The sequence below is a fragment of the Rissa tridactyla genome, chromosome 3, assembly GCF_028500815.1.
Source record: "Rissa tridactyla isolate bRisTri1 chromosome 3, bRisTri1.patW.cur.20221130, whole genome shotgun sequence".
Lineage (NCBI taxonomy): Eukaryota > Metazoa > Chordata > Aves > Charadriiformes > Laridae > Rissa > Rissa tridactyla.
In genome coordinates, this window is record NC_071468.1 from 62,447,836 (window position 1) to 62,514,926 (window position 67,091).

Genomic DNA, 67,091 nt, shown 5'->3' on the forward strand with positions numbered 1-67,091 from the left:
CGTATTGGAAATCTCATCAAAACTGTGGTGGACATGGGCATGGAGGGGAGAGAAATGAAGTCAGAAAAGCAGTTCTTGTCCCTGGACCTACATTTATCCTTTTTGAAGACTTCATTTCCTCCAAAATACTCTCTACGGGGTTACCCCAGACAGGAATAAGAAATGCTAATGTTACGGATCTGGGCTACACACACCGACCTTAACCTGATCTATTTCTGTATCATCGCTCATAGGGATAGTAGTGTGAACAAGGACTAAGTAACATTGACAGGAGCTGTTTAAATGATAAGACAAAGTATTTTTTAAATAGTCAGGCAAGTATATTTGTCAGATAACACTGCATGTGCAATAAAACTAAGATGAGGAATCAAAGGAATTTGGAACCCAAGGCAGCAGCATTTTCTCAGGGTTTCATGTATTCTAAGTGCATCATTTTGTCAGTACAGAGGAGGTGTTTTACATAGTTTCTGAAAATATATTTACACATTTCAATATGGTGCCACTATTGTGCTCGCACACAAGATAAAGTTGAGTCTCAGTAAATGCAACAATAATGAGATACATCAAATGACTGAACAGATGAGCCACTGGTATGGTAGGTTCTCTGTTACTCTCTTTGCCTCATTTTAGAAAGAAATTTGCAACACCAGGTTTTTAATAGAGATGGATCAGGTATCGCAGTCCCTTTCCATCTGCTGTGCCCTTCCCCCTCTTAAAAAATTACAGAGGGGCAGTTTCATCACAAGCCTGAAACAGATTTTGAAAGACACATATTTACCATATTAAAAATAAGCAAAAGATTTTCCAGATTATCAGGCTTCATAAAATGCTGACCACTTTTCTCACCTTTTTCTTTCACCAGGCCATTTTGTTTTCTCCATCTATTGACGTGTTCATTTGGCAAGACTTTACCTATTTTCTCAGCAATAAAGTAAAATAAAAGAAACTTTCTGAATTGTCAAGCTCCTAAAACCGTGGCTGAAGTTATTAGTGTGAGTATACACAGCGTTTCTTAAGCTCAAAAGCTAAATATTTAGCAGATGCTTGTCCCAAGAAGATGCTGAAGGTGCACCTACTTATGTGCAGTTTTGACCAAAAGCCTTCCAACAATTGCACGGTGAGTTTCCTACTGCAGCCAGCTTCGCTAATGCTAATGCACTGCGCAGGAGAGGGTGAAGTTTCTGAAAGTCTATAAAACATCTTATCCGCTGCTGTTCAAACAGAAGTTACACAGAGAATTTCAGGTCTCACTCTCTCTCTCTGCTGGAATAAGTATTTAAAGGCTTGTTACTCAAAATCTTTTCTGCTTTCTTCCAGCTACGTTATTTGGTCTAATAATTGATATTATCTCTGTCTACAAACCTTATACAGTTATATGTCCTCCATCGACTTCATATGAAGTAAAGCATGTATTTGAAAGCAGGAATATATCCTTGGGAATTTCCAACCACAGGAAATGACACCATGCCTCTGCACACATCCGCTTTATACAGAAGATAAATAGTTACATTTTAGGTCACTTATAGGATTACGAGGGTTACTAGTTATATTTTGGGTTGCTTCTGGGTTGCTTCTCAGCAGGCTACACTAAGGCGAGCGCGTGATCCGACATGGAGATGAAGGGCAAGGTTTGAACACAGGTATGGAGATGAATATAAAGCCTTCCTAAGTAGTAGGCAGAAAAAAAAATTATTTGTGACCATCACAGAGAAAGTTTTAGGGGATGGGTCTGAGAGCCAGCCCTAACCCACAAGCTATAAACAGGTGCCTGTCTCTGGAGTGATGGGGACAGCTTGGTTTTGCTTGTCATGTCTGATGGGGCACAATGTACACCGGAGAAGTGAAGAATTTGAGAAAACATGAGGTGTTAACTTTCTTCACAGATGAGTATTTACAACATAAACCTGAATTTGCTCTGCGGGCTGTAAGTGAACAAAGCTGCCGTCGGGCGGAGCCGATGAAGCCTGCAGTCCTGTGTGCCGGCTGCTCTGCTCTTGAGGATGGACATGGTGTCCGTGTCCTTGCTCCTGGAAGACAAGTAGGAAGCGGTCCCATTCCCATCCCAGTCAGCCACCACACTGAAAACCACTGTAGCCAAAAGATGGACCTGAAGCTTGTGCTCAGTCCTGCTTCTGAAAAACACCTTGTCTCTTTTTAAATCCCCTGTAATCCAGTATCTCAACCTCGTCTGGTGGGATTTCCTTTCTGTGGCCAGGCCCTGCGCTTTCTCGTGTCCTCACTTCAGTTTAATCAGGGCAAAGATAGGCCGTTGAAAGCGTTGGAGGTGGTAGCGTGTTTGCTTTGGGACGTGCGGTCAGCCGGTGCGGTGGTTTATTGCAGCCGTGCCCTCGGATGGTAGGGGAAGGCGACAGCTGGTCTGTCACCAGTCACCTTGAGTGTGACTTTGCCCTATAAGGACACAAGCAACCTCTGACGGGCGTCTCGACCTGTCCCCAGCTTTGCAGACAGGGACCTGCTGCAGGGCAGCCTGCTGTCCCGTCGCGTGGCTTCTTTTCCTATTTCTTAGCTCTCCCCTTTTGAGAGAGGGTCCTCTTGCCCGACTTTTTAATCAAGTGCTTTACGCGAAAGACAGCAGTGCACAGATAATCCCACAGATTTTTGAAAGTGGCTGTTTAAATTGTTGATACGTACTTGGAGGTGCCTGGTTTCAATTCCCTGTTTATATATTGAAACAGAGCAAGAGTAATTTAAAATGACAGATAAACCCAGGCTACCGGAGTGGCTGCAGAAAGGCTGCAGTACCCAGAGTTTGTCCACTAGGTGTAGCTGAAGCCTCGCGTTTCTTATTGATTAAAGTATTTAAAAGAGCAGCCTTTTAATTTGATTTATCGTGTACATTTTAACCGAATGAAATGCAGTCAGAGTGAATAGCGATGGATGCTTATGGAGTAGAGCCTTTACCTAATGCAAGAATCCCATCTCGGCAATTCCACAATGCCATCAAAAAAACAGGTTAATACGCACAGGGTTCCTTCTAGTCCAGACCTTCTAGTCCAGGAGTCTTTTTGACATCATTTATTTTACATGTAAATATCACAAGCAATAAAGTCTTCTCCATAGAAAGCTATTAGAGGACTTGGGTTTGGTTGTGTGTTTTTCCCCCAGGCTCTACTACCCCAAGGGCTGTGTTTAAAAGAGGCTGGTCCCCCAGAAACCAGTGAAGCAGAGCACTTCTAAATTCCAAAGCTGAACTCTCAGTTAGTATTTTGGCCTAAGGAAGAAAGAGACAATACTTTGCTTCCTTGCCTGGCCTTCACATTTCTCTAGCTCTTTCTGTACATAACAGTTTTGCCCTGAATGGTATCCTCATTGCTTTGATTGGAGATAAGGCAAAACAAGAAAAGACCTAGTGTGTAAGCCAAATTATTCATTTTGTTGTTGTTGTTGTTGTTGTTGTTGTTGTTGTTGTTGTTGTTGTATTTTATGGTCAGCTTTCAAAAGGCAGTGATCTTGATTTATGAATTGTGAAGATTAACAGGAATTAAGATTATTATCCACCTGTGATTTTCCCAGGTAAGCTTCGTCACCAGAATCTAGATCAATGGTGCTCTGGGTCTAGTTCTGACCAAGATATCTGCTTGGCCAATGGCGTCCAAGTCAAAAATCAAGGCTTGACTGATGACTTACCCAGTGTAGCTATACCCTTGGCATCCCTTTTGGAGTGCAGGCAGTACTTTATGCCAAAACTGCATTGCATATTCTAAGTCTAATGTTGTTATTTCAGTTTCCCCTAAGTCGCCCCACCAGAGTCCGTGGGCCTAGAAGTGCTCTGAACACATTATTCATTTTAGGAGGACTATACATTGCTTGGCCAGGGTACACCATAGGGGTGTAAATCAGTCTCAGGTCTTATAAGTCCTTCTTGGGCCTCTGGAGTGGTGTTGCTGGCATCCCTGCCTGAACAGGTTAAAGCATTGCATGAGCGCAGCAGTGTAGGTGCAGATATAACCCATCCTCTGTAACTCCAACACCTCATGTTACGATGATTTTAAATTGGACTAAGTCAGGATTCACAATCACTGCAATGACCAGGAGTCTATCTGAGGCCCTTATTAACTTAATTCAAATATAACAACGTATTTGAGTGTATTCTTAAGGTGGTGTTTAGGCCAGGAATGGATTAGGGTATTTTCTGATCCATATTTTCCTCTGATATTAGCTTATTGTTACTGTTATAATCATTCTAATAATGATTTAGTGGGACTTTCTGATGGCTATTTTTCGTCAGCATAAGTTGAAATAACCTGAAAAGGTCTTCTTTCTTAGCTTTGGTGGATTTTTTTGCATCACTCTGGTAGCAAGTGGCCTTTAACTACTGAAAAGGAAAGCAAGGTAGGTGGAAAGCTGAGTTAGACGTTTTCTGCTGAATCTGATTGACTAACATTTTCCTAATTTTTTTTCTCCCCCACAAAAATGAAGAGCTCCAAACTGCTTTTGGTCAGTGGCTTTTACCAGCCTCTTTCATTGTGAGGAAATTGCATGTTACTTTTTAAGGAAACATAAGTTCACGCATGCTGAGTTCTTCACTTTCATGTATGTCGCATCTTAGGAGTATAGGCACTTTTCTCTTTCTGGTTGTTCTCCTAAAACAATGAAGGAATAGATAGATATAGTATTTAACGTCCCAACCAATTCAGGCTGCCGGTAAATCCATTGTTATGGGGGGTAGTGGGGGGGAGGTGGTTCATACTTGCCTTTAGAAAGGCAAGTTGCCAGTTTGTGCCGGCTTGTGCCAGCAGTTACGGAGTTCGTGATTCCTCAGTATTTGTTGCCTGAGATGGGTGATCATTCCAAAATGCTGCATTTCTCTCTTCTTCCACTTTTTTGATGATGGTTACCTGGAAGACTGATGACCTGTGGGTATCCTTGACACCTGACTGTCTAAGATGGAACAGCATGACAGAATAGGACTTTGAAATCGATAAAGTGTCCAAAGGACCCAGCTAGTCAAATGGTAGTTGGTGACATAAAAGGAAAGCAAAGACAGAGCAAGCCAGGTTTAACAGAGCTGTATCTTCTCCTCGTTGCTTGTTGGCTGGCACATAGGAGGTTTCAGGGGGACTTACTGCCCAGTGTGCCCTGCAGCAACTTTTTCCTTTTTGTGAAGAAGAAAAGGACTAAAGACAGATTTTATTTTTCCCATTCTTTGGTTGTCAAAACAGTCCAGAATCTTACAAATAGTGACTGTCCTTCCTGCCTGCCCTGCTGGATGATCTCCTAGTGCGGAAAGATTACGGCACAGCAGCTTAACACTGAAGAGCCTGGAGGTGCGACCAGAGAGCAGGAGCCTGCTGTGCCAGGAGCGCACAGGCGTGCAACAGAAAGGGGGCCCTGGGGGGCTTACGCACTGGCTCTCTTATAAGACAGGGAAGGCAGGTGGGAGACCAAACGATGAGAAAAAAAGAAAACAAACTGAGAAAAGGTAGTATTTATTAGTCATTAGAATGGCAATATGACAGCCCGGTTATTTTGTTTACATTGTCCTGTGTGGGTTGTCATGGTCACAACTCCTGAAATAGCTGTGAGAGCTCTCAGATGTCTTATGAATTTAATGAAAATCAGAATCTCAATTTTCTGTGGTCATGTGAGGTAAGGTTCCTTTGTGTAGGGAAGATTACTTTACGTTGGCTAACATTTAGGCCCTTCAGTCCTATAATTTACCTAACTTAGCCTTCCTTTTTTGCAAAGCAGTGAATAAAGACCATCTTTATTCAAGTTGTCTAGACGGATCCTGTGAATTTCACAATGGATGCAAACCCTTTGCAGAAAGTGGAAGTGCGTAAAATACATAAAAGACACTGAACATTTTTGCGAGGTGGAGCTCCCCTTCACTCTGAGCATGCAATTCCAGTCCTCATGTATAGAGCAAGAGTGCCACAAATAAAGTAGAAAAGAATCTGAGCGCATCTTGTTCCCATCTGTGTGACCTCGGGCAAGTCATTATTTATTGTGTATTAACATGTAACACTTTATGTCTCAGTTTACCCTTTCAAATAATGAGTACAATGTGCTTTTTGCAGTTCATCGCTGCTTGATGTTGAACTTGCCTAATAGATTATATTAGGTCCTTGCATGCAAGCTGCTACACAACTGGAAATCACTGCCACAGAAGCTTCTTCCTACATCTTGAATTCTAAAAGTTTGATTTAAATATTTTAACCCCAGATAACCATGTTTTGTAGTAAAATACATTTTGGGCTCATAAAACATAACTAATAGCTAGAGGAAAAAAAATAATAATAAGGTAAACAGTAACTAGTGAGGTGTCTTCCAGTGCCGTAGGAGCACAGACAATGTTACAGATTGGCTGATGATGATTTCAAAGTATCTGAGTGAACTAGAATTGTTCTCTCTGGTTCCAAGGGAGTGTAAATGGTTGATTTTTCCCTATTTCAGCAATTCCCTGTACTCCAGCTGGTTTGGGGGTCTCCAAATTACATAACTGCTCTGCAGCTATTGAGAAGCACTGAGATCTAACCCATCCTCTCTTTTAGAGTAGTGTTAGAGGAAAAAAACTTTTCAAATTCACAGTAGTAGTAGTAGATTTTTGGAGACACACCTGAAGATATCTAAAACTAAATACTAAATATATATTCATATGTATACTGCTATTAAAGTCCCATTAGAGACTAATTTGGCTCCACAATAAATATGACTTATATAGGCTTTTTATGTATACAAAATGAAGATTTACTATATTCTAAAAAATATATTGACATTGGTGCCACCACTTGTATTTGGCTTTCAGCTCAGTAAAATATGAAAGTCCCTCTCACCTGATCTTTTCTTTATTCATTCTTTCATCTCTTGGGGTTTATTTTCTTCCTTACTCATTTGGTGCCCCAAATGTGTTATGTTTAATAAGATGATTCTACCTAGACATCTAGAAAATCCTTATCCACCCACACAATTAATACTATTTCACAGTTCTGATTTGTTAATGCCAATATACCTTTTGGATCCTTTTGCCTTTTCCATGTAGTGATTCTCTTTCCACATGTCTTAAAATAGGTCATTGGTGTTTACATCAGCAGCAGCTTCAGACATCACACAGTAGTGCTGCCAGCTCTGCACATCACCACGTGGTTCCTTCTGAACTAACAGTTCATCAGCCACCCTGTCATTATCCGATAAAATAAGATTCTCATTAGGATTTATTTCACGATCACTGTCTCTGTTGTCCCCCCCCCCCCACTTGTTTCTTGTTTTCTACAGGTCTTTATCTGTCTTTATCTTTCACCACAAATGTTCCCCCTCCTTTCCAAGCGTTTTTTAAGCGTTATCTCAATCTGTGTCGTTGCTATTGTGTCAGTCTCTATTCTTCCCTCCCGTAGTCTTAGACAGGTCAGTCATAACCTCAGCGTTGCTCAGCCCCCCGCCCCCCTCAGCTTACTTATGATTGTCAGCAGAATTTGGACGTTGTCCTTTCCAGAGAAAGATGTTTGGCTCCAATTACGAGATGCTTTACCGCCCATGTACAGCCCGTACAGCTGAGAGAGCTGGCCTTCAATTTCTAATTTGCTTTATTCTCTGTGCTGCTCACCAGCAGGTGCTGCTTGGGAAATCAATGGCAGTTCCACATGCGCAGCTGCTGCAGGACTGAGCCTTTAATAAGTCTTTTCCATTTCTAATTTTTACAAGCCAGTTCTAGATGCAATCTGAACAAAAAAAAAAAAAAAAGTGTTGCACACTGATAATGGAACTGATGCAAGTAAACATCCCTGCCAAATGGAAGGGGCTAGAAAAGGGAGGGAAAGGCAAAAAGCAAGTCGGTTTACACTATCTCACTGGCATAGATAATTTCTCCTCTACAACCCATCCTTGACCAATGTACCGTTGGCATTTAAAAGAATTCCAAATTACACTTGATATGTGATTTACAGCATGATCACATCTGAACTGGGCCCAGAGGTTTCTCCTGGCAGGTTCACAAAATGTCCAGGGTTGACGGTTGACTTGGCCCAACTCTGTTCCCACAGACTGTTGACAGAAGATCATTTCTGCCTAGAGGAGCATCATTTTAAAATTAAATTATGTTAGAAATAGGCTGCTTCAGGAGTCAGTACCTTTTTGAAGCTTTATGCTAGATTTTATGTTATCTTATAAAGGTGTAAATCAGCAGTAACTTCACTGCAGTACCAGAATAACTGGAAACAGATAATACTGCTCTTCTCCTTCCCAATAAATTACCTGTATATATTGGAGAAGAGTTGTTTCCAGACTGCAGAGGTGCATTCAGGTGTGACTGCATGCCTCACCTGAGGGATTCCTTTACCTTTATGTGTGATTTTTCAAGTGAAGCTATTCTCCACTTTACCAAATTCTTCAAATAGAACATAGCATAATGTATTTATGGAGAGTCTATCTCTTGGGCAAGCTGAAGTGGTGGAAATTGCCTGGAGAAAATTGAAACCCTGATAATTGATTTTGCTTGCTCTTAAGGTTTCAAAAGACTTGAATCTTTCCAAGAATAAATCAAAAACTGTTCAGTAGCAAACCGTGGGGAATTCCTCCAGATTCTTAGAGTGGTTTCCTTGCTAAAATTCAGAAATTATAGTCTTACTGATGTAGATTAAAAATTAAATTATTTGCTTAAAATAGTTAAGCCTGTTGCCTATTGGGATTTTCTGTGTCAGCTAATTTGTCTGTGTTATTAACTGCCATTGGTAGCCAGGATCTTTAAGCTGTAGAAGAAAAAAAACTGACAAACCTTAGGTATATGACAAACCCTTCAGGCCATAAAATCTTATTAGAAGGCAAATCATAACCTCCCAACCCTTTTGAGATTGATTTGGAGCTAGGAAATCTGTAGAAAATTGATGCAGTGTGGAACACCTGCTTTGTGTATGCAAATAAATGCAAATATGGTGGGGATTTTTCCTTTTATTTTTTTTTTTTCATTGACACAGAACTAAGCAAGAGAGAAATGATTCCCAAGAGGTCACCATGCAAAATGTCTCATTGGTCCAGGTGTTTATGACATTTCTATAGAAGTAAATTAAACCCAGTGGAGATCTATCTTGAGAGGCTTCGCATTGGGACCTCATAGGACTCTCCCAGCACTGGTTCAGTTGTAGCTGCCCACAGCGGGCAGCCCACAGCGCTGCTGGACTCAGCAAGCTTCTGACTTCTAAACTGCTGCTCACACATGTCTGTGCTTCTGTGTTTCAAGAGCTTTATGAGGGCTCCTTCTAAATTGTACTTTTACATTTTACATTACAGGCATTTTTAAATTCTTCATACACGTTATACTTCCGTTATGTATCTTACATGCCTGCTTGTTACTATATATTATTGTGTTATAAGTATATTAAATAATTATGTAGTCACATATGTGTATTATGGTACGTATTTAATCAGAATGGATTGATTTTATTTCCAATATAATTAACTGAAATAGTGGTATTACAGGAACTGTTTCTGCCCTGGTTCAATATAATTGGAAAGACTTGTATCTTCCCAAAAATAAACCAAAACCTGTTCAGTAGGAGAGCCCTGAAGAACTCCTCCAGGTTCTTAGTGGGGTTTCTGTGCCAAAATCCAAAAATAATGCTCTCACTGATACAGACCTTGCACTGAAGTGGCAGACCACGGCAGTCAGCTGCAGTCTACATCCCTGTGTATGATGGGACTAGGAATGGTTGTCTCCAGATTTTCTTGTGCTGCTGGCAAGAAGGATTTCATGGGGCAAAGCAGCTGCAATTTGCAGAGGGGCGCAGACAGCTCTTTTCTGGCCAGTGCAGACTTCTGCCAAGAGACTGGCCTCCAGGCCAAATCAGTCTGTATCAGTCTAATATCAGGGGATTTTAGAGCTTCTGCAGAAATTAAGCTCTTCATTTAGGAAGAATTAAGGCTTGCCATTGCTTGTGGTGAAAAAGAAACCCTCAAAACTTTAAAAAGTGGTTTTAACCAACATAGTATTGCCTTCGGTCAGAGCCTGCATTTTTCAAAGCAGAGTGTAGAGAGAGTGTAGGGTTCTGGCTATGCAATCCAGATCACAATGGAACACAGCTGAAAAATAACTTCAGCCTTGTTACAGCAAATTCTCAAGGAGTGGTCTACCACTTCTATCAGGAAGGTACGTTTCTCCTCTTTCTCTTGGATTAGAGAAAGCGTGTCTTTCTTTTCCCCTAAACAGGGACATGAAACACCCAAAGCATTGCTAAAGCAGAAACCTCAGAAGCAGTGCAGGTTTCACAGAGGGAGTTTTTAGCCAGCTCTCTCCTCAGCTCGCCAGATGCAACCATCCCAGCATGCGGAGTCCAAATGCCAATCGGTCAGTCGTCCTCAGCATGTAAATTGCCTGCATGGCAGTTTCAACACTGTCCTCTAAAATTATCAGTCTGTTTCCCTTTCCATTCTTAAGGTGGTTGTTCCGATTCACTGGCCAAAATCCAGCAGATCCCTTTTAATCCTCTGGAGCTACACACACGTACTCCCCACATACTCAGGAACACTGATTTTATCCCCTCCTTTGTGTTCCCTGACTGTTCCAGAGACTGTTTTCTTTACTTGCGTATTCAGGAACAATTCAGAACATGCAATTTTGGATTTCTTGTAGTTAGTTTTTATAACGATGACCCCAACTAATTTCCTGTTACCGGTACGTTGTCATGTCTCAAGGACATGACCAGGTTCCCACCACCTAGTTGAATCTTTGCATGTCATTTGAGCTGCGATAAGGGTCTGTGTGCCTGCTGTCAGTCTGCTGCAAAAATGAGCTAACACATAATAGCTTTAACCCCAGTGAAAGAGGGCGAAGCTGAACACGTCTTGCCTTGCGTTTGCCAAGGAGTGAGGATATGCCGGTGTAATTTTCTGCAACTCAGATGTTGCTTAGCTCCTTGGTAGCCCAGTTGTGCATTTTGATCTCAGAAACCCTGGAGCTGATTTTATTCCAAAAAGAAAAATGAACAGGGGACTGGAACAGGAGAATTCTCCAGTCAAAACAGGAGGAGCGCAAGGAGCCCACGCAAGCACTCTTATCTTCACCGGTATTCAGCTGGCTCACTCTGCCCTGTCACAAACAACCCCAGAGCTTTATCTTCTCTCAAAACACATCCGGCTGGTTTCCAACACCCTCCAAAAGATTCACAGAAGCAGCCCACCACCTTGCAAGCTCCCTTTCATTATCTTTAAGTCTGTGACTTTCTTAGGAGCACTACTGAGCCACCACCAGTGTCTGACGAAGATTCAGTGAACTGATTTTTCCTTAAGCCATGATGCCCATGCATTCCGAGATAGTATTAGCTGCCTTTTTGAAGTAGACAAATAAGATTAATGAGAAACCACTCCAAGTATGTTCTCTCCACCCCACAGACACTATCTTCACAAATATAGCAGGACCTTTGGTCCTCTCCAGTGAAAGCCTGGGATGCTGCTAAAATATGGACTATTTCTGAGCCAGTACTTCTTGATGCTGAGCTGCCCAGTACTGTGTTCTCTTATATCCCTTGTAAATCAGGTGCAAAACATTTCTGAATCCTCTAGTGTCATGCAACAACGGGTCCATTTGAGGGTTTGCTCCAAAACATTGTACCATACATACTTTTCCCTCCTAATGTTGTTCTGAGCCTTATTATTTTTCACTGGAGCCGAAGTCCCACTTCTTGTAGCACTGTCTGCCACCTCCAGGACCAGCCTATCACTTCTCAGTTGTTTGCATATTTGTGCATTAAACTGACCTACATCTCTCTCTAGGGAGTGGGCAGCAGATGGTCCTGAGGCCATCTGGCATCTCAAGATGCTGCCTGAGTGGCTTGTGGGCCACCGAAGTGGGAGATGTTGGTCTCTGGATAAACAGCATGCAGCTGAGCTCCCTGGGGAGTGCTCTGCTTGTTTGTATAAACAACTTTGGGCCAATGTGAGCCGTCACGGTAACCTGCAGAAAGTAGGTTAGACAGGTTACCAATGAGAACATTTGTTTGAGAGCTACTGGGATCAGGGGGACAGCTACACCAGCCATCTCCATTAGCCTTGCTGCCCCCATGGGACAAGCTGGTCAATTCACTGGAGGGGCACCACAGTGGCTGGGGCTGGAGCACTTGTCCTATGACGAGAGGAGGGCAAAGTGGGATGTTCAGCCTGGAGAAGAGACAGCTTTGGGGCTCCCTAACTGCAGCCCCAGAGTACCTAATAGGAGATTATCAAGAAGACAAAGACAGGCTCTTCATAGGGATGTAAGGTGAGAGGACAAGAGGTAATGGGCACAAGCTGAAACGAGGGAAGTTCAGCCTGGGTATGAAGAGAAACTTTTTCACCACGAAGACAGTCAGGCTGGCTAAACAGCATGGATAAACAGCATGGAGGCCATGCAGTCTCCATCCTCAGAGGGTTTTAAGACTAACATAAAGCCCTGAGAGACCTGGTCTAAGCTCACAGCTGAGCTTGCTTTGAGCAAGAAGTTGAACTAAAGACCTCCTGTGGTCCCTTCCAGCCAGTGAGTCTATGATTAAGCATCAGTCTGGTTTTTAACAAATCCTGTCCAAATCCCAGGTTGCAAAGGGCAGTCACAGCTGCGAGCTCGCATTATGGAAAGCCATCCCGGTCTTTCTGGTGCAGACAGAAAAATTAGACCGAGTTTGACCAATCCATAGTCAATATAGACAAATTTCATGCAGGACGTGTCAACTCATTAAAACTTACTTTTCAAGGATAACAGCTGTGTATGAATCCTTCCTTCATTTTCTCTCTCTGAGGGCCTAAATCTCTAATCTCACGCTATGTCTGTCGGAGCAGGGAATAGCCAACATAGCTGGCTCACGCTGCCAGCCAGCAGGCAGCCTCCCTGCTCGCCTATCACAGCCGGTCCCCTGCAAACCGCGCATTCAGTCTCCGCAGTGTTTGCTCCTGCTGTGTCATTCTGTCCTTCCCCGCCTCGCTTGGTCTTCCCATGCCTCTTCCCTCCGTGGCAGGACTACAGTACCAGTGTCCTGCTGCTGGTGTGCCCTTGCCTGAGCTTTCTGCCTGACTTTTTTTCTCCACTCAGCTCTTCTCTTTGCTCCGGTAAGTCTGATGAACAGCTTCCTTGCTGTCACTGCTTGGTGGCATGGTGCAAGGGCTTTTGTCTAAGTACTTCCCTTTGGGACTGTCAGCCCACGTTTTCTAGGAATAGCCTTAAAAGCCTGGGCACCGTGTGATGTGTGAGGGAAACAGGCAAGTATCTAAGGCTGTTGGTGAAAGTAAGACATGCTTCTCTAAAGAGTGATAACAAAAATTTAAGATGACTTTGGTTGAGCTTGCCTTTAAGTGAGACTAGGGGCCATGGCTGGTTTGCTACAACAGTAAGTGATCAAGATCAGGTGCCGCATGAGACTTCAGAAAGTCTCTGAGTCTGGTTCTTTCCATGCTTGTATGGAAACTTGCCACGAAGCCTCCAAACTTTTGTTTGGTTTTGTACTAGAAAACTATGCATAAATCATAAAGCTGTTCAAATATAGCGTGTAGCTGATAAAGCTGGTTTTATCACCGCTTTCTGAAGCAATACGTAGGACAGTGTCTAGGCTATAACAAGGCACTTGTAGTTTTCTGGAGGGTAATTGGAGCCACAGTAGGGCGGGCCATTCCAGAATTTAATATGTGCTGCCTTGAGGTGTTACTGTAGTTCAATCTGGTGTCATGGCGAGGTAAAAATTCAGGTTTTATCAGCACATGCTGGCTGGTGTAAAACGCTTTGTTTTAGAGAATTGTGTGTGTGTGTATATGAATGTTGAGCATAAAGTGCTAAATGCCATTACCCATTTTAGAAGTGCTTAAAATAACTCCTGGCTGCAGAGCAGGTGCCATGTGTCCTTCTGCTGGATACATGGGGACGCAAGAGCTAAATATAGACCAGTTTGTAAACCATCCAGAAGTTCAAGCTGCAAGAAGGGAAGGAGGAAGCATTTCCCGTGAGAAGGAAGGGGAAGCGAGCGCTCTAGTTTAAAAAAGATAAACAAAACTCTGCGACGGCGTGCAAGACAGTCTGACGGAGAAGCGGAGAAGAGGATGTTTGTTCTGTGCTTTGTTGGTGCCGGGTCGGCTCCTGCGGTGCGAGAGGTGGGCTGACGCGGTGCCCGGCGCAGGGGACAGTTTTCCCAGCAGCAGAAGGGATGGCATCTGCAGCTCTACTAAACCAGGCGCTGGGTGTTGCCGACCGACCGTTTGCTTTGGAGGTACCGGCTGATTTCAAAGCACAGCACAGGCAAATTGTGCCGTAAATGTGAAATGTTAGGGGATGTTGTCAGAGACAAACAAACTCAGCACGTTACCAGGCTGAGCTGAGCAGCACACCTTTTTTTTTGTTGCCTCTGAGTGCAGCTGTGGCTATGCCGTGTGCTCAGCCCAGTTCTGTGCCTTTGGGGCCAACTGCAGAGTGCTGCTGCCCCAAGCACCCCTCTCCTTGTGGGACGGCAGGCGGGCCATGAGTCCTCCTACAGAAAAGCATCAGCCTGGGACGACCGGTGACTGTCACCTCCCACCTGAGACTGGAGGTCATTCGTGCCCCGAGGAACTCCATTGCTCTCCTGGGTTATCCCAAGCTTTTGCCAGAGGAAGGAGGATAAAGCCACTCCTAGAGTGGGGAGACAGTAGCTCCCTCTGGCTCTTGGGGGTGTGTCCCCGTTTGAGCGACACAGGACTAATTTCTCTTCTAATGCTGGGGAAAACTCCACTTTTGGAAGACTTTAGTGTCCAAATTCATGAAAATATTTACTTTATAGCCAGCTAGGCAATGTGGGATTCAAGGTCTCAGTGTTTTCAAGCCCTGCCAGGTGCAGGGATGGGGAGGAGCGAGGCCTGGGCATGTGACCCGAGCTGGCCAACAGGATTATTTCATACCATGAACATCACATTCGATATATATTAGAAAGTTTGCTGTGTAGTTTCTCTCTCCCTTGATGGCAGCGGTCCAGAGGAACTTCTTGCTCCGGTGCCAGGCCCCTGCTGCCTTCCCTTTCTCCCGAAGCCGTAGTACTCGCAGTGTCTGACATTTACTGTCCACAGCTGGGAGCGCACAGCTCCCTACTGATAGAACTGGCTGAGTATAATTCTTGTATACCTTATATTAGTTTTGGGATTAATACCAGTTCTTTAGTATTATTGTTAATTATTTAGTCTTATGCTATTAAATCTATTTATATTTTAGCCCTCGTGTTTCCTTGCTTTCCCCGATTCCCCTTTCCAGGTAGGGAAGGGTCATCGGGTGATAGAATAATTGTCTAAACAACAATAAATTGTTACTGGTTTTCTCAAACCATAACAGGGTGTTTCCCATTGGAGGAGAGCAGGACCAGAGTGACTATCCGTAGGCATCAACCACAGGTGTCTGGGATCAAGCTTCCATACATATCACCAGGGCCACAAAAGATACCGATCTCAGGGCTGTGGAACCAGTCCAGGATTTGACAGCACAGGAGGAAAAGAGTAAACAAGATGCAATGCTCAGGCTCAGCCAGAAAACCAGTCAGTCCTCCTCCTTGCCATGAAACAGGATAAGGCCATGTTGGAAATTCAGGTGCCTGGGGGCAACAGCAATGGTAGTAGGAGTCACAAAACTCAAGGGGTGGGTAGTCTAAAATTGGGCAAGTTTAAAATTCCTTGAGGAACCAAGGAATTTCTCTTCTGGGCTCAATCACCTAATTTTTAAGGATTACTGTGTCAAAAATAGCATATAATGTAAACACTTTGTGTCTTGCTGAGATGATTGGCAATGAAAGTCTTTTATGACCTGATAAGGAAGAATTCCTGATGTCCATCGAGGTTAAACAGGCTGGAGCATGAGGAGGACCGGGGCCAACTGCAGTAAAACCTCCCAGCATCAAAGGCTGTGAGTGGGCTGCTCTCAGCAGATGCAAGCTGCCCTGTCTGCCTAAATATAAACTCTGTGACGCTGGGAAAGCTGTTACACAAAACAAGGCGCAGAAGTCTTGTGTTTGTGCTGAAAGTAGTTATCAGACCTCTGGTTTAGCCTGTAGGACAACGGAATAAAACATTAAAATATTTACTTGTCTGTGTAAATACGATCCCCAGTATGATCCATTAAGGTGGGCATCCTTGGGTTAAAGGTTCAGTGCTGGGTATTTCTGTGGTTCCACCTCCAGGTGGCCTGAACCTCAACAGATGTGAATTGCCATGGTTTCAGAGACTGATAATTACTAATCCCTTTCTAGCCAGGAACGTATGTTAGGGAAGATTTCCTGTGAGGCCAGCTTTTAGACATCTCGTGTCCTTGATTCTAAACATCCAGTTTCTCTTTCATTCACCTGTGTGTTTCCCTTATTACTGAGAAATGCTGTGCATAAATCGATTGCCGCTGTTGATTTAAAGCCTACTGTGTTTGCAGGCATGCTCAGTAATTTACGTAGGTGGAAACCTTTAGCCGGATGGTGCTGCTCCATGAGTGACGCAGCTGGGAGTTGGGAGGCAGCCAAGGGAGAGAGTCAGGGTGCAGCGAGGATCACATCGACTTGTGCCTTGTGACAAAGAGAGGGAGATGGGTAAAAGAGAAATTCATATTTGGAAATGGAGCATTTAGCAATCCTGTTCTCCTTCTGTGATGAGCGTATTACAAAAATAGATAGTTTAAATTGGGGATGTACTTTGTGAGACTTTTGTTCTGTCTAGACAAGAGCTGGTGATCCTAGGTTTTCTAGCTGATTGATCGCCAACTGCCAATTAGATCAAATTAATGAATACCACTGTAAACAGTAGTCTGAACATGTCAGAAAAAAACACATATTTTGTGGAGCTTCTAGCTTAGCATTTACAATAATCTTGCTGACCTTGAATTAATTGGCAGTCAATTAACTCCGTTAAAACAAGATCACAAACTGTAGTCTAACATTCCTGCTATCTGGAATTATTTACCTAAATTGCGCGTGTAGGGTCTAATCTTTCAATATAAATTAAACTCAATATGAAATCAAATCAGACAGACATAATTTTACAATCACTTTACATCGTTATAATGACCATGCCATAAACAGGAAGGAAAAAATGGGATCATCTGTCTGACAGGGTCTGTGGGACCAGGTCCAGCCACCTTCCCAAGCCGTTCCTGCTGGCAGGTTGTACCTGCGGGAGGACTGCAGGGGCATGGCTTTGTAGCTAACAGTTTTCAAGCACAGAGCTTTCAGTTATAGGCCCATAATTAATTGCTTGAGAAATGATAAACCACAATATTTGGCTATCTTATCTGTAAGCCCAGTCAAATAGCTAGACAATCAAATCTTGAAAAATGTCGCCCTAGCGATGGCCATCACTGCACTTCCAAACATCACTTTGACAGGGGAGAGTTTAATAATGAACACCACGTCATGTATTACAGTAAATTACATCTCTCTTATCATATACGGCCTTTGGCCAAGTTAGTTTATGATTTCGAAAGCTGTAGAAATTTAGACACCATAGAAGATATACGTTACAGCTAACTGAAAGGGAACAAAATGCTGCTCACTTAGCTCCATGTTTTCAAAGCAAGTTGTTTTTTAAAAAATAAGGAAGCAACCACCTCAGACACCGGGAAAGAACCAAGAAAGCAATCTTCTTCCTCTCATCATTCCCCACCAGCACCATTGTAAATCAGATCATTAAAGGGGGGAACAAAAATCAGCTTGAAAAAGGACTCATGCCTATAAAGAGTACAGAGTCTGTAGTCAAGCAGAAGCGAGGGCCAGTCGCAGGGTGAGACCCAGCTGGGCAGCCCATACCTCTGCGCTACCTCGTGAGGGCAACGCAGCAGCGGCAGCAGCTCTGCTGGCACTCTGAGAAGGAAGGAGCCTTCTCTACGCTGAGCTTTCCATCCGTGTGCAGTCCATGATGCTGTTTGTGCTGGCCCACACCTTTTAGGAGCTGGGAGCAGATGCCCAGGATGCTCTCACTGACACCCTCATCGCCAGGTCCTGGGTAAGCCGGAGCAGCCTCCGGAGGAACACAGACACATTAGGGGGCTCTGGATTCACCTGGCTGAGTGCAGCTGCTCAAAGACATAGGAAAACAAAAGCTTCCCTTTGCACATTGGGAGCAAATTAGATGAAATTTTCCTCAGAAAACACCATGGACTACCAACTCATGTTACACCCGGTCAGTTTTACCCACTGTGATTTATTCTGCATTTTGTATTTTGTCAAACAAGCTGTCAGCAGCATGCAGCAAGTACAAGAGAAGAGTGTTTTATAGCTGTTTATTTTATTCTTTGCCATTATGGTGACAGTACCAAGCCAGGCCTCTTGTAGATGAAGCACCGCAACTGGGCCCTCCAAAAGCACAGCGCAATTTTCGGTGTACTGGTTTCATTTAAAATATTCATTTCTTGTGACTAGTGACTTAAGATGTGCCAACAGGGGAGAAATAGAAAATGAAACCGATGCAGCTTTGAAGTGAAGCTGCCCATATCGGTAGCCAGTATTGCAGGTAAACAGATCAAGAAAAGTAAACATGTAGCAAACAGAATCATAGAATCACAGAACAGTTTGGGCTGGAAGGGACCTCAAAGATCATCTAGTCCAACCCCCTGCCATGGGCAGGGACACCTCCCACTAGACCAGGCTGCTCAAAGCCCCATCCAGCCTGGCCTTGAACACTTCCAGGGATGGGGCATCCACAGCTTCCCTGGGCAACCTGTCCTACTGTCTCACCACCCTCACAGTAAAGAATTTCTTCCTAATATCTAATCTAAATCTACCCTCTTCCAGTTTGAAGCCATTACCCCTCATCCTATCACTACATGCCCTTGTGAAAAGTCCCTCTCCAGCTTACAAATAGTACGTTCAGGGAGGGAAGCAGTATAAATGACTCAGGTGTCATTTTGCCTGTTATTGCTGGCAACACGAACAAGAGGTTTTAAGTATTAGGTTTGTGCAGGCTTTTCCTCTTGGAAAGTATATAATTTGCTTTTCTCCCTGCAGGTAAATCACCTTGGTTGTTCGTTTAAGTGTGACATATTTATCAAGCCAGAGCCAACGGATGAGCTGCCGTCCCAAATTGCATACAAAATTACCCACGTGCTGGCTGAGCTTTGGGAACAGTTAGAAGACTAATTTTGTGTGCTTTTAAATTAACCCTCCATTTGTTTGCTGTCAGATACTGCACCAAACATGGAGAATGACCAGTCTCCCACCTCGCCCGGGCAGGACATCCAGGGGCAGAGCGGGGACAATCCTGCCCTTGCCTCGCAGCCCCCCGCTCCAGCCCCTGCGGAGCAGTCGAGCCCCCCGCCCGAAGTAGCCGTGTGCGACATCTCTGAGGAGCTGAGCCGGCAGCTGGAGGACATTATTAAAACCTATGGGTCTGCCACCAGCCTGATGGAGAAGGAAAGCGCTGCTACAGGAACCGACAGGCCGGAGAAGGGAGAGCCAGGCAGCGTGGAGGATGCGGAGTATGAAGATGCAAATGAGGAGGGTGAGAAAGAGAAGCTGGCTCCTGGGGATGCTTCCAGAGCAAAGGAGCCCAGCAGCAGCAAGGAACAAAAGCTGGAGAAGAAAATCCTGAAAGGACTAGGCAAGTACTTATGTACTTATGCAGCCCTTCTGCAAACAGAAGTAAAGCCTCCCTGGTCCTTGCCCTCTCCTCCCATGTTTAGCCTCTGCCGTGGATGATAGGGACATCTAGTTATCACTAAAAGTTACAGTGGCTGTTAAAACTTTTACCTATCCGACAATTATTTTCAGCAATTACCTGACAGATACAAGTAGGCTCTATCAGGTATTAGTCCTTTTAAAAAGACAAAAGCTTAGGTTTATATCACACAATTCTGATGTACTGTTGGGCCACCCAAAGCCAAAGCTGTGAGTCTGACGACACACTGCAGAAAGCTGCTGCTTAACCGAAGGAAAACCTGGCCTCTCGTTTGTGCCTCAGTAAATATTTTCTTTCCCTGCTTCCTCAGATATGACTTCTCAGCAGTCATAACGGTGCTACTATGTGGAGTGGGAATCTGCAGAACAAATTCACTGTCATGCCCAGGTTATTTTTCATCTAGTAGACCTCCAGACTCATCACGGACTATATGAAATAAGGCAATACGCTTATTCTATCTAAGCCCAGTGCTTAGAGAGCACCTTGGCCACACAGCAGGGCTCTGTTAGATGAGCTAGAATGAAGTCTCAGCGAGTTTTTGTAAAGTATGTCCTTTCTGCTGGGCAGCCACTAGAGAGCAATGCAGTTACGTCCCAATCTAGCAACACGTAATTTATTTCCCTTCCTACATTTAACTCCCGCCAATTTTCAAGCCTCCGCTTTGCATGAGAACCCCAACCCAGCCGCAGACTAAGCCTATAGAAAAATCACTGCAGGACATGCTCACAGACAATGGACTGAGCATAGGACAGAACAGGGATTTTTTTTTTTCCCAAATTCCTTGAATGTCCAGGAGAAAGAAAGTTCCTCGGTTTCCATTGCCTTGGCTTTGGTGCGGTTATTGGTACCTCTCCAAGATCAGTGAAAACACTACCAAAGCACAGTTCTTCAGTTGCAGTTGCAACAATTTTCACTCCAGGATTTTATTTTGTCTCTCTTCAACACATTTATACTGGTGCTGTAGAGAGAATTCACTTAATATGAAATAGTGGGTTTTCTCTGCAGGCATTACTCCTGGATTGCACTAGACTTGAAGCAGAAAAAGTCCGGCCTAAAGCAGAAAGCAAATTTGCTCTCACAGCCTTGGGAAAGAGGAACATTTGGAAAAGAACAGCCAAGTCCCTGGCACCACAGCCATCCTTATCTCCGGGGTTGCCAGGGACATTTTGTATTCGATGAACAAGTGTTGTTCAAGCTCCAGCTCATACTCAGGGCTGAAATAAATGCCAAGAGGTATCAGAAGAGAAGCAATACATAAACGGCTACACAGTGAATTAGCTATGCATGCCCAGATAGTTACTAGACTGTGAATGCATTGTCTCTGGGATCCATACTCCCTTCACCAAGTCAGGGAACTGATTTACACCACAATCTTGTAGCCCAGACTTGGCTGGCAGTACCCACTGCTCTCTGATTGTTTGCCTCCACATCATAGTCTCCATACCTAACTTAATCTTCCCTTTGTCTTGTACGGGTTGAGCAGCACAGGAGCTGAGTACACCAGCTTTGATAATTTTTCGCCTGCAAAGAGCTCTGGCTTCCAAGCCTTTGAGGTCCAGGCCCTTTCTCTCCTATTTCAGTCAAATGTACTATATATGTGATCCAGTCATGCTGTAAAAACATTAAATAAAAATTAGATTATGCAGGACAAAAGTGTTTCACAGACAATGCTTTTGCTAGAAGACAGCACATTGCTGAGGTCTGAAATGGAAGAAAATTCAAGCACGTTTTCTCTTATGGGGAGAAGAAAAACCTGGAAATTCATAGAAAAATTATTCTTGTCCATCCAAAAAGCCTCATTTCTTCCTGGGTTTTAAGGATCCATGCATCAAACAACCAATTTTATAACACCAGCTACAAACTACTGAGATTGTAGGTTGTTTGGTTGGACTCGATGATCTTAAAGGTCCTTTCCAACCATGAAGATTCTATGATTCTAAGATTCTATAACTACCTCCACCATCAAATCTCTGCTTCTGTCTTTTGAAGGGAAGGAAGCCACCTTGCTGATGCAAAGCTTGAACAAGCTGAATACTCCAGAGGAGAAGATGGACCTGTTATTTAAGAAGTATGCTGAGCTGGTTAGTAGAACATTGGTTCTCTTCTGCACAAACTGTCTGTACAGGGAGGTATAAAAAACATATGCCATGCAGCACGCTCAAACCTCATGTAGCAGTAGTGTCCTTCCTGTTAAGCGAATCCCAAAATAATTGTCAGGGTTAAATAATCAATTATGGGTTAGAAGGAGAAACGAACCAAAAAGTGAGGAAAACAAGCTGGGCTTTGGGTTAAAAAGCTGATGAAGCAGAATATTTGTACTTCAAGGCAAATCTACCAATCTGACCCACACTGGAGACTACTGTCTAGGATCCTGCCATTGCCTTCTGCCCAGAGTTTTGCGTACCTCTGTATGTGAGTGTTGCTTTAAATTATATATCAGTGATTTAATCAAAATGAAAATAATACATGGCTTATTATAAAATGTTAGGAAGCAGAAAATCAGAAAATAGAGAACTGAGGCTAATTGCAAGAGAAGCCACAACATAGTGAAATGAAGAGTCAAAGCCCCTGGCACCATAATGTTACCCCTGTAACACTGCCAGCTACCTGACTCTGTTCTTTCCACAATTTTGATGGGTTATTTTTAGATCAAGTATTTTCTTCCAAGTAGTTAAAGGGCTGTATGGCCATAAGCTGGGGAAATCTTACAAACAAAAAGGCTGCAGCATTTTACAGTTTGTGGAGCGCTGAAAAATGTGCCAAGCAGAACATTGACTTTGTAATTGGTTTTACGCACAGATGTGTCCATGTCTCATCATAATGTGAAGTTCAGCTTTCCTTTTTTTCATGTAAAATTCTCTGATTTCATAAATTGGGCTCAGGCTGTTTATGGTTTAGCTCACACTTAAAGGGACTTCATGCCCACAGCTTAACTGCAACAGATCTTCTTCTTCCTCTATAATGTATGCTCCACTGCATTCAAATATCACTGCATAGAACAGGGGCCATATTTCCAGCAACCCATGCGGGAGAAAGGTGCTAAAACCAAAATACTGAGCATTCATTTTTGACGCCCTGTGCAATGTCACTAAAATAAATCATTAAATAAATACAACCGAAAGCTTGTTGGAGAAAGCCTTACACTGCTCACTCAGCACGGCTGAAGGGTGTAGTGTGATTAATAACTTGTCAGATGCCAGCTGTAGCAGTTACCACTCTCTCTGCTCCCTCTTGTCCATCCCCATCACACGCTTCAGGTCACTGTTTGCTTTTGCTGAGTTGTTTCCCAGCCAGATCAGCTCCCTGGTCTGGTGAACCGTGCGGTGACACAAGGACCTGTTGCAGCACAGCTCAGGGGAAGGTGCAGCCACGCACCCCATTGGGGGCTGGCAATGGCTTCAGATCCATTACTTAGAGCTGCGGCTGCCTGCGGCTTAAGAGGCTGCCTGTACTCGGGGACCCCACGCAGCACCAGCGCTTCCCCGCAGCTGCCCTGCTATATGCTATTGAACTGTTAGCACATGCCCTGGCACAGCCCATAGCGACGGGTACACCAGAAAATGGAAGGCGTCAGGGAAGAGCATGGGCTGGTGTGAAGGAAGCCATGCCTGCAGGGATGGGGAAGCAAGGCAGTGTAGCCATTTGGGCACAAGCCACGCCACGCTGCTTGCCATCAAAGAACATTTTATTCGCTAATACTGGCACAGGCGGAGCGGTTTGGGTTAGTAAAGCAGACTGTGCTTTACTTCAGCTTTTGCCTACAAACAGCCGTTGCAGAATTGCTTGTGATCAGTTTATTTTCAGAGGTCCTGAGAGTCTCACAAGTGCTGGGTGTAAGAGCTATACACTAGTAAACAAATATGAGTATTGCCATTGTCTGCAGTGTGGTCAAGATAAATTTTTTTTTCCTAAATTGAGAGCTTATGTCTCTAGGACAGCCTTCCAAAACCATAATTTCTTCTATTTTTAGTTGATTTCAGCTAATATTTTATTAATTATTCTTAAAAATTTATCATTGGCAGCCCTTTTGTCATTCTTATTTACCGGTGAATTCTCTTCTTCAGTGAAAAGGTAACACCTTGTCCTAGACATTCTTGAGAACTTTGAAATATAAGTTTCTAGTGCAAGTCTTTTTTATGTTAAAAAAAGAGCAAATAGCTTGGAAGACTTCTCATATCACAATTAAGACCTATTTTATTCCAAGCCCCCCTTCTCAAGCACAGATTGAGTGAATCATCTAAAATTTGGATAAATCATTATCTGCTCAGCACAGGCTGCGCATGGAAAACGTGAAGCAAAAAGAACCTTTTTTGTGTTTTTAAAAGGGAAGGGGCCAAAATCAAGCTTATAAAGGAAAATAAATCTCAGCCTTAATTACAGAAAGGCTATTTTTTCCCTAAAATACTAGAAAAATTATTTCAGCTAGTGCAGCTTGATTAGATGCAAAAGGCCCTATTCTGATCTGCTGGGGTAAAAACACGCAATACACATGCTGAAAGTTGGGCACAAACTGTAAATACACTACAAGCTGGTGATTGCATTGTTTTGTGGTATGCCTAGCTGTGACTTGATTGATAATACACAGAGCTCTGTACTGTAAGCATAAATTACACAACATCTGCAGAAAACAGACCCTCGGGCAGAGAAAGTGTAAAATATGATGCCTGTTGACTGTCTTGTTTGAGCAGCACATCGTTCCCCTGCACTCACAAACTTTCCCAGTCATACTGGGGTTAATGATTAAGACTAGTGGTACCGTATTATTAGATAATCTAATCCTAATAGCAGCTATTATTTTTAAGGTTTGCATATTGCAGCTCATGTGCTGCTGTTTTTCAACCAGAAAACATCTGGACTTCAGAAATATTTCACAATATATGCACGCCTGTGATACAGCGAGGAGGGCTGCTGCCTGTTGGAATGGGAGATGAAATCTTGAAAAGCATCAGAGGTGAAATGCTTCTTTGACGTGTCTGTTGCAGTGTTAATTTGCAGTGCAGGAATTTTTTTCAAAGCAGCCAGTAATAGGCACATGTCAGAAGAAAAGGCCAGTCTGTGCGGGGACTGCTATTAGCAATTCTGCAGCTGTCCTTCATCCCCTCTCCAAATGCACCCTCCTCCCAGCCAGCCCTCTAGGGAAGGCAGGAGCCACGCGCCCACAGGAACAGCAGGTTCCCAAGTGAACGTCAGGGACTGTCCATTATTACTGTCCATCAGTAATTACATGGAGCTGAAGAGCCCAAAAGAGGTTTGATACCCTGCCACCCACCCCCATTTGATGATGGGACCTCCAGAAACACAACTGATGGATGGTCCCACAAGCAAGAGGAGCCCGGCAAGAGGAGGTGCCCGCGCATTGTTTTGGGGAACTCTTCCCTGAAGAGCATTCTTCTCCATCAGCAGCAAAGCCCCCACACAGATGACATCCCTGGTCTACAGTGCTTCTTTTGCTGTAGTTTTTTCCAGCAGGTTCCTAGGTATCTAGGAAGCTGCTTCTTTTTCAGGAAGCTGCAAAACAGAATGAGCAACTACTGCGTTATCTCACGATCTGGAGAAATCTCACTGTGTAAAGTGCTACCAACTGCTCCAGTTCCTAACATTGAAACAGAATAAAAACCTCACAGCTGCCTTTCAAAGAAATTCAAACCAAAGAAGGAAGGTCTGAAGTCGTGTGACAAGAGTATTAAAAATTATGTTCACCCACCCACACTACAGCACACTTGGGACTGTTGCAACGAGCAGGCTTGGGACCACCCCCAGGTCGCTCACACCTCTCCCATTAGCGCTGATAAATACCAAACATTTCCTAAGAGGTTAAGAAAGTGTGAAGACTTCCCCCAAACCAAAAGAGCTAACTCTCTTCTCTTCCTGTCCTTCCTTGTTTCATTTTAATCCCTGTTCTCTGCCCAGCACGAAGAACACCGTGCGGAGCAGAAAAAGCTCAAGTACCTGCAGAAGAGGCAGGCCCAGATCACCAAGGAGAAGGACCAGCTGCAGAGTGAGCACAGCCGAGCCATCCTCGCCCGCAGCAAGCTCGAGAGCCTCTGCCGGGAGCTCCAGAGGCACAATAAAAACCTCAAGGTGAGTGGTGGCCTTATCAAGGTACCCAGCAGTAGCGGGGGAAGAAGATGTTGATGCCTTCCCATCTTGCTATAGTACCAAATCAAAGAGACATTTGCATCTGCACGTGCAATATATAATTATTCCTCCCTTGGAAATATCCAAGCACTCTTGGATGTTGAGTTTGCCTGCATTAGCTATAAGCCCTCCTTGCATTACCAGGGAGCTCAGCGCAGAGAAAACCGGTGGTGCTAACAGACCAGGTCCCTGAGACTGCAGATGCGAACGCACGTGCGTGGACAGGATAATAGGAAGAGCAGCGTTGCTCCAGGGGACTTGCAGAAGGCTGGCAGGTGTTTTTGTGTAATTTGATCACTTGGACATTTTCAAGTGATCTGTGAGAACATTTGCCTCAAGACGCCAAACCTCAGGACAGGAAAAATGCCAACACTGTTTTTGGAAGTTGTTTGGATTATGAGAATCGGTTCAAAAAGGAAATTTTCAGGAGTGTCAAAAGGCTGGGATGCATATGCAGTGTCTGCCTATTGCTTGGTCCATTGCACCATTTAAATGTGAAATTTATAGTATGATTATGCTTCTTGAAAAAATTTAGGTTCAAGAAGTATATTTCTGTTGCAATCTTCCTTTTTTTCTGAATACATGTTAGTGATGGTGGTGTTATTATACAAAAAGCCTCTGCTTTGATCTGTTCAAAATCCTTCTTTATGGGAATATAGTTATGTATAGAATTACAGGTATGAATTCTCGGCATCAAGAATTTCACCTGATATAACCTCTATTAACTGTAATGGATTTTCATTCATTTCCACCAGCTCAGGAGTGGGCCTCCAGGCGCTAGCTCTGACTTTCATTGTACGTAGGAAAGAATATAGCTGGGAGAGGGAACGGCCACATGTGTGCTCGAACGGTGCACTAGTAGAAGGACAAAAGCAGTTTAACAGATAGTTAGGAAAACTAGAAGCAAACCTCTGTGCGCTCATTTATAGCAGCACAAAACTGGTAGCACCAATTGAATGTACCTGTCATTTGTACCAGACCCGAGCTATGTACCTCGATATTGATCCACACTGATTTACCAGACCGTCTTTGGGCAAAATCTTTCAACACAAATACAAGCCAATTTTAAAGTGATTTAAGAGTACAGTGTACAGTGCTTTGCAAAGACTTAACTGAGATTTCTAAAACAAATCGTATTGGCGTAACAAATCAGTGGAAACTGGGGTATAGAGAAAAACTAATTACATTTGGAAAACATTTTTGGAACAGGTTTTGTTGAATTCCTCACACGATTTCCCAGCTACCATATGCTTATTAATCTCACTACCAGAGAGCATGATTTTTCCTTTCTCTTTGCATATAAATACTTCATTACGCATTTAATCTTTACATTTAGGAAAGTCTGTTTCCAACGCCTCTCCACCTGCTGGACTGTTTTACTTTGGGGCTAGGTTCCTTAAATAAACCTATCAATTTCAGACTTAATTCTGATTTTTATCCTGTATCTGTGCCAGGTGAGTCAGGAAAGGTACCTGAGCTGATCTTGTAGTAGGAAGAAGTGTTCAAATTTTGGCCACTTTTTTCTAAGAATTTGGAGACCTTTTAAGAAACCCAGAATACTAGCTTTCCTCTGGTTCCTGTGCTTTCAGTGTAAAAAAAAACAAAGTTAAATAAGACAATAAGAAAAAATACACTTGCAGAATGAATGAGGATTAAATGAATAAATAAAGGCATTCAATACCTTGATCTGGTTGTTCTTGGAATATTTGCCTTTAAGCTTTACCTCCTGGAGATCTGTGAATCTCCAGAATCTCATCTTCTGTTTATTTAAATGAGTGCAATTTTCTTCCACTTATGACTATACTGAGAGGGCCCAAAGCAGGAGAATCCATCAAATGTTACTTTTAAAATCTCCTGCTTAAGTAATTTTTATTTTGGTTTTGGCAGGACAGAGAAGCTGATCCGTAATGTTTTAGCACTTGGGATTAGCACTTCTGATTATGTTCCAAAGTGTGGAGAATAAAAACTCTAGGAGATTGGGTCATTTCAACAGCAAAGGAGAAACCTGGCCTGTCCAGATCACGAACCTCCTCTGACTTGCCCTGTGGTACATTATATGCACATCACGTCATGTAAATGCCGTCTTCACTCATCTGGTGTGTGGAATTCCCATTAACTGGAGGTCGGTGCAGCCAAGTGGTGATGAATATGCAATGCAGAGATGCGCTGAAAATCCACAGGGCAGATCAGGGAAGAAAAGTTTCTGGTTAGTATTGGATACTGGCCTCAAAATCTGACTAACTTACAGTCCAGCTATTCAGATTATTTCCTTGCAGTTATACTTCACAGCAGAAAACAGATGCTTAATTCTCCCTCCAAGACAAGCAGAATAAATGTTTGTGAAATAGCGGGATGCGTTCCCATTGCAATAGAGACCAGCTCTGCTAAGATCAACAGCAACTCATTTCTCTGCACAGTGTTTGTGTTCTGCCAATTATCTGACCATTTGGTGGCTACTTAGCATCTCGTAGTGACGTGACCATCTCAGGTCCCTTGTCCTTCCTGCTACCAGACATTAAGCAATGACTTTCATACAAATGTCACCAAAGGCAACAGCTTTGGTTACGGGCTTGGCTCTAAACTGTCTCAGACCATGGTTCCCAGGAATGAAGAGAACGGTTCATTGAAAATGAGGAGTCCCCGCTCATATCAGCTCAGCTGATATGACTTCAGCAGACCAACAGTCTTCTTGAGTAGCCCCAGAGAGGCACCAGGAGCAGAGAGACAATCCTTCCCTGGCAAATTGTCTCACATTCCAGTAATAAATCCCAAACTCCAGAATATCCATGTCTTAATTTTACAAGGTTTTATTCAATGCATTCTTACATTTTTAGTGGTAAAACATGAGAGTGACAGCAGTATTGCAACAGGACACAAGGATATATCTTTGATAAGGTGGATATGGAGCACAATGATTAAGAAAGGGCAGGGTAAAGGGAACAACAGTTTATGGGTGAACTTTAGTCTCCCAACAACGGAAATCTAAAAAGAATTTACAATGCTTTTTTTTCTCACTAAAACTGAACACTTACTTTCAACCTATTAAAGAATAAGCACAGAGCGAAGTGGCTGACAAGGCCAAGCGTGGTTTGAATGTTATGAATTCACCATGATGATGCCCCAGCCACCCTCTGCTCCGTTCCCTGTAACCAAGCAAGCCGGGAGCTCTGCGCTCCAGTCAGCAACTTCAGCTGCAACAGCAGTTAACACAAAACAGAAGTCAGTCTTCAAGCATCCAGTTTGCAGGAAAACTTAAGGATCTTACTTTAAGCTATGGGGTCTTGAAATGGGAAAGGCTAAGGAACCTATTGGAAAAAAAAGTGCTTTTTCTCAGGTTACGGGCACAAGTATAAGCAGAGTTGGGGCTGTAGCCTTGTGATAATAAAATCTGGATGATGCTGATGATTTGTGGTTGCCAGACTGTGCCTGCCCAGGCGAGGTGGGTGAAGGGGAGCTGGCCCCACAGCCCTGGAGCAGAGCTGGCAGGGACGCAAGGCTCTGCTGGTGGCACCATGGGCATCCAGCTCCCTCCCTGGCTCCAGTGCTGATGCTGCCTCAGCTGTAGGCTTTTACAGCTGGTAAAGCTTTAAAGCAGACACGTCCAAAGACCCATCACTATTCCCATGGTATTATTAGTAGCACCTAGAAGTCTCTGAGACTGAAACCCCCTTAGGGACCAGGCACAAGCCTGCCATCAGCTGGGCCCTGGCAGCGTGGCAGCCAGCTCCACAGCATGGCAGAGCCCAGAGGCACAGAGGGTTTTGTTCCTTGGCCCAGGGACGAGGCAATGCCTGCAGGTCTCTGCACAGTGTCGTAACCATGCAGCCACCTTTCTGCTCCTCTCACCTGCGCCCACCCTTAATCTGTAACTGGGGTTTCAAGGGTTTAGCAAATCACTGCCGTTTTATGAGGGATGCTGAGGAGCTCTCTGGGACACACTCCAGGCAAATATCCTCCTCAAATATCTTTTTCTCCAAAGCAGAAGAGGTCAAGAGAAATACTATGCCCTGCAACTAAATGCTTCCTGGCTCAGTGTCTTTAACCATGAATCTTTGTATTGTCTCTGTGCTCTGTAAAATTATTGTACCTCAGAAGAGAGGATGAGCAGGAAATAAGATCAATAAGATCCTCTGAGTAACACATGCACTTTTTTTTTTTTTTTACATTTGCATGATTGCTACTCTCAGGATGTCTCATTTCACCGAGCTGTGCGGTGTGACTTACACAATCCACCAATTTTTTTTGTTTTATATACAGCTGGATTTATTACTCCAGAGAGCTTTAAATCACAGCAGTGACATGTTATAACACCATTTGGTCCACCTAAACAATAAAGTATTTTTGAGGAAGGATGTTTGGAAGCTATAGAAATAGGAGTCCAAACATGCAAGTTCAATTTCTCACTCTGCCTTTGACTTCTTAAGTGTCTCTTCTCCCTGCACAGTGCTGCATGTGTACAATGGAGAACAGAGAGGCATGAGTAGTTTTTTAAACAGTGTATTAGAGATAAAATGGAGTTCTGACTTGACCAAAACTATCTAGGCATTCAAGTTAAATTTGTCAAAGTTTCAAACAAAAATAAAAAGGACGACTTTGCACAACCCAGTCTAGTGGGAGGTGTCCCTGCCCATGGCAGGGGGTTGGAACTAGATGATCTTTAAGGTCCCTTACAACCTAAACTATTCTGTGATTCTCTGTTTCTATGACCTTGTTTGTAAACATCCCCTTTCAAAAGAAAATGAAATGTTTCATTTTGTGAGTACTAAAACAGTTGATTTAAAAAACTTTCTGACTAGCATTTTAAACTGTACTTTGGAACAGCGTTTCTGTTTCAAAATTGTCCTAAAAAGACAGTTAAACAAAAAGTGACAAACAGAACACAGCTCAATGTCTGGTCAAGCAGAATGTTTCAGGCTAACTCAAAATCATTCTCACCAATTTAAAAAAAAAAATAATTAGAGAGCTTCTTTTACATCTTGCTGCAAATGTTTTGTGTGTCCAATTTCCAACCCAGGTACTGAACCAGGACCCCCCAAAGCCATTTCCCCAGCTCCATCTGTAATTCTTTCTTCCTCTTAAAAGGGAGCGTCCTTCTGGCCTCGCACTTTGTTTTACTCTGTTTGTGAGTACACACACACACACACACAAGTTCTTGTGTAAACTGAGAGCACAGCAGGGCTACATGGTGATTTCTGTGCACTACGGTACTATTAGCAGTAATAGTTGCAAGACTTTCCTCCCGTCATCCGAGGTGGTGTCATCTCAATCGCTCCCCGGTCAGCAAAAGGACAAACATCCCCTACCTTGAACAGCAGTTGTCCAAAATCAGGCTTGTGGTGTGCATGCTAAGTAGAAATTGGGTCATTTGGTATTCATCTTACTTTAAGAGCAGGGCCTGAATCAACACCTTTTATGTCACTTTCATGATATAAATTATACCTCATTAGAGTCAGCTAGGCCTTTATTCAAGTATATTTATAGAAAATATCCATATGCAGTGTTATCAGAGATTTTTATGTAAATTACTATGCTAGTTGAAACCTTATTAACGTATGCCATTTGCATGCTGTGGAGTGGGTCTTAACGTGGTTCTGGCATGATTTGTAACTACAGCAGATATGGTCCTAGCCTCTGTGCATCAGGATTACATTCCTCAGAAGGGCAGACTGCCCTGGAAACAAATGAGTAGGGAATAAAAATAGTCCATATTTCTGGTTCCAAAGCAATGAATCCAGATTCTTTCTGCATTGTCCTTTACATAAACAAATTCAAACCAGAATTTCAATAATTGGTAAAAAAAAAATAAAATCCATCGATCTTTCTCCAGGTAAAATTCTGATTCCCTGCTTTGATTTTGTAAGAAACAGACCACAAGCTCTCCTTGATTCCACTACCTAATAAATTAGCGCAAATGTTGACGTTAGTTAAAAAGTTAGAGAGGAAAATTGAGGAACTGGGAGGGATTCTGCAGAAAGTGATAGATTTCTTTTGAAAACGAAAATCCCAAAGACCATAAATTTGATATGAGGATTCCTAGTTAAAAGAAGGCATTTTAAAGGGTGATTTTTTAATTAGATCAAAAAGAATTTCAATAAAAGAGCTTTTGACTCGTTCCACTAAATTCTTCTTCCAAAGCAAAAGCTGCACTGCAGCATCATGAAACAAGACGTGCATGTATGTCCCCTTTTCCAGGCTTGCTTTGATCTGAAACTCTGCTCTACATCCATCTTTATAAATGCAAATTCTTACTTCCCTAATTTTTTCAAGGCCACGGTGTAATTTGCTCTGTAAATTTAGAATCATGCCTAATGCTGGAGCAGATGAAAGCAAGAAAATCTCCAAAGAGGAATGCAAACATGTATAATCCTTCAAAGGGAAGCCTTATGCTACTCTGAAACAGTATCTTTCTGGAACCGCTTATTATGCATCTTTCTTACGCGACACCGTTCTCTCCCATTTAACAACAGGAGGAAACAATTCAGCGGGCACGGGAGGAAGAGGAGAAGAGGAAAGAAATAGCTAATCATTTCCAGGGCACGCTGAGTGAAATCCAGGCTCAGATCGAGCAGCAAGGCGAGAGGAACATGAAGCTCTGCCAGGAGAACACAGAGCTGGCAGAGAAGCTGAAGAGCATCATCGACCAGTACGAGCTGCGGGAAGAGGTGAGAGCAGCTCCCCGGCTGCCCCAGGGGAAAGCAGAGAGCATTGACAGCCTGTCGTCCCTGCCAGTTGCTGTTTGGGGTGTCCGGTGGGGGTAACGAGGGTAGCCCCCGCCACACTTTGCCCTCTGAGCGGGACTACGTATGCAGCATAGACTCCGCCTGGCAAACTCTGCGGGCAAGGAGTTGTGCCAGCCGCTCAGGGGAGAGGGACCCAGGCACCCGAGCAGCCAGATGTGCCAGCTGCCTGTGAATCTGCTCCCCCGCTCCTCTCACAGCTGCCCCAAATCTCCAGGGAGCCCCCCTTTCCTGCTCCCCCCCACACCCAAGTCCCCACCAAGCACTTCCCAGCTCCCATCCCTTTGGGCAGCTGCTCCGCTGGTGATGCCAAATATACTTTTGCTCCCTCCAGACACAGGTTGCTCTGAGGTAAATGCTTTGACCCTTCCGCAGAAGCAGAAAATGAAGAAGACAGACAAAGGAGGCCCTTTGCATTGGAATAGATTCTTCTTTGCAGGGACAGTGCTCACCATAAGGTCTAGCAGATAATAGACAGATGGGAAATTATTCTTTATGTAAACATTAGAGTTGGTCAGAAAATTTTGACACAAAAAGACCCCTCCAGTAAAATCCCAAACTCCTTTTTTTTCTTTTTTTCATTTTATGACAAATGCTAACAAATATCACAATGGGTCTTTATATTGTTTCTAAATACGTTTATTGTGAGCGTCAGTGCAACCAGACAACATTATCATACTGAATAAAACATAAGTAATCTGTCCTTACAATCTGGAATGCCCGATACAATACTTGCATTTCCAAATCTGTCGCATCCTGTACGAAGTCTTATGCTGAACGAAGGAAATGTACATTCCTGTCTTGTGGTTTCTATGAGAAGAAAATGTAAAGCAGAGGCATGTGTTCAGAATATTTGCTCCTGTGAATTGTATCTAAATGAAGCAAGTGTGAAGAGGGCCATCAGCAACGTCTGCCTCCTGAAGGTCACCGTGGAGCCAGATGATTTACAGGCCGGAGGAGGCCTCTGCTTCACCTGGTCTGATCTCCTCCACGTCCCCACTCACATGCTTTCACCCAGGCTCTCCAAACCCACGTTGTGCCTGTGCGGCCAGAGCAAAAGGCATGTAGGGGGCTTGTTCTTTGCAGCGAGCTGTGCACATCCTCCCAAGTACTGCAGGCGCAGCGTGTCTTTACACATTCATCCACACGGTGGCTTAGATCTGCCGGCCACTTAACAGCTCCAAAAAAAGTGTGTCACCTGCATATTTATTATTGATGAGAAATTATTTGATCTGCAGTTATATTGGATTATACTGATGACTTCATATGTAGACCATAGAATTGGCAAAGACACTAAGGCGCTTTTTAAAATTTTTTTTCTATAATAAATTCAAATAGATAACAGAAACAGGTTTCCCTACCCATGCAAATTCTGGCACAGTTTGTTCTTCTCAGCACTGTAGTTTTTCAGTAATTGCAATAGGTTGGGAGTCTTCCTGTTTTGCAATACTTTTGCTTTGCGAGGGTTCCAGGAGATAGCTGTACATGCATGAGCATGAAGGTCTTGTGTACACAATTAAACCTGTGCATTCAGCAGAATTTATTCTCTTACAGCACCTTGATAAAATATTTAAGCACAGAGAACTTCAGCAGAAACTGGTGGATGCCAAGTTGGAGCAGTCTCAGGAAATGATGAAGGAAGCCGAGGAGCGACATCAGAAAGAAAAGGAATACGTACCTATCCTTCTAATCTGTCTGTCTTTTATCTAACTTTAGGCCAAAATGAGCCCTGCATGCTATTTCACTAATATATTGGTTCTTCAGGTCTCAGCTGGGGTATGGTAGCAGAGACGTTTTTATTGCTACTGTCAATGCTCAAGGTAAAGGAACAGCCCCTGAAAGGCTGCTTTCATTGGCATTTACAGTTTTTAGGACAAATTGCAGAGCAGTAGGTTCGAGCACAGACCACTCTAGCTAACTCAGTGATACTACACTGTTGATTCATCATGACATTGGGGCAGGTGATGCCAACAGTTTTCAAACGCTCTGATATTTGATACTCCATCCCCTCACATGATAAATGAGGACACTCAAACAATCAGAGAAAACAAGAACATAGGATTAAAGAAGGCCGGTGTTCCCCCAGGCTCAGAGCCTCCCCAGATGGCCTCTTGTGAGTGCGGTTTTGCCAGCGGAGGAGGCCACAGGAGCTGCTTGCTGTGACGGAGCTTCCCCTTCTCTTTTGCAGAGGTTCCCCTCCCCACATTGGTCTGCCAGAGCCTCTTTCAGGCAGGAAGGATCTGGGGCCCATCAGCAGCCTCCTCTGCATTCCTCCCAACCTGGCGGAGGGGACACCTCTAGCTTGGGGACAGCAAAGAGCAGGAGGAATTCCCTCCAAAACCACACAGCTGTGGATGGAGGAGGGCATTCCTCCCTGGTCTCACACATTTTGCAACTCAATCAGACCAAAATTAAATTTCTCAGTCTGCCTGGTAGCTTCACAGCAATCCTAACGTCTACAAAGGATTGGAGTTCATCACTGACAACTAGTCCCTCTTCGCAGTGGTGGCAGCAGCTCTGAGACTGCTCAAGGGGAGCGACAGGCTCTCATCATCTGGAAGAAAGCTTTAGTTTTCACCAGCCCCCCAGCCAACTCAGGAGCAGCGTGAGAGAGCTCTAAAGAGAGAATATTTATCCCCTCCCCATATCTGGAAACAGATACATTAGCACAAGCACAGTCAAAGTATCATAAAATATGGATGACAATGTGGGGCTCTAAGCCCTGTGGATAGAGCACAAGGGGAACACAGCAACCGCCTCTTACCAAGAATTGCCCAGAAGAGCATTTATCCTCTTTCTCTGCACCAATCTGGTGGCTGGGACACCCGCTCCTGCTCTGCTTTACTCCCAGCCAAGGACTGAAGGGGAAGGGGATCTGGGGCTTCTCTGTGTGCACATCTGCATGTCACTGCACGACAATTTGTGGTCCAGATGAGTTATTGCCTTTCACTGTGAGGCCCATGTAAAGCTAAAACACAAAATTTCATTCATGACAGTTCATTCTTGGCAGATTCAAACCCCAGGAAACACTTCCAAGAAATCCCTTTACAATGACAAAGCAAATTTGGGCTTTATTTTACTGCAGTCACTGTGAGTTTTGCTACCAAGTACCAGATTTCAGATACTGAAAAAAAAGAGAAAAAGATGTAAAAGATAGGGCATTGGCTCTGTGGAAAACAGACATATACAGCCTTATATCAATGACTTTTCTTGCTGTGCCTCCCAGAACATAAGTTTCGGGGCTGCCTGTTGCCTGTGATTGGCCCTGTTTCTAAACAAACCTTCTTCGTGTATTTTATCCGGAGCTGATACACGCAGTTTTGTTATTTTCATTTCTTTTAAAGCAGTGAAAGGCATCACTGTCTACATTTGGGAGTGGGAGATTTTCTTTGTGGCTTTGCTGTATGTATGACTAGCACCTATGAAATAACAGGTTTGAAAACAAGCCACAAAGCCTTTAAGAAGTGGGTGTATAATGATATGCACCGTGTACAAAGAATATTTCTCACACTGTCCAAGCTAATGCTTAAAAAACCCTACCATTGAGGTAGGCCAGTGATGTGTTGCTAACATCACCTCAGAGCAAGGTAGATTTAGCTGAAGAACTTAAGTGACCAGATAAAAGCCATGCAATGAGTCAAGGCACAATTAGCGTGTCATGATTCATCACAGGTAGCCCAGCACCCAGAGAGCTGGCCTACACTCGTCTCCCACCTCAATCCTACTGCTGAGCGCTTAGTCCCACCCACCCAGCTGTCGTGCTAGTGTCTGTGGGAGTAATGTATATATCAGCACGTATGAAATCAAGGTGGTTTGGATGGCGTCCTCTCCTTTTGTTGTATCTCTCTCCAGCTCAGTAATGTGCAAAGTCAGAGCCTTACTGCATTTCAGCATCCTGTCATTTGAGGGAAAGGCTTTCAGAACTATATGCCAATTCCTCCGTACCATTTTTTACACTCCTGTGCATGATTTTCATGCAAGATTTTGAAAATGTCTTTAAATTAATTGTTTTTGTATTCTTTTATCTATTTGATTACTCTTTGAAGGCTCACTTTGATGTCTTCTTATGCAGTTCTTCCATGTAGGAATCTTTGCCCCTGTAAAAAATTCTATACCTCAGACAGGGAGAGATGTCCCTTCCTGCAGCCTCTGTACATCACATCTCCATAGAAAGGTCATCACATTGCTTGCGCAATTCACTCTACATGTGCAACTAAGAATGTGATTCCCTACATAAGGAGCAGCAGTTCATACTGTGTGGCCTTCTCAAAGGGTCAACTTTACCTAAGGATGCAATTTTACTATCATCACATAGCTGGTCAGCGCTACCTGAACTTCTTCCCTATACCACATATTTTTAGCACTTGTAATACAAACTTTGATGTGCAATTAATTGCAGTTTAAAGCCTCTGTGGCTTTCAAGTATATGACTGGAAGGTATTGATCAGATTTCTACATAATTGGAATTTGCAGAGTCTGGCAGCAAAAAGGGAAGCTTAATTTTCATTAAGCCAGTCCCTAGATCCATGGCATTAAATGGGAATGTATGTTCTTGGGGACTGGCTTTTTCAGTCCTGAGCATGATGTGACTGTCTGGGCCTCCAGCAGCTATCACAGCTCCAATAATACAGTATAACATCACCACACTTCACTGAAGTTCTGCTTTGTAAACACCACATGCAATATTTATTCATTTCTTTATACTTCAGCCTTCTTGTTACCACTTCATAGCCTATTAATAAATGTATCAGTTCTCCTGAATCGTTTTCTCCCAGCTCGGTGTCTGCAGATGACCTCAGGCTGCATAAAACCGCGTGCTAATTTGAGCAAGCCTCTCCGTGGCTTGCTTCCACTACAGAAGAGTTTATTAACTCTTGGATTTTTACTGGCTGCAGAAGCTATGTGGGTCAGTAGGAGAGAAGAAGGATTTCATTAACAGGCAAAAGAAGCAACTCTTCTTTGCCTTCTCTGTCCATCTCTTGTGCTGTGGCAGAAGACATGGCACAGGAGCTGGGACCCTTTCTTTATCCCAGGCACGCTGGGTACAAAGGTAACTCTAGCTGAGATTTAAGCAATACAGATAAAAGCCCAGTTCTTGGAACTAATGACTGGCCTAGCGACTGGGTAGCTCTGAAGGTTCTCAAAGCGCTTTCTGTTAAATCATTCAAACCAGACACCCTATAATTCCAAAAAAAAAACCAACCCCCAAACCCAAACAAGTAGATATCAAAGAAACATGAAACTTAAAAAATCCAGATTTCATCCAAACTTAAAAAAAAAATTAAAATTTTGTGTGTATAAAACATACCTCTCCCAAGAAAACAAGTTCATCTATTGAACCAAACATCAAATTAAATTCTCAAAATAAATATTAAGAGGCAGGTAAAAGACATGGTATTTCTTCATACAATGCATACTTGAGCTGTAAAACATTGTCGTCTAGGAAATTGTAGATGGTAAATTTCAGTGGGTCCAAAACAAAAGGCCAAATTTGATGGACGAAAAATTTTTCTAGAGATAATATATATATATATGGACAAAAAGTCTAATTCAGATAGTCTTTGTGCCATAAATAGTTAGACACAGGGAGGAAATTCACTATGTTGCACAGTCAGCATTTGTAGGGTACATCTTCAGGTCTTTTGCCAGGTGGTATTCAAGCAGTTTACACGTATTATTTCCAACAAAACGGTTAGAATAAAAGTTTTTACTAGGGATCAAATACATTTTCAGCATGTGGTTCTACTCACCTTTTACTTCCCATATAAGAGTAGGATCTATTGATTTACACAGTACTTTTATTTTCAATATATTTTCAGAGCTCAACTGTCCTATTTTAAACAGTACAATTCAATCCAACAGAAGAAAGTCCTGAGGTAAACTGACTTGTTTATATGTAATTTCTCAAGTTATCATTAGCGTTCTTTTTCTAAAATGTATTTGGCCTAACCAGTAAAATGCTTTATAGGTGCTTGGTAGGCCATAGGCACATTTTTGTAACACTTCAGTAAATGTTTTCTGCCTTCAGATTAAACCAATTGCTAGAATGTTACTCCGCACTTTGGAAGTGCTGACTCAGAACTGCAGCCTGAAAAAATCTCTGTACACCTCATTCCTACCATTCATCCAGCCTGAACCAAACCCTCCCATCTGCAGCCTGCGCGTCAGAATGTCATTTTGCTGAATACCTTGAAGTAGGGAATCACATCTCCCCAGGAGCAGCCAGGGATGAAACTGCAGTCAAGCTCTTCCTGGGCTGCCTCCTTGATCTAAGTGAGGCATTTATCACCCTGAGCTGGGATTTTCCGCTGATGGCATGTCAACGCAGATGGAGCCCAAAGACAATAGACACCAGTAAATGTATGGCATTTACTATGCGTTCCTTCTCTGAAAGCTTGCAGATTTTTTGAGGCGTGCCCGACTGTGACCATGCCCGTATGCTAAGTCCTGATCATTAATGCAAAAGGGAGTTTGCCATTCACCGGAGAGCAGGAATTAGGCCGGAGCCGTGCTGAAATGAAGGTGCCAGAAAGTATCATAACCACTCGCTAGAAATCTAGTGAAGATATGGTTAAATACCACACTTTTTAGAGCCCACTGTGCTGCACACTTAATTCCAGGTAGGTTCTGAACTCCTGTTCAGATATGTATTTGCAAACCAAATGCCCTGTCCCACGTCTCTCGATAGCCGTAAATACTCTGTCTTGCCTAACTGCTCTAACTACATTAATGTAAAAGTTAGATCACTCCTTATCAAGGTAGCAGTGGCACAAGCATAAGTAGCTGGAGGATAAGGATTTCCAACTGATACACTACGGACCTAACAATTTTCTCTCTGTTGCCCAAAACACAGCTCCTGAACCAAGCTGCAGAATGGAAGCTCCAGGCCAAAATGTTAAAGGAGCAAGAGACTGTCCTGCAGGCACAGGTGATGGTGATTGCATGGTGTGCTTTTGTTTCCTAGTTTCTAACCCATGAGGTGTGTTCCAGAGAAAGTATCCAAACTAAACTGCAAGGTAATGCCTATACTGTGGCATGTAGGTTGATTAGCCTGGAAATGAAAATGCTCTGGGGAGACCTTCTTGTGTGTTGCCTTTCAGTACTTAAAGGGAAAGATGGAGACAGACTTTTTTTTCCAGGGCCTGTAGTTATAGGACAAGGGGTAACAGTTTTAAACTAAAATAAGGTAGATTTAGATTAGATATAAGGCAGAAATTCTTTACTGACAGAGTGTTGAGACACTGGAACCAGTTGCCAAGAGAAGTTGTAAATGCTCCACCATTGAAAGTGTTCAAGGTCAGGCTGGATGGGGTTTTGAGCAGCCTGGTCTAGTGAAAGATGTCCCTGCCCATGGCGAGGGGTTGGACTAGATGATCTTTAAGGTCCCTTCTGACCCAAAACACTCTGTGGTACTATGATTTATGAGTGTTCACAGTACTCAACCACACAACAATGTGTGTGCCTTGACTTGATTATTCACTGTAACTACCCTTCGGGCCAGTTTCTATTCCAGCAAAGCACTAGAATACATACATATCATGAAACACGTTTAGCAGACTGGAACTGATGTGCTCATGTCCCTTTCTGGATTGGGGTGTGAAGGCAGCGTTTTCATTAACATTAGCAGAATTTCTGCTAAGGGGTTATACAAAGGGGCCTGTAGGATTTCAGTGTTTGGTTGGGATTTGAAACATTCAATAAAATAAAATCACTTGCCAAAATTACACTAAGAGTCAGTCTGGAGTGAATGGCAGTAAAAACAAGAAGCAGGCAGTACATATTACACTTTGAGATTTGGGCAGAGAGGAACCTTATGAAATTCAACAAGCGCAAGCGTAGGGTGCTGCACCTGGGGAGGAATAACCCCATGCACCAGTACAGGTTGGGGGTTGACCTGCTGGAGAGCAGCTCAATCGAAGGAGACCTGGGAGTCCTGGTGGACAACAGGATGACCATGAGCCAGCAATGTGCCCTTGTGGCCAAGAAGGCCAGTGGCATCCTGGGGTGCATCAAGAAGAGTGTGGCCAGCAGGTCGAGAGAGGTCATCCTCCCCCTCTACTCTGCCTTGGTGAGGCCGCACCTGGAGTACTGTGTCCAGTTCTGGGCTCCCTGGTTCAAGAAGGACAGGGAACTGCTGGAGAGGGTACAGCAAAGGGCTACCAAGATGATTAGGGGATTGGAACACCTCCCTTATGAAGAAAGGCTGAAGGATTTGGGTCTCTTCAGTCTGGAAAAAAGACGTCTGAGGGGGGACCTTATCAGCACTTACAAATACTTAAAGGGTGGGTGTCAGGAGGATGGGGCCAGGCTCTTTTCAGTGGTGCCTGGGGACAGGACAAGAGGTAACAGGCACAAACTTGAGCATAGGAAGTTCAATCTGAACATGAGGAGGGACTTCTTTCCTTTGAGGGTGGCAGAGGCCTGGAACAGGCTGCCCAGAGATGTGGTGGAGTCTCCAACTCTGGAGACATTCAAAACCCGCCTGGACGCGTTCCTGTGCAACCTGCTCTAGGTGACCCTGCTGTGGCAGGGGGGTTGGACTAGATGATCTCCAGAGGTCCCTTCCAACCCTATGGTTCTATGATTCTATGAGATTAATGCAATAATTGACCTTGGATACCAGTGAGAACACTAGATGACATGCTGGACTTTCACATCAAAAAGAAACAACATCAGTAGTTTTTCCTAGACTTATAGAAACAGTCATTTAGATTTATCTTCTTTGACCTGTCTGTACGAAAGCTCCCCCCAAGCAGAGCTTTGGCAGGGGGCGTCAGTCCTTCAGCCCCTCTGCAGCTGCCCATCTTCTCACCTATCAAGAAGTCCTCTCCCAGCCCTTGCTCACAGCTAATGTTGCTGGTAAGTTGTTCCAGCTCTGCCCTCGCAGATGGTCTGATTCCTACCTGTTGAGCAGTCAAGAAAGGCTCGCATTAAACTGATAACCTGGAAACGTGCTAAGAGGGGTTTGGTCCTTTACATGTTTTTTCAAAGGCTAAGAATATCACATAAACTGTTGCTGACACCAGTTTGACAGGTTTTGCAATCAAACCTCAAAGGCCTCCAGCTGAGTCTGTCCTGACTGCAAACCTGCTCCCAATTTTCTCAGAGTGGTTTTAATTAAACTTTTATGTTCAACCAGAAAGACTTTGTACGCAGGCAGACCTCTGTAGACAGTTTAATGAAACGGAAGGTATTGATAAAAGCTAGAATATATTAAGCACACATTTGAAATGGTAAAATTGTTTTTAGAAAAATTCAGTCAAGCAAGCCTGCAAAGGCATTGATAATATATGTGGCCCTTGCAGACTTGCGTCGATGAAAATTAAATGATTCACTCGCTGAAATGAAACACGCAGTTAGGCGTTCTGCTCAAGTGTGAGAGCTCTGTCCCTTACACAGCAGCCTCCATTTGGAATTACAGGGAATAATACCATTATTATTGTCATTGGTAGTAGTAGTAGTAGTATGGTAGCACTGAAGGGCCCCCCCCATGGACCAGATGCCATTGTACAAGGTGTTGTCCAAGCGCAGAAGAGCATAAAGAGCGCCTTGATGCAAACAGCACAAAACAACAAATAGATATTAACAGAGGAACAGCTGCATGGAAATTATGAGAAGACATTCTCATAATTTGATATGAGATCTCATAATCTCATATGAGATTAGGAGAAGCCATAGTATAGCCCTCACTGCCTGCTACAGCGAGTGAGATACCACTCTATTTTAGAGGAGGTGATGAACACCCAGCGCTTCCTTGAGCTGGAAGAAATCAGGGGACATCAGGTTCGTGCCAGCCTGCCTGTCTCTGGGTGGCACAGTGCACCTGAGATGGCCAAATCTGTCCCTCCGAATGGTGACAGGAATCTGGCACCAGCTGAGGGAATACACCCAAACCACGGTGGTGCTTCCGAGGATGCTGCACGCCCTCCCCAGGCATGTCGCTTAGGCGGACTTTTTTAGCTTCCTGCTTTGAAACAAAGTGAGAAGATAAAAGTCAGCCGAGGCCTTTAATTTTTGGTAGCCGGTCTAGTGCAACCACTGGGCTACGGCATCCGAGAAGAACGTAACAGGGCCAAAGAGGTGTCCTCGCTGCAGCACCCTCCCAGCATGGCGATGGGGAGATGCCCCCACTTCCCGAAGCCTTGCACTTACAAGTTCTCACCTGGCATCAGCGCTGCCTCCGCTCCCCCTGCCCCTGTCACCGGGGGAGCTGGACGGGTGGTGGGCAGCAGCGAGGGGGTCCTCACCTCCCAAACCGAGGAGCATGAGTGCATGGTGCTGCTGAGAGACAGCTCTCACAGCCTGTTCCCAGCCACTATGAAAACATTCATTTATTATTCAAATTTAAATTGCAGAAGCTATTCTTGGTGCTATGGTACCGCCTAGGGCCCCAGCTGAGAGCAGAGCTTGCCCTGTTCAAACCTGAAAGATTTTTAATCCAATTAAAAAAATAGGCAAAAGTTGAAGGGGAAAAGCAAAGACAGAGAACTGAGGCGAGTTTTTTTAAGAAAACGGCTCTGGGCTAGGAGCCCCAGTTTGCTGGCTCCCACCCCTGTTCCCTCACCTGGCTTTGAGATGTTCAGGCATTTCTCCTTACAGCCATGACGTCTATTCCAAATGTCTCACTTGATGCCAGTGTCCCACTTACGCTGTGACACTCAGGCTGCTACAAGAGATCCCTCTGGGTTTCTGTTTGTGCGTAGGTCACAGCTCTGGCTACAGCCTTGTATAAATACACACATTCAAGCTTCACGTCAGCTAGCTCCGATATTGGCACCACAGAGCTCTGCACGGATTAATTTCCCCTGCCTTCACCCAGCTGGGCAGGGAAGGGCTGCAGCCAGTGCAGCCATATTCACGGCCACCGAGACACCGCCTACCGCGTTTAAACTGAGCTCGGCCGTATCCACACCACACTGCAATTATGGCCACAGCATCTTCCAGGGGTCATCATAACAACTAACCAGAACGAACATGAATCATAATATAACTGTATTAAACCCACCCCACCACTAGCAACATTTTCTGCATCTTCTTTTCCTCAGTAACTGAACAGTACTCTCAGGGGAGGGTGCATGTCGGCTGGCATCACACAAAATCAAAACTCCTAGCTAACCGTTCCCTCAGCTCCCCACCGGGGCGGAGAAGGCAGCCAGCCTCCAGCCAGACGCCTGGATACTGCAGGCTGCTCTTGAACCTCCCATTGCCCTGCGCCCACCCTGCCTCAGCCACTGCGTGTTATGCCAATAGCTCTTTTTCAAACGAGGGCTGCCAGGCTGGGCAGATGAAGTGTTCGATCACCTAAACACTGCTGGGGGTGCTCTGGCACCAGAAGGAAGTGGCTGAGTTGGAGTTGGTCTTCTTTTCCAAAGAGCAGATAATGGTGCTTTATCTGTATAGCATCCTGCATGATTTTGGAGCTTTGGAAGTGCTTTGCCACTCAGAAGAAAAAAAAAAAAAAAAAAAAAAGAAAAGAAGAAAGAAAAAGCAGAAACTAAGATATTCTTACAGAACGATTTTTTCAAAAACATCCACAGGTTTTAGGTATGAAAATATGTCTTACTGACAAAATACAGCCACAGATGAACTTTCATGTGGCTACCATGTATAAAGTGGTAGCAAAATATGGAGCCGTAATTGCCTTAAAAGCTGGCACATAGCAACAAATCTTTCTTCTGCTCAGCACCATGAAGTGAAGTGAAGCTGGCAGAAGAGGCTGGCAGGGGATTATTTTCTCTGCCTTTACTGGCCTTGCCCGCAGCTGCAGTCCACACACAGGCTACAAAACAGAGCTGACAAGGTGCCCTCTCAGCTCACTGAAGCCACAATGCAGGGATGCAGCTTGAAGGAATCCAGTGCAGGAGATCAGGGTGGTGTGAAGCAAAGGGTGGCCTTTGCTCAGTGATGGGGCTACCCCGAGTGCCAGATAACATAGGAAAGGAGCAGCGATGCTCTTCTTCTGCAGTGGGGTCCAGGGAAGCACATGAAGTGCTGCCTGGTGCAGCTCCTGCCTGAGCCACCGAGTGGGGACTGGAAAGATGGAAGAGAGGAAACTGTGGCTGCAGTGTGATGTGGGGACACCTCTCCCCAAACTCGCTTGGACATCAGAAGCAGCGTAGCCGGGGCAGCACCCAGCTCCCAGCCCCCAGCCTGACTTGTTGGGTAATCAAGAAGGCAGGTAATCAGCTGGGCAGCCAGGCTGTATCGAGCTCCTCCGCTAAAGCCTGCCAGAGCTTATGCCCTCAGGTTAAAGTTGGAGTTTGGAGAGGTCTGCATTGCGAAGCATTGCTTAGAGCTCAGGCAGAGTTCTGGCTCCCCCCTTGGGATAATCCCACTGCCTGGTCCTGAACAGCATCAGTGGTCAGGCCAGCTCAGGTTAGTCCCTGCCCATGGACATGGCCCAGGGTTCACATCATCATTTTCCATTCTGTAGGTCATCCTAGCAGTCCTTCCCTGTAGGTGTCAGCCACAATGTATACAGAAAAGTATACAGGCTTGCGAGGAAAGGCAGGGACTGGAAATGTTTGTGGGCTTTAATGCTGTCCTCTTGAAGTCCCCATGGAGTTACCTAGGGAAATGTTTTTAGAAGTCTCCACTTCTAGGGAATTCTTCTGCTTCTGGGCACCCCACAGAGACACCATAGCTGCGACATTCAGGAGAATACGGCACCCATAATTCCCAGGTCTTTTTAAAATCACTGGCCTGGGTATTTCTATTCTTCCTCAGTTTACCTTTCTGCAACAGAGGAATCATAATAGTTTGCAACCTTAAAAAGATGCAGAGATTTTCAGTTCTCTGATGTTTGTGCTTCATGGTCTCCAAACAGAAGCTAATTTCCATGTCCAAACACAATTTTATTATCTTCTACCAAAGTAGAAGTTCACCATCCTGGAGACTGAAATTACTGTGATTATTTTTTTCCCTGTTAATGCAGATCACGCTCTACTCTGAAAGGTTTGAAGAATTTCAGAAAACATTGACCAAAAGCAATGAAGTGTTTGCCACGTTCAAACAGGAGATGGAGAAAGTGAGTAGCAGCTCATACCTGAACTCCGTGCTTGAGACTCCCCTTTTAGATTTTGATATTTCTCACTGCAATAATTTTATCTGGGATGGGGACATTTCTGCACATTTTGGAGAACAATCTCATCAACATCCAAATAAGATCTGGGGCACACTTGGCCACAGTGACTGTAGCTTAGACTTCAGCACTGCAAGCTGAACATTTCACTCTCCCTTTCAGCTAAAACTGAAATTGCCTTGAAGAACAAACATTTTACATAAAACCTAATGTGTTGGTTGGGTACAGACCCCTCAGAGACACCAAAGGGGGAGTCTCGAGCTGCTTTTATCAACCCGTGTCTCCAGGAGTGCCCAGACCCTCCTGGATGACTGACACTGGTACACAAAGGTTGACACAGGCTACGTGTCTTCCTACTGGAGTGTGTGGAAAGAGCTGAAGCCCACCAACACCTTCCCACCACTAAGACAAAGTGACTGTCCCCTTGCAGCTGGCGTACTTGTTTCCTGTAATGAATGGGAATCAAAAAAATAAACACACCCGCTTTCATAATAAACAGTGTTCCACTCTGCCACCAGGGCCCAAAATCCTGGTGCTCTGATCCAGGCAACCTCTAGTGATCTTCACAGAGTTCAGCCTGCAGGAAACCAAAGGGAAAGACGGTGCTGTATAGCTAGCAGCGTGTGTTGGTGGTAGCATAGAGGGGACTAATCGAGAGGGAACTTCCTTGGCAGTGCTGACTCAGAAGATAAAAGCCCCTCTTTAACCTCCCAACAACGCAACACTGCGGTCTTTGTAAAGAGACAAACAGAATAATGAATCTTTCATGGCCTTTTGCTTTTGTGATAGTTTGTACTCTGGAAGTTATCTATATTTTTACACACATAATCAACTGGTCCTACTTTAGGACTACAGACTGGAGGCTGAAAGTTACATGGCAGCTACTTAAAACCAAATGCATCTTTTAACATAAATTATTACTTAGCAGGGCCACTACAGCTGCTGGTAGCAGCATTATGAGTACAGCCAAAGACATAATAAAAGGGCTGCCCTAATTTAATCTGCAGCATGGAATTCCTGTTGTGATTCAGCTTTTCCTCTTCCTTCTATAGATGACAAAGAAAATGAAGAAGTTGGAAAAGGATACTGCTACCTGGAAATCCAGGTTTGAGAACTGCAACAGAGCGTTACTGGACATGATTGAAGAGGTAAGTGGTCTTTTTCTTCTCAGGATGCACCTCTTCCCCCACATAATGCTTTAACTAGGAGATGACATGACCTGAAACCACCAAAAGCCAATAAAAAATTTGTTCTTGAAACTAAGGGTCTTTTTTTTCAAGCTACCTTGATAATTAGGTGTCCTAAAAAAAAAAAAAAAAGACAAAAGACAAAAATCCCAACTGCTAGAGCTTTTAGATTGTGCAGAGACATTCATTACGTCCACGAGAAACTGAATTATGTAACTGTGAATTTTAAGTGCTCTAAAAATGTGTGATTGTTAATGCTCTTGCATAGGAGAAAATTGGCATTAGTTCACTTCATGTTACTTTCTTTCTGCATAAGAGCATCTACCCAGGGAATTAATGTGCTCTAGCTAATGAACTTTAAATTCATGCCTTTTGTTGACTTCCTGTGTAAGCAAACTCTAAGAGCCAAAAGCAAGTACTGTGGCTCACCACAGTTTTAAACATGCCGTCACGGGGGCATTGCAGGGGAAATTCATAAGCATGTTGGAACTCGGTCAAATAAGATAAAAGGCTACCTGAAGTATCTCCCTAAACTTACACTGAACTTAGACCAGGTCTTTTTGGTTAGCTTTGTAGCTCTGTGCTACTGCTATTTCTACTGGCTTCTGCATCTCTGGTTTCCTCACTGGGTGTAGAAGCAAGAAAATGTTCCAATTCAGGCTGCTCTCACAGAACCTAGAAGCAAAATAAATAAAAAATATAATACAGCTAGTTTTCCCCCAAATTCACACCCATGAAGTCCAGGTAGGTTTTTGGATGCTTATCTGTATGGACATTCACTATGTTTTTCCATCTCTATATCACCAGGTATCCCTGCAAATATTTTTGAGTGAAATTGATCTGAATCTGTATGTAGAATGCTAATATACACTAGTAACAGGTGTGAATTTCCTCTTGAAGCTTCAGTACAAAAGACCATGGTTATTGCACAGCAGTTGGTGAAAGCCAGCTACCTAGCAGAGTCCAGTGAGGGCTGCCTAGATCTCAAATTGTTTCCTAATTGCCCGTTCCACCAATGAATTGCATGCACCCAAACTCAGTCTGCACCTTTCTCTGATGTCTTTGACCACAGAAAGCCTTGAGGTCCAAGGAATATGAGTGCTTCGCGCTGAAAATCCAGAGGTTAGAGAACCTTTGCCGGGCTCTGCAGGAAGAGAGGAATGAATTGTACAAAAAAATAAAGCAAGCACAGTTCTCTGAAGAGGTGAATGGAAATGGCATCTTAGAAGAAGAAGACGACGCTGATATGAGCCCTTCCTCCTCTGAGCAGGCGAGCATTGAGCTGTGTGCCACTGACAAGAGCATGCTGAAGGAGCTGGCTGAAGCTTTCAGGGTGTCCCACAAGGCAGAGGAGTCCCTCCCAAGCAACAGCAGCAACCCAGAGACCTGTGACGCTCAAACATGCAACGCCGTCCTGGTGCCAGAGCTCCCTTCTCCTCTCACCCCACGCTCAGAGGCCGGGAATCGCTGTGAGCAGCCCGGCAGGAGCACACCAACGCCCACTGAACACGTGCCAGCACCCACTGGGAGCCCGCCAGTGCCCACTGGAAATACAGCAACGCCCACCGAGAGCGTGCCAAAGCCCACCGAAAGCCTGCCCGCGCTCCCAGAAAGGGTGCCAACACCCACAGAAAGTGCGCCAATACCTCCTGAGAGTGTGCCAGTGCCCACTGGGAATGCGCCAGAACCCATCGAAAGCATGCCAGCAACCCCCGAAAACATGCCAACACCCCCACAAAACATGCCCACTCCCCTTGGGAACATGCCAGTACCCACAAAAAGTGCACCAAAAGCTGCAGAATGTGTGGATGACCCAGCGGAGTGGTCTGTCCAAGGTCAGTCCGCAGAGCAAATGGGGTACACAGACATGGAAGCAGTGGACTGAAGACACTGGTGTGTCCAGTCTTGTCTTCTACAAACCACAGCTCTACTTTGTCCTCTAAATCGATACCTTTTTTTTTTTTTTAAAGAAACAAAAAGTGGGTGCCAAAACATACTCACATATCTGTAGGCAAATGTAATGCACTTCTTTTTGCTACCACTATCCAGTAATAACGGGTCTGCAAATTTTGCTGTCCTTCATCTGCTTGAAGCGTAATATTTTCTTAATGACAGAAAAATACAACTAAATTACAGGATCTTTTTTCCCAGGCACAATGAGTCATCTCATTCAGCAAAATAATTTTAAAATATTGAAGTTTCATGTTTCAAAAATCATTGCAATTCACATACACTTGTTTAAAGAGTCATAATTAATTGTATCTATTTGTTATGACGTTGCATAAAAGATGGCCTACTGGGACATGTAGTGATTTTAATAAATGAGGTGAAAGGAATCTATAATTGTAATGTAAAATAGCAAAACCATTGATGTGGTCAGCCATATCCAAGAAGAGGTGCAATAACAAAAGATGAATTTTTGTATAAGTAAACTACTGCCCACTACTTGGCCTGAACACCCACAAGCCTTAACTTGAATTGATCTTTTCTGCTTAGGGCTCTAAAAGGGGTTTTGCTTTCAACAGAACTAGAAGGGAGGGAAGAAGATCTTTTCTAGATTCCTCATGAAATGACTGAAAACAATAGCAATTTCCAAACTGATGGCAATTCCCAAGGCAGTGGTCACAACCCTCTTTCCGCATCCAACAGAAACCTGCTAGTTTGTGATACTGTTTGGGATCATGAGCGCAACAGAGGGACTCACGGCTGTTTCCAGCTCACAAATGAGGTCACAAGTTCAGAAGCTGGTTGCAGATGTTGGCTTCTAGGCCAGGAACAAAAAGCAGAGTGGAGCTACGCTAGAAGGTACTAGGATGTATTCCAGAAGATACCCGTGAGATCATGCTTCCAGACTGTCCCATTTCTCCCAGTCACAGCCACATGAACCTCTTCACCACAGCTTCCTCCTGGCCCTGCTGCATGTGCTGATGCTCCCAGGAGAAGGGCGAGCCCACTTACCTGTCACCCTGTTCATTGGAGTACAGCACAAGTAAATAGCCCAGAAGCAAACAGGTACCAGGAAAGCAGGAATCCCTCTCACAGACACCTTCGGGGACAGGCTACATTCTCATCCCCTCTCTTGTCTAACCGGCTCTTCCCGTCTGCCTGACAACACATCACTGCTTGATAACGTAGCCACCTTGTCAGAAACTGGTTGATTCTGGCACCAAGAACAAAGGTAAAGAACGAAGGGGGCAAGGGAGGGTACCTACACCGACAGCTGTACGATCTCAAGCAAGGAGAGCAAAAAGGCTTCTGGACAGAGGTTGAAAAAAACCTGTTGGCATATTTCCTGTTTCTCATCCCCTTCCTTCAAATTCAGTCTAGGCGTTTTGGAGTCTGAGCTAGATAGCTTAAGAATTTGAAAAGGGCAATTAAACAAGATGTCCAGAGGCTGGAAAGGGAAATGTTACAATAAAACCAACCCCTGTTTATAGACAAATCCCAAGAAGCCCCTGAAGACAAAGTGACTCATTCAAGATGAAGTTGAAATACAGGTGAACCAAGAGAAAAGGTGCCACCTTTGGCAGACCATGGGAGACTGTGGTCACAGAGTCCTTCTGGCACATCATCCTCCAAAAGCGGGGTTTGACTCTGCTTGCTGCCAATGTGGTCCGCACCCTGGTTGCATATGTCTGTGTCTGCACTGCTTCGTCCAGCCTTTTTGAGAGCTAACTGTTGGAGTATATAGAGCCTGATTTGCAAAAGTTTGGTTTGATACGGCCTTACAACTAGCTATTATGGCTACAGTTTTCAAATGTGGATGCCTTACGTTAGATACCAAGACTGACGGGATTTATTCCATATCTTTAATCACCTGAAAGTAGATCATTCAAGTCTTAGTTACCTTAAGCTCCTTTTATAAGCACTGGAGAACAATAGGCAATTTTTGAGGACAAGTCATCTCATGATAAGACAGGCATCCAAGATGGAAGAAATTACTTTCTCTCTGAAGATGCCATTTCTCTTCACTGATTCTAGAGCCAGCCTAAGACATCTAGCTTAAATTTATATGTATATTACTAGGTGTGTAAATTAGGCAAAATGAATCCCATCAAACATTCAGATTCAAAGGCCTAAGTGAATGGCCATCATCTCAAAAAAAAACCAAGCCCCTTCTGTGCCTGTGAAAATCATAGAATCACAGAATCATTTTGGTTGGAAAAGACCTTTAAGATCACCAAGTCCAACCGTTAACCCAGCACTGCCAAGTTACCACTGAACCATGTCCCTCAGCACCACATCTACACGTCTTTTGAATACCTCCAGGGATGGTGACTCAACCACTTCCCTGGGCAGCCTAAATCAATGTTAACCTATAACAAATCCTTACCCTAAGATAGAAAGTTATACTCACCTGATTTACTTTTTTTAGTTTCCATTGACTTAAGTCTGTAGAAACCTAGTTTCCATTACAAGTACAAGTTTTGTTTGTTGTTAGGGTGACTTAAAATTAATGCAATTTATATACTTGTTAATGTGGGGTTTTTTTCCTTTCTTGGTCTTGTTTGATTCTGTTGCCATTTTAGTAATTACCTGCATGAAACCAACTTCTTTTTCTTCAAGTAGGCCCTTAGAATGCCTTTAATTTATACATTCAAATATTCAATTACATAATAATAATGATGATCAACATGGCCTTGCAACTTTAACTTGGTTCCATTTTGCATAATCATTACGGTCACATCTTTAGTTATATAATTGTTGCCTCATACCTTCCAACTTCAGCAAGCAGAGAGACAAGGAACCTACAGATAAAAACTTCCTACATAGTCATGATTGATTCTTACAGCATCATCCCTCATGAATAATTACACAACCTTCTGGGAAAATCACTCCCACTCTATTCCGCCTTCCTCATTTTCGCCCTTTTAATCTTGCATCTAAAACTGCATTCACATACTTGCAATTCCTATTACTCTTTGTGAGTTTCTACCCACATACCTGTTGCTTCTCTTCTTCCATACCATCTACCAACAGCACTTTAATCCAGCAGTTTCCTCCTCGTTCTCAGTGTATACATACAACACTGAAAGCACAAGAGAGCGACCCTCCTGGCTTTTAATTCCAGGATTTGGTCTCACATGTTTGCCGGAGATGGGAGAAAAAACTGTAGGGAAAATTCTGGCTGATCCCAGGCTGGATGAAGCATTTGCAGTCACACTGTGGGGATGGTTGATGTGTAAAAACTCATGGCCTGTAGAGCTGTGGGCAGTTGAGGTACCCTCAGCAGAGGCAGAAAATCTATAAAATTTAACCATGTACCCATTCATCATCCGTTGCATCAGACTGGCAGTTTAAACCACCATCACCATCACAGATTTCTGTGTGTTAATCTACTTTCTCTCATTCTTCTTCAACATTAATTGCTGGCCTCCTCTTGCTCTCTTTTTGTACTGGTACCCAATACAAAAGCTGCCACTGCACGAGAGTTGCCGTGAAAAGCCTTTGGGATTGCAGTCTGCACATCAGCTCTGCTGCACGTCCCTCAGGTACCTCCGCACTCGAGACACAGAAACGCAGCACACTTCTGTGATCATTTGGAGGCAGTAAGTCGCAGTGAGGCATGGGTCTTCCCTGCTGTTCATCCTTATCGTCCTCCTCCTACTGATACTGCCAGTCTCATCAATCCTGGTGTGTGCTGTGGTTGCCTCCCTCAGTCTTGCTTTTATTTCACACAGTTATTCCCATACCACCAGGCACAGATTTGGGGGTGAGGAATGGTGGTGTTGGCAGCTATATCCTCCTTACTAAAACCATCCATTGCTGCGCTGCTTCAGAACCAGCAACAGCCTTTATTCGCAAAAGTTGCAATGAAATAACAAAAATTTTTTCCCTTTCTGCATGTCTGACCTTTGTCACCTCAAAAACTTAACAGATCCCCTGCTGAACGTGTAAAACACGACATTTTTCAATAACACAGAGTTTATCCAAATGTGAGGGGATTTTCATGATGACAGCTAAAATCACATCCATGATGCTAACATGACCCTCTCACCTAATTTCTGATCCCTGCGGCAGACCACAGTAATGATAAATCTTGTTGATGAGGGATTAGTAAGAAACAGCTGATCTGTTTCAGCTTAACTTTTCCCACAAAACTGAACAGAAGTAGGCGCAGGCATGGGAATAGACAACCCAGATGACAGAACTGCAGCAATAATGCAAGTGACCCAGAACAGGGACGTATGGTAAAATACAGTGAAACTTTTATTCTAGGCTTCACTATTAATGTCATCTTTAAATTCCCTTTATCAGTCAGATTGCAATCACCAACCACATACGCAGCCCTCTCTGTATTCACACTGCCTGTCTCTCTTTGCAACGAACACCATGGCGCTCATCAGTATTGAATTTAGACTTTTTTTTTTTTACTTTGTTAGGAAACGGCAGCAGGACTTGTTCCTCTCCTGGTCCCACACACTACCCCTGCATTGCCATTCATACTAATGCTCACCCATGACCTTTTCTGAACTAAGGGGCAACCGTAAGGAATGGACATAACCCTGCTCTCCAGTCAGCCTGTGCCAGCTGGATGAGGGATTTGGGAGGACAGGGAAGGGCAGCCATGGAGAAACAGTGTTTGCTGCACTGGCAGGCTCCCCTTCCCCTGAATTTTTTGCACTATCATGGCTCACTACTGTGCAATGCTGGTTTTCCTACTTAGAAAAGACTTATCACATCCCTTTCAAAGAGGCAGGGAAAGACGATGGTTGTGGCTGCGGCAGGACGGTGCTGGGCCAGCGCTCAAACCCCAGGGAAATCCAGAAATGTCAACATCCACAGTCCCCACTGGCTCACAGCTTCACATGACTGACACCTCGGGTCACCCTGCAGCCCCGGCCGCTCATTGCACTTGACCCAACACAACAAGTCAAGCAGTAATTGCTCATGGGCCACCGACGGCTGAACAAACCATAGGCCAGCTCCTCCTCCACAGGCACAGGGTGGAGCAGCAAAGGTTCTCCAGTTCAGTCCTGACCTTGGGAGGGGGGTGGCAAAAAAAAGATGCCAGGGCATTTGCCGTTTGGGAGCAATTTTCTACATCAGCAAAGTAGCTTCCACACTCCTTATATGTGGAGATGGTCTGAAAGAAAGGGCATATGAAGAGCCAAAAGAGGTAATGGTTCATAAAGAAGCCCAGAATGGTGTATTTTACAATCTCTACATCACGTGTGTATGGACAAGGGTCTAAAGGGAATGCTCTTTCCTCTTTGCCCCTGCTCAAGGTAGCCCCATAACATAGGCATGCCCAGACAGAGCAACTGAAGTTACGCATCCAGGCTAGGGCAGTCCTGGATTTATCCTGAGGATGCGACGAAGGCATGCGTACACACCCATTCATGCTGCCTAATGAGGCATGTGCTCTGTGTCCCATAAGGACGTCTCACAAGGAGGGAACAACCACATCACCCTCCCTCCCTGTCACAGCTGCTTGCAGCCCTGACTGGAAGACTGGGAAAAGCTTTGCACTTCCCTGTATTTGGATCCCGGCTTTTTTTTTTTTTTTCCTTCACGCATGTCTGATTCGAGGTTACTTTGTTACTTTGTTTATCCCATTGAAAATATTTTTATGCTTAAAAGAAAAAAAGGGAGAGGCTTGAGTGCAAGTCTGTCTCTGACAGAGTTAGTAGGCTTCAGCTTTGAGGTGCAGATGACATACTCGCAATTCAGCCTGAGGGAAAGGCAGCCTTCGCAAAACGCTCCATGCTCAGCACAAAAAGGGATTCTAAAGTTGGGCTAAGATGTTGCCCCTTGTGGCTACGAGCCCTGAGACAAAGAAGAGATGAAGAAAATATCTCACGTTCACTGATGAAGAAAATAAGTTCTGTATTAGTAGAATATTCCTTTTTTTTCCGGGGGGGGAAAAAAAAAGAAAAAAGGGAGAAAAAAGGATGTTCAGGAAACCCTCTTATTTGCATGAATCATTTTATACACTGATTATAAAAATACAACACAGAGAGGGCCTTTAGATGATCCCAAAATGCTCTTCAAGCTATAAATGTTAAGGAATGACTTGTGACTTCACTTTGGGCTGAGGGCCACCTGCTCTGGGTTGGAACACAACAGCAGGACACTGCAGAAATACAGAGAGTTAGGGCAGAGGCTTTCACTAGGTATAAACCTTCAGAGCAGAATCCAAACACTAACCGCCTGGTAATAGAAAGAAACCTTTTCAATGACCAGTTTATTCCCTAATTGGTTTTTTTTTGTACCTTACCCTGATAATTCTGCCACTGCCATCAGCAGAAAATAAAGCTCCAGCTCTTTGCAGGTGTAAATCAGAGTAGCTCCTTTGGAGCCAACCGAGCTCCACACATTGACGTCCAATGCGAATCCCATCCAAGGGGCTGAATTACTGGGCCATTAGCAAGCCCTCTGTTCCTATGAAGCCAACACTACCCAGCCGACACTTCAGGGGCCCTGAGAGAGACAGAATGGATTTACTCAATTAGGATTTGGCCAACACATGGCATTTAATGAAGCTACTTTTAGGAAAAGTGCCAAAAAAGCAATCTCTATTGACCACAAGTGGCTACAGCCTCTGCTCTGCAGCTCATCCAAACATCAAGGGCTGCAGTGCTCCAGCTCACATCATCTCCTCAGAAAGGATGAAAGGCAGAGCACCATTTCTTCAACCACTTCACCCACTTCCTGCAGCTCTTCGCTCTTTCTCGCACTTCTCCCACCCAATGACGGGTCTAAATCTAGTCTGCTTGCTGCAGCTTGCTGGATAGTCCTTGTTAAAAATAGAACAAAATATGATTAGATTCAGGTTTCATTTCACAGGAGATCTAGGTCAGGGCTGACAATACCGTTTGAGCTGCTGCAACAGCTCTCCGTCTCCCCAACGGGGGAGGTCCTGCTCCTCTCACCAGCTTATGGCTCTGCAAACCCTCCTCTGTGCCGGCTCTGGTGCTTGTCAGGCTCTCTGATGAACAGATCTAATTCACTAGCCCAACAGAAAAGTAATCCAACCAAGGAAAAAAGGATAATTTTCCAGCCTGTTCGAGTGCTGGATAAAGTGGGAATAGTCTTTCTGGCAGCAGCAAGCTACAAGGTCGGCCCAGGTGTACCGAAAACCCTGCTCACTTACTACTTAATTGCAGCACTACCTAAAGTGTGATCATCCTATTGCCACAGCCAGAAACAGAATATAGGACCAGATGGACGACTGGTGTGGGCATTGGGGTAATTTTTAATGCTTTTAAAGAGTAGCTGCTACTGAAGGAGTCCTCATTCCCCCGCTTCTGCTGGGTATCACAGCCTACTCCTATTTGGGTGCTGGCACATCTCTGACCCAGCGGTAGGCTGGTTTGGGGTTTAACCTGGCAGGAAAGCATCCTTGCAAAAGGAAAAAAAAAATAATGTTTTGCTGGTGTGGCTTCCAAAATTGGCTTACTACTGGGTTGGGATGCTAGTTCTGCACTCAGTGCAGAAGCTGAGAAGTTTTTGAGCATCCATATGCCCCCCTGCCCCCATCAGTAACACTCAGGCCATGAAGAGCTCCTCTGGCAGATCACTCTTATTTCACATCTCTTCCAGTTTGCAAAGCTGAGCAGTTTTCTAGTCCACAAAAGCTACCTTGAATGGCAGGCTGTGGCAGCATCTGCCTTTGCAGCCCAGAGGGAAAAGGTGTGCTACACCACACTGTGGACCCCTTAAAGAAAGGGTTATGGTCTAGGCACCAAGAGACTGGAGAGGCCTCTGAGGTCCCATCACCATGTGCCAGCTCAGCAAGGCGAGCTGGGCCTCGCTGGGCCCAGGCTGGGCGCCTTACCAAAATGATAACAGGGCTGGGAGAGCTGGCTTGTGCCACTCGGGCACATGGACCACGCCAGACCTCACCCAAACAGGGAACCTTCCAAGGTCCCTCCTAGCTTCAGCATTCTATGATTTGCCAGGTGTCAGCAACATTCAAGTCACCTTTTCAGACCATCCCATTGGAGGGTATTACTAAAAACAACAACAACAACAAAAGCAATAGCTTTTTAAAAATCGGTATTTGCTGTGATTCATCAGTTTTCTGGAATTTCTGTTTTCTCAGTTTAGGTGGTTCCGGTGCCCTACGGCTAACACCAGCAAGCTTCAGCCTACAAAATGCCAGCTCGTTCAGTTTCTGAAAAACACAGTCTCAAGCTGAACACCTCCAGTGTTGCAGCAATCGTACACAGAAAAAACCTTAAGCAAGTCCCAAGGGGAGAGTCAGGTTGTGCCAGTCATCGTGTTACTCAGCTATCTCTTCCCAGGTTTTTCCACCAGTTTCCACAGAATTAAAAATAAAACGCCGTCTCCAGCAGTAACATGACTTACAGCTTCTTCGCCTGTCCCCCCCGTTCAAGGCATCGCTCCCACCCACGCGCTGCGCCCACTGCCCTTGCCAGCGTGCTGCTGCGTGCCTGCACTTCAACTGGGTCACTCAAATGATTCAGGTTAAAAATACCTCCCCACCACCAAGAAGAGCTAATTTTAACTCAGATGATTGCAGTGATCCAGTTGTTTTTTGAATTTCTTTTTTTTTTTTTTTTGGTGTGTGTGACAGTGCCTCATGAAACTATGACCTGAATTCTGGTCACAATAACTGCTAATTGAACTTAATCACAGAACGGTAGGAGTTGGAAGGGACCTCTGGAGATTATGTAGTCCAACAACCCCCCTGCCAGAGCAGGGTCACCCAGAGCAGGTTGCACAGGAACGTACCCAGCCGGGTTTTGAATGTCTCCAGAGTTGGAGACTCCACCACCTCTCTGGGCAGCCTGTTCCAGTGCTCTGCCACCCTCAAAGGAAAGAAGTTTCTCCTCATGTTGAGACGGAATTTCCTATGTTCAAGTTTGTGCCCATTACCTCTTGTCCTGTCACTGGGCACCGCTGAAAAGATCCTGGCCCCATCCTCCTGACACCCACCCTTTAAGTATTTATAAGCGTTGATAAGATTCCCCCTCAGTTGTATTTTTTCCAGACTAAAAAGACCCAAATCCTTCAGCCTTTCTTCATAAGAGAGGTGTTCCGGTCCCCTCGTCATCTTGGTAGCCCTTTGCTGCACCCTCTCCAGCAGTTCCCTGTCCTTCTTGAACCGGGAGCCCAGAACTGGACACAGCACTCCAGGTGCGGCCTCACCAGGGCAGAGTAGAGCTCATATTTGGATGCTAACTCTGGAGCACAATGCTGTGCTCAGACTTAATGGTAGCCTTTCCATTGACTATTTTAGCAGACGCCTCCTGGACTGCAACAGAATTTGAAATGTTGTATTTTAAATCTCAGTCTGACCTGCTACACAAAAGAGAGGGAAGACACAATACCAAACACACAACAATAATGACCAGCTCCAGCGTTTGGAACTGTGCGTCTTCTGCTCACAAAGAAGATGAAAGCTCCCACACTTCCATACGGACACCCTGAGTTCTCACACATGAGAATAGGTCATGTGCCAGCAGCAAGGCGATTGCTCAAATTTCAAGGATCATTTCTCTGCTCCCACTCATTCTGGTAGATCCTAATTGGCAAATACCCTCAGCAATACAAATGTACTGAGTTTCTTTCTTTCTTTGCTTATTGTACTACAAAATGTTATTAAATCAATGTCTATAGACCACAGCATCCCAGAACACAAAAGACTCATCTTTCTGTTACACTGGAGGCTAAATGTAATGTAAAGAAAATGAGCCGTTTGTTTCAAAGTAAGTAAAAAAAACCAGTGTGGTCCGTGTCATTTTCATTAGAAGCAGCCTTTTTTTGTGAGTTGGTAATGCAGTGTTACCTCCTGAAATTCCGGGTCACATCTGAATTATATCAACTGGAGACAGTTTTAGTTTTAAGTTTGTGCTTCTAGACCATTGCTAGACTGTGAGACCATTGCACAAAACCACACTTTTGACTGGTGTTATTCTTCTGTACAGATAGAAAGTCTGTTCAGAAAAGTCTTGACAACAGAAATGTCAGCTTGACACGGCATCAGGAAGAGATGGACCTGCCACCACGAGAGATGTCTTACTCAGCAGCAGTTCTCTGCACCTGCCTCAGTCAACCCACTCCTCTTCACCTATCATTTTCTGCGTCATTAAATACACTCACAACACTAAAATACAGATTAAAATAACTGCAATTTACAAGCATGGTACACAACAGCATGACATGTTCAGCCGGCTCCCAGAAAGGAGACTGAACTTCTCCTTCTATAACGGATCACATTTACCCGTGTGTGTGCAGAACAGCGGCTACCATTAACCCCACTCAGGCCTTCCACATCTTCAGTTTATTATGTTTGCTATTACCTGTTTCTATGTCTCTATTACAGAATCATAGAATGATTCTATAATCGTTACATACCAATTATACACATACCAATAGAGATTCTGGATGGAACACAGCTTCATCCACAGTTACCATGAATTAACATACACCATTAATTATATATTAATGTAACGTATCATATGATTTAGCACATTCTGTTACAGCCATGAAGCACACAGACCTGCACAGCTGTAGTAAGGCATTTTAATGGTGTGAGCTTTGTAACACCACAGCTTCAGGGACCCACTGCAACATCGCTGCTCCACTTGGTGTCCTTGTACCACAGGGAGGAGCTGGGATCGTTGCTGCAGCCTGGAAAGTCCCATTGGCACTGGCAGGGGGATAGCAGGGGGAGATATACAATGTGGACACGAGGTTGTGCACCTGAAACCTCTGCCATTTTTGCATTATAATCCCTGCTCTTGGGTCCCTGTGTCTCAGACAAATGAATGATCTTTCTGTCTCATCTTCCTGCGTGTAAAATTTGGTTAGTGAACATGGTGGTGAGTCATTTTGAGTGCAAGCAAATGTACTTCTCAGTAAGAGTAATTGCTTTCATCTAATTAAAAATGCCATAAAAATTATAATCATAAAATATTTTATGTTGGTAGGGTCCTCTAGAGGTCACTTACCCTTCCTAAGGGAAGCAAGACCAATTTTGAAGTTACATCAGGTTGCTCAGTTCCTGTCAGTTTTGAATATTTCCAAGGATAGAGACTGCACGTCTCTGCGTACTTGTTCTCCTGTTTGATTACCTTCACACTGAAATTTTTTTCCTTCTATCTAATCTTCCTTGGTGCAGCCCATGCCCTTGGCCTCTCACCTTGCCACTGTGCACCACTGTCTTCTCCATAGCCTCTCATCATTAGTTGAAGACAACAATTCATTCCCCTTGAGCCTTCTCCAGGCTGAACAAACCCAGCTCTTCTGGTGAGATGACACGGGACACCCTTATTTCGTGACAAGAGAACACAAGAACATGCTTAACTGCAGCAGGGATTTCCCTGCCTGCTCGAACTGCTGCTACCCAAGCAAAGCAGCCACCACTCCCCATTCATCCCCCAGTCTTCCCAGTACCTCACCAAGAACTCCACCACAGCTTAACCCCTCACTGATTTTGCCAGCTTGCCAGCTCGTGTGATCATTTCCCAACCCAGCCTGGTGAAAAATCAGGCAGCTTTAGATTTAGTTAGGGAAATGCTCAAGCAAACCAGATCGTTTTGACCTGGCTTTGCTTGGGGGATGACTACTAAGGCAGCCATGCCAGCTGGGTAGAGGAGCAACCATTGGCAAACAGGTGGGTTCATCCAGGTCCACTGGGAATGCAAAATCCTCACCCCCCTGCAGCTGCAGCTCCAATGGGATGTGTGACGCAGCATCTGCTACTCGGGCCCTCCCTCCCATAAGCTCAGGTTCCTACACTTGATGAAGTTGTCCTGACGCTTTGGCAAATCTTTCCTAGTCCTCAGCAGAGTACTAACTGTTAATAATAACATTTACACAGCTGTATGAACTTTCCGCATGTACTGTTCCTACTTGCCAGGCAAAATGTTACAAGGATTAATAAGAAGAAAAATGCTGCACCACAAGAACTTGGTTAAAGCACTCTTATCCGTGTTACATTCAACCACAGAAAACAAACCAAGCAAAAGTCTTTCCTAATCCTTAAACGTTAAGAAGCTTAAGTCAGTCTTGTAAAGATGTTTTGTCTTGTCATACCAGCCTAATACTGAGAAGCTGCTCTAGAATAGAATAGAATAGAATAGAATGGAATGGAATGGAATGGAATGGAATGGAATGGAACAGAACAGAACTATTTCAGCCTGAAAGGACCTACAATGCTCATCCAGTCCAACTGCCTGACCACTGCAGGGCTGATGAAAAGTTAAAGCATGTTATTAAGGCATTGTCCAAATGCCTGTTAAACACTGACAGGCTTGGGGCACGGACCACCTCTCTGGGTAGCCTGTTTCAGTGTTTGACCACCCTCTCAGTAAAGAAATGCTTCCTAATGTTCTAATGTCCAGTCTGATCCTCCCCTGATGCAGCTTTGCACCATTCCCATACGTTTTATCACTGAATCCCAGGGAGAAGAGCTCAGCACCCGCCACTCCACTTCCCCTCCTCGGGAAGCTGTAGAGAGCAATGAGGTCACGCCTCAGCCTCCTTTCCTCCAAACTACACAAGCCTCAAGTCCTCAGCCGCTCCTCATAAGACATTCCTTCCATCCCTCCCACCAGCTTTGTTGTCCTCTTCTGGACGCATTCAAGGACCTTCACATCCTTCTGAAACTGTGGGTCCCAGAGCTGCACACAGTACTCAAGGTGAGACCACACCAACGCTGAGTGCAGTGGGATAATCCCCTCTTTTGACCCACTCGTGACACTGTGTTTGCTGCACCCCAGGACGCGGTTTGCCCTCTTGGCTGCCAGGACACACTGCTGGCTCCTCTTGAGCCTGCTGTTGACCAGCACCCCCAGATCCCTTTCTGCAGGGCTGCTCTCCAGCCACTCCGCTCCCAATTTATACTTGTGCCCGGCATAACTCCATCCTAGGTGCAGGATGCGGCATTTGGACTTGTTAAATTTCATCCCATTAATCATTGCCCAGTGCAGCAATCTATCTAGATCCCTCTGCAAGGCCTCTCTCACACCGTGAGAGGGTCAACAGCACCTCCCACTTTGGTATCGTCAGCAAAGTTGCCCACAGTGCGTTCAACTCCTGCATTCAGATCATTGATAAACATATTGAACAGAAACGTACCCTCCAGGGCATCTCCCAGGGTTACTCCAGCCAGCAAAGTCCCAACAATAAATTTGTGACAACCATTTTGAAGTCTGTTGGACATGTAATTTTGTTTTAAAAACTTCTCCTGAAACAACTTAGCTAAGAGTCACAGTCACAGCTGATGATTAACTACTTAACTGCTCAGTCTTGTGAGGTGTCTACTACTTCGTCCCAAAAGCCAGGGGCAAGGTTAAGACTCCATGCTGAAATTCACATGGTTTGTGCCCTCGCACTATTGACTCCAGGACTCAAAAGCCTGTCTGAAATATCTTCCACTGTGCCTACAGCAGTCAGAGGCAGCGATGGTACTATGAAGGAAAGTCAGGCTTATTTTGGGGTCCTCGCCACCACACTACAGGTTTTCCAAAGTGCAATACAGACATTTCTGGGTCTTGTTCATGCCTGTCCATTTTCTAATTGGTGCAGTCAAACAAGTGCAAGTTCTCACATGCACTTTTATTGTGCCCTGACCTCTGTCAAAGCAATCAGAAGAAGATAAGAGTTCACAGTTATACGGTATTTTTTTCTGAAGATTATACACACCCACTTTAAAACTTGGCCCACTCTCTCTGCCTTGGCTCACAAAACTACGTTTCCACTAATCAGCAAGCTGAGGGCAGGGGATTCAATAACAATCTGGCCTGGGAAGTCCAGCTGCCTTAGGTGCAGGTGTGCATTTGCACACAGGTGGCAGCTGAGGGGCGAAGGGACAAGAGGGCAGCCGTGCCCTCAGCCCAGGAGCGGAACGGGGCTGGCCTCCCCGGCGCTCCTCCCTTGCCAGCACATTTTCATCAGAGAAGGTCAGACACGGAGCATGCCCAAATCACACAAATAACAAACCTCCAGTGAGGCGGCGACAGCACTGCCGTCCCCGCGGAGGAGAGTGCCAGCAGGCAGGCACCGTCCTCAGCAAAAGCTGAGTGCAACCCACGGGCTCCCCTCTCAAGGAGTTCCTGCCTCGGGCTGTGCCCCGTGCTACGGGTCATAACTCCTACCAGCTCTAGCAGTAACGGCAAGAAAGAGAGACCGAAGGAAGCTTGACAACAGTTTCTCCCAAGCCAAATTTTATATTGCAAGTGAACTAAACTAGTCACCAAACACCTTGATTGAAGCTCTCCCCGTCTTCACCGAAATGCTAATTCTGCCTTTCCCCCGGTCTGTTGTGTCAGGACATTCCTCCCTCCACCCATGCGCTGCTGTATGGTCTCCGGAGGGGAAGTGACATGTTAATTCTCCCATCACCTCTTTCATGCCTTCAGCCTCCAGCCAAATGTACGAGTCAGATTTCTGATTCTTTTCTTTCTGTGAAAGGGACTTAGAGGGTAATTCCTCATTAATTAGAATATTATAATTCTTATTAAGAATTCCTTGTTAATGAGAGATCCACCAAACACATGACTAGACCAATTTATACAGCGCTTGTTCTCAGCAATACCTGTACTCTGAATTTCTGATGTCCAGCAACTGTCTGAAGCACTAGTACAACTCCTCTTCTGGCATAAACAGGCACACCACCATTTCCACGGACTTCAGGAGACAGAGGACACAGCTACATCGCCAAAATCCTAGCTTGGCTTCCCAGCTCTTTTCTCATTTGTTCCAGCCACAGACACGCAGCTCCTGAAATCTACTTCTATTAGGATCTTCCCAAAGAGCAGAAAGCTGGCTGGGTGATCCCGCTCCACCTGCTGCATAGCTGCTCCACCTCCATGGGCACGATGCCAGGCACTAAGCAGCCACATCAAGGCACTGACAGTGTGTCCCCACCGATCTTCTTCCAGCACATGAGTAATGAGGCAAGGACCCGGACGAGACATCTGCGTGGTGCAGGGAACTTGAGCAAGCTCGCGGTGCTTTGTGTTCCCCTGGACAACAGGCATTATGCCATTGCCATACAGCAGCAGGGGGAGCTAGGGGTCATTCCTTTTTTCCTTCCTTTTCCACCCAAACCTTTGAGATGAATAGTCCTCAGAAGCATGTCACAAGCATATTACAGATGAGGGAGGCAGAACACAGAGGCAAAATAATTCAGCGCAGTCCCACCCATGCTGGCCCTCTCCAGGGCTGGCTTCAGCCTCTTCGCGTTGCATCTTGTACCTGCCAGCACTGAGGTGCAGAGCCAGCTCGGTGGGCCTGGAAGGTGCCAGGTCCATCATCCATGATGAGCATCCCTGATGAGCACCAGGATGGTGGTGAGCATCCATCCCTTCAGCCCCAGCACGGGCAGGGGGGAAGAGGTGAAGAAGCAGAACAGGGACTCTTCCAGCCAGAGCCACGGGAAGTTAAATTCATAGAATCATAGAACGGTTCGGGTTGGAAGGGACCTTAAAGATCATCTAGTTCCAACCCCCCTGCCATGGGCAGGGAAATTCAACAAGGTACAAGCCCTGCCAGTTTTTAAGTGAGGACTGTTTATAAAGTAAACATCAGGAAAAACTGCAGTGAAACCTTTGACAGGAGACGCCCCTTTACTCTGCACTCGACTTGCACTCCAACCAAGCTGGCTGCCGCACCGCCTTCGGCAGTGAATTACAGCTTCAGCAAGTGTTTTGGTACCGACCATTGGGTTCCCAGGTCCTCCCCGGCTGTACGCCAAGGTCTGGAGCCTGCTCCCTCTCTGCCTTCGGCCCAGCCAGACAATCGAGCCCTGATGGCACCAAATGGAAAAGCTGCCCGATGGCGAGGAAAGACTCCCACGCAGTTCAATATATTCTTTGGCAGAAAACTGAGATTAAAAAGCAGGCTAAACTCAATTACTATTTGTGTAACTGGAGTATCCTGGTTACAGAGCTTGTAACCATAGCAATCATTTAAACAAAGCTTTAAAGAAAATACTCCCTCGTTATTAAAATGTTGATACTTGATTCTGATTCAGTTTCTTGATCTTCCTCTTGTCTCAGGTCTCAGAGGTGCTGTCTGCCCTTCAGCTCTTATCGAAGACGCGAGAAAGGAAGAGCTCCATTCAGAGCCACCGAGTACCCTCAACTAGTGTTTGTGTCTCGTGCCAATAGAATGATGCTTCCTAAACATACGAATACAAAAGGATCAGTTTTTCATGTGGGGATTGGGAGGTTTGCAAACATTATACAAGTAGCTGGCTAGCAGGGATGTTTCTTAGAACAAGTCCCAGCCAATTAAACTGAGCCTACTATTAATGACATTCCAGACAAGGTATTAGCTAGGTTGGAGCCAAACACATCTAAAAGCTCAGGCACTAAAAAAAAAAAAAAAAAAGGTGGAAGTATTTGCCAATTGGCAATTTATGTTACTATTTAAGTCTCCTTGATATTATGGCCAGATCACCTTCTGTCTCCAAAGACTCCATTCCACAGTCATGACTCTTGTATTAGTAAGAGTCATGCAGGCATCACACAAAAGCAGCATTGATTTGTTATTCTGTAACTTTATCTGGATAACCAGGGAGATTTTTATTTTGAAAAGATCCTGCCAGAGCGGGTTTTTTTTGTTTGTTTGGGGTTTTTTGTTGGTTTTTTTTCTTTTCTTCAAGTGCTCATTGAATGAGTATGTAGCCAGGAAAATGGGACACAGAAGTGGTAAGATGGATGTGATCTGCACACGTGTTTTTCTCACAAGAAAACAAGCACCGTGCGTGTTTAACAAAAGGGAGTAGCTTCGGGGTTACATTATATAATGGAGCCAGATGTAAACTCTTGTATATACAGCACTCCAGGCAGGTCCGTTAGAAAAGGCAAACCTTTTCCTTCATGGGAGGAAGGAGCAAGTTTTTTCTTGGAACGTGGCTTGAGAGCTACTCCTGAATGCCACCACGGCTGGTTCGGCTCTGCAAGCTTTGCTCGTGTGAGCGTCGCATCAGGCGGTCTGTGGGTTAAGGAGCTACACCACCCGCTGGAGTTTCTCTGCACATCCCATTGACGTTGGTTGGACCTCACTGAATGAAAAGAGAACATGCAGGAAACCCAGTGACTAATACACGTATTTAAGGCCAAAATATACTAATGTACCGAGTCAATGACAAAGCACAGCAGCTGCAGCCTTAACGGGAAAGCAGGTTTTGTTTTATATGGCCAGGTTTTACTAGCATCAGAATGAACAGAAGTTGTTTCACAGAATACTGTCAGAATAGAAAACAAATACGAATATAGCTGTGTGAAACCTGGACGTGTATTTTTAGGTACACACACCCACACACATATGCAGCCTGAAGAGTTCATCCCCCTCCTCTGATACAATCAGCGATGCCTCCAGCAGGAACATGAGTCCAGGCATGCTTCTAACCCAACTTGCCTGTGCCACCCCTTTTTAACTACATACTACATCATGTAACAGCTTGAAAAGCTTTTTTTCAGTGGCTTTTTCTTTCCTCCACATTCTTACAGCGCTATTCAGTTTCTTTTAGCGACACAGTAATCACCACAGCAGATCAAACCCGAAGTTCTGCAGTTTAGTGCTCAGTGCCGCATGCCTCCCCTAAAACTGGTCAAGACCGCAGTAATTAAGCCAGGGGAACAGTCTCCCCAGAATATTGGTTCTCATTCAGTTTTCCCCCATAGGCTTAAGGCTTAAACCATGACCTACAATCCCTTCAGCAAGATATCAATATGGAATCACTGCATTCCCTTGCAATTACTTGACGGCAGCTTATTTACATTTCCACCTCATAAACAGATCTTCATATTTTAAGAGGCAGCTATCCAGAGTGCTTTTCACAATTAACACAACAGTTTTTCAGCTTCAAGGTTATTCAAGCCAGCCACAGTACTGCTTCCAAAATTAAACCTGAACAGCTACAGCTGGCTCTTTAGAGAGTGTTTCCAATCTCCAAATCACACCTCATCTCTCTTGAGCCGTGCCCTCCTTCCCCCACAGCAGTATTTGCTTTACCTTTTCTAAGTCCAGGTTGCCTTGATCATTTACATCCTTCCTGAACTTCTCCGTGGTAATACGCAAAGGCTGAGAAATCATGCTGTAAGCATATGGAGCAAGGTCTGCTAAAACACATCATTAGATTAGTCAGACCACCAAAAACCTTACGCAGGAAGCAAGGGTTTGAGGCTCCCGCCCCGCAACGGGGTTTCAGAGATGAAGTGTTCAGTGGTGACATGGGAAACCCTTTTGCCTCGTGCTGCCGTGCTGCGTCCTCCCCTACAGAAGCCCTTCTGATATTTCTCAGGCAGCAGAGGGCATATTTCCATTAGCAGACTCAACCAGAAGCGAAGCCTTCAGCACTCCATCCTCTATTCATCCCCACCAGCAACAGGCGGCACAGCACTGGGGTGTTTCCGAAACGGCTCCCGCAGGACACGCTACGCTGCA

At 44.5% G+C, this 67,091-nt stretch overlaps 1 protein-coding gene across 1 annotated transcript; it reads left to right on the top strand.

The window, feature by feature from the left end:
- The first annotated feature begins 12,839 nt into the window (after nucleotides 1–12,839).
- On the top strand, nucleotides 12,840–51,196 carry TXLNB (taxilin beta). Its single transcript, XM_054196143.1, has 10 exons — nucleotides 12,840–13,026; nucleotides 19,081–19,497; nucleotides 21,565–21,656; nucleotides 25,486–25,656; nucleotides 32,181–32,375; nucleotides 34,005–34,124; nucleotides 39,304–39,378; nucleotides 45,385–45,477; nucleotides 46,584–46,679; nucleotides 47,791–51,196. The coding sequence occupies exons 2-10, from the start codon at nucleotides 19,095–19,097 to the stop codon at nucleotides 48,601–48,603; spliced, it is 2,058 nt and encodes a 685-aa protein (XP_054052118.1). The 5' UTR covers nucleotides 12,840–13,026; nucleotides 19,081–19,094; the 3' UTR covers nucleotides 48,604–51,196.
- Nucleotides 51,197–67,091: the final 15,895 nt, after the last annotated feature.

Coding starts and splice junctions, on each gene's coding strand:
- TXLNB (XM_054196143.1), top strand. CDS start 19,095: ATGGAGAATGACCAGTCTCCCACCTCGCCCGGGCAGGACATCCAGGGG. Junction 25,657..32,180: donor GGCACAATAAAAACCTCAAG/GTGAGTGGTGGC, acceptor ATTTAACAACAG/GAGGAAACAATTCAGCGGGC. Junction 39,379..45,384: donor AGACTGTCCTGCAGGCACAG/GTGATGGTGATT, acceptor CTGTTAATGCAG/ATCACGCTCTACTCTGAAAG.